The sequence below is a fragment of the Solanum lycopersicum genome, chromosome 11 (genome assembly GCF_036512215.1).
Source record: "Solanum lycopersicum chromosome 11, SLM_r2.1".
NCBI lineage: Eukaryota > Viridiplantae > Streptophyta > Magnoliopsida > Solanales > Solanaceae > Solanum > Solanum lycopersicum.
The window spans coordinates 32117799-32189887 of NC_090810.1; the positions used below are offsets into that span (position 1 = coordinate 32117799).

The following is a 72089-nucleotide window of genomic DNA, read 5'->3' on the forward strand; positions in this document are numbered from 1 at the left end:
CCATATAACCCATTCTTCTATGCCACAAATCTACAGAGATCTCTTCATGAGTCGCATTCAGTTCACCTTGGCATATATGTGCATTTGTCTTGTGCAACGTGCATGAGAACTCCTTTTGCAATCACTAATGACCCTTTGGTGAGTCCATTTTTTATTTGCAAAGTAGTTCTCGTATCTATCTTGGTCCAAAGCAACTCCCCAGATTAAGTTCATTCGCAAGTCAGGTACGTGTCACTTTTAAAATTCAAAACCAATGTGCATTTGACATTTGTCTTTATGTACATATATTCGATCCCTGCAATATTTGAGTAGCTTGTGTTACCCATTTCACATTGCCAAAATCACCTGCTACATATCTGCAAAAAAAGATCTTTTACCGGTGAGAAAAAAGATCTCTTACCGGTGAGGCATGGTAAGATGTTGTTGTGTCAACCACCCATTCCGACTCTACACCTGCCAAGTGCATGCATTCCTCTTCCTCGTTTATGAGGAGAAAAACATTGTCATTATTTTGCACCATGGTAGTTATGTTGTTATCATTCTTTTGGTCGTTGCTTTCTCATTTGCTTCTTTTTAGATTCAAACAATATCTTTTGAAGTGACTTGGTTGATCGCAATTATACCAATTTCTGACTTTTGATTTTGATCGGACCTTAGACTTTCCATGAGCTCCGAATCTACCAAAGTTGCTTGAACTCATTTGGTAACTTATGCCTCTACTTTTTGTGATGAGAGTTTATCCGTGATTTTCAGGCTTTTTCTCATATTCTCATTAAGCAAAAGGGCTTATGTGACATCGTTCAACTCAATAGATTCCTTATCATGTAAGATGATTGTTGTCAAATTATAATAAGAAGATGGCAACGAGTTTACGAGTACTATGACTTTATCTTCCTCCTTGATCCTTATTTAGAGGTATACTTAATTGTTTAATTAGTCCATGAAGCACATTTAAATGGGATAAAAATTTTGTACCTTCACCCATATGTAGGTCGTATAACTTCTTCTTTAGATACAATTTATTTGTCTACATTTTGGACATGTATAGATTTTCTAAGCTTTATCCAAATGCCACATGCACTCTTCATCGATGATGCTATTAACCACATCATCTGTTAAGTGCAACTTGATTGAACTAGCAGCCTTTTCATCTATTTCTTTCCAATCCCCAAGAATTTATCGCCTAGCGCCTTGTGTAAACCCTGTTGAATGAGCAAGTCACTCATCCTTCTCTGCCACATTGAGAAACCGTTCTCACCGTTGAATTTTTCTTTCTTATACTTCACTTTAGACATTTTCTTTTTCATTGAGTATAGTACGATAGGCTGCAAAAAGTATTTATGTAAATGAGCAAAACATGTGCTATGATACCCATTTTTTGGGAATAAATCTGCAATAGAAAATATTTGCATAATAAAAGCAATAAAAGTGAAACACAACAATACGATTAATCAACAAGAATAAAAAGAGTAATAATGACACCAAGATTTTATGTAAAAACCCTCTTGAATAAGAAGAATTCACAACCAGAGAGAAATAATAAGGTTTTTTTAACACTTGTAGCTCTGAGTAAAAATTCCAAAGACCATACACACTCAAAAGAAATAACCCTCTTTTTATTTTCCCACCTCACTACAATATCGCTTACACTTTCTATTTTTTCTCGCAAATTATTTTTCTCTGTTATGCCTCACTCTTATTTTCTCTCTTTTATTTTTGGTGCATTTAAGAATGAAAAATGACCCTCAATTTTATAGAGAACAAATGTAGTAGCCTCCAATTATGATATAGAAGAAAAACAATTTATCTTCTTCACATTTTACCAACGTACATTTGACTTTTGAGGAAAGCTGAAAAATAAATCACACATGTATATCCAACTCTGCAAAAACCTTTGGAATTGTGATATTTAACAAAGTTTGGCCCACGGTGATGGACTCCAAAAAAGCCACCGCATCACCTTAAGTGACTTTTGTATATCTGCAAACTCTCCATTCTTTTTCCTCTCTCGGTAATAGATAAAATTGCTACTCATCCCTCAAAAAAATTTTGGTCATTCTTTTGGGCTTTTATCAGATCTGCAAATAATTGTTGAACTAATAGCTACCACTCATCATCTTTCAAAAAGAAATTTGTTCAAGAAAAATTAAAAAGAGCAAAGTTATTGTCTTTAATTTACTTATAGTTGCATGTGCTTATTTTTCCTTTCATTTCCTTCTGATTTTAGGAAAAGTTAAAATCGATTTGTACTCTATTCAATTTAATTTTCATGAAAGAATTACACTTGCTTGTAGCATCCAACTAGCTCGATTCTCATTCTACATTGAAGTCTCTTCTACTTCCATTCTTCGTGTGTTGTTGCAACATTAATGTATCTCCTTTATTTTAGTCGTTTTTTCCACTTCGCCTTCAATTCTTTGTTCAGATTTTATTTGTGCATATATGTATTGGTAGTAAGAAATAGAAACAATAATATCAGAGTATTTATTTATGAATCTTCAGAATCAATTTTTTCTTTTTTTATGAAATTTTATCTGAAGAGAATACGAAGTAGGGCAAAAATTGAGATAAAAAGTTATCCTATTATTTCTACGAGATTTTTCTCTGACTCACTACTCATTTGTCTGTGCTGAAAATTGTGTTTCTCAATCCAATTTGATTTTAAGATTTCTAAAATTTTGTTCTCAATTTGAGTTTTTTTCTCTTTTTTTAAAGATAATGAATGTCATTTCATATATTGTTTAGCATATAACGTAATTATAAAAGAAAGAAAACTTATTGCTTGGGAGTTTTTAATTATAAAAATAAACTACTATGTTGGCTACAGTTAATAATCTTATTGAAATTTTACTATTCTTCAAACTAGCATGCTTATTCTTTGGCTAATTTAGGAGTCAGTTCATCACTAACCGAGCTTGACACTCCGGTCTTGCATCATGGATCCATTTAAGTTATTCATGTGGACTATTAGTTGGGTTTAATATATTTATCAAGGTTCTAGATTGAGGATCTTAGATGGTATTGATATTTGCAACTTTTGTGTTATAATAGAAGTTAAGTTTTTATAGGTTCTTTTACCTAGCAAAATTTGGGCATGTATACTTCTCAATGTTTTCTTCGTGATATGTGCATAATCATATCTTTTCCTCTGTTTCTAAGTTAGGATTTGTTGGTATTTTTCTATAGGAGCCAATGAGTTTTTTGATTATTGGTGCAGTGTTGATGGAGAAGAAAAAAGAGATGTATATGGTATGACATGAGGGGGGAAATAAGAGAAAAGTTCTATAGTGAGGAGATCTGTTATATATGTTGTGTATAAAAATATATGACAGAGTTGAATTATTTTACTTGCTTGGACATATAAACTTATGAAAAGTCTTTTCAAGTGATTAAATTAATATATTATTTGATGGATGAAAATGAAAAAAAAAATTCTTTGACTTCTATGTGTTCTTCATATGTATAAAACAATATTGGTTTTAATATAACTTTTGTTGAAGTGATCTTGATAGTGAAGTTTCTTCAAAATTTCTATTTTGACATAACACATGTTTCATCGTTAAATTGTTGTAAGCTCAGAAGATGCAACTCTTTTAAAAAAAAAAAAACATATATGTTGATAAATTTATTTTGAATGGATATATTTATGGTTGTGATTTTGAGAGGTATGAACAACATTTGGATATACAGAATACAATGTGAAATTCTTTTCTTTATATGGTAGTATATTGTAAAAATCAAATAATCTATTTAAATTGTTGTGTACAGACTTGATTATCTAGTTAATCAATATGATTAATGTGACAATATTTGTCATATTTGAGGCTTGCATAAAAGGATTTTTTGATTAATCATTTTTTGTTTTGTTTTCATATTAAAAAGGTAATAATAATGACTAGTGTTAAAGTTTTTTATCATTTTGATATTCACCTATATTTTATTTCGTACATTAATTAATTAATATAAATGAATGAGATACCTTTTTAATTTTTTTTTGGAAAGATTTATAAATAACTAACAGTTGAAATAATATGAGGCTTATTAGCTATAGTTTACCTAATTGCGTATTATAGCTAGAGTTTCAGTAATCATTGTATATCTTACTAGAAAATTTATTTTTTATACAAATTGAAGTCTTGACTTAATTAATGAGGTGGTAAAATTATTTTTAAAAAACAATCCCACAAACCATGTTTATTGTATATGATTAGAATTTCTCATCAAATATGACTTTTTTTTAACCGAGAAAGATAAAATCACTTCCTATATATATACAAGTAAGGTCTAAAAATATAAGTACTCACAATAAATATTGATAGGCTAAATCAATAGAATTTGTATACTATATAATGTGAATACAAATCACAAAAAATATACAAAACAAATTATACAAATATCTCAATCATGCTAAAATTAAATACTTGAACGTATACTTGCTGATAATATACAAAAGATAGTAATTGATCAAATATACAAACAAGAGTAACTATATACAATTTTGATAAGTATACAAACAATTTTTTTCATAATTTATGCAAACCAAATATCTCAACGAATGAAAAAAACTTCATTAAGAGAAAATTGATTGATAAATACACATGAATCTATTTATATTTACAACTGAAAATCTAAAAAATATGGGTGTAAACAAATAAAAATTTTAATGTTATACAAAAATAATAAGAACAACTTCAACAAAATCTACAATTTAATTTATACAATTGACCTCGATTTATTTTCCAGTTGAACTATTCTTTGGTCAGACAACAATGAATATCGTTGTTCGCTGAAATGACACCAAAGAAAAAACAATGAAAGATCGGAGCAGTCTTCCTCCCCACCCCTTCCCCTTTTTATTGCTTAATTACTTTCATAGAATTTTCATCAAAAAATAATTTCACAGTAAATAATAATACAACAATATATCAAAAGTTTTTATTTTTTTTATTTTTGCGTTGATTAAAATTTTTCAAAATTTGAATTTTTTTTCGGTAGAAAAATATAAAGAGCAAATTAAATAGGTGCGGTAGAGAAAGGTAGTGTGTAGTTTTGTATATAATGCGGTTGTTATTCAAAAGTTGATCCGGGAAATGAGTATTCCATATAATCTGGAATGAACAAATGCATCGTTTTCAGATGTTATTTTTTTTATTGCAAGAATATATTGATGTAACTTTCCATTAAATCTAAAGTCAATCCAAATTTTAAGATGAATTAGTTAATATTGAAAAGATCAAAATACATACATTACATTAATCAATATAAAAATCATTAATCTATGTGGACAAATGATGCTTTCATGCCACCCCTAGATGATAGATTTTTTTTAACTGACATCAAATGAATCTCGTTTGTCATCATCATGTACATGACAACTAAAAGAAAAGGCAGACTAAATTATTTAAAATTATTCCCTATCTCAAAATATTCTTAACAAGTTACAACGCCAAAATAGTAATGTAAACATAGTTTCATTCATTTAAAATAATCTTTAAACTTAAAAAATAGAACAATTGAACAATCCATTAAACACCAACAAACAACTTCTGCTAATACAAGATTCTCATTGTCGGCATCTCCATGCATAAAGTGTTCTCATGACAATTGTAGTAGCACACAATGATCAATGTCATAAGATGATAAACCACCCTAACAAGATTTTAAAAATACAATTCAACACTGAAACCATATATTATAGCTCCAAAAATATTAGTCAAAGAGACATATATCTTTCTGTTGTATAAACTAGTTGTATGTCACCCACTAATACACACGCACAAACTGATACTTTAATACACAAACTCATTATCAATGCTCAATTTGCAGTTTAGATTTGACTGAAAGAATTGGACAAGAAGAACAATCTTCCACTGACAATAAGATACCTAAAATGGAATGCAGACCAAAGATGCATCAACATTATAGGCTAGTTAGTCATGTAATGGATAACCATTTCTCTTTTCATGTACAAAGATATCTCATGTTATCTATAAGTCGATGAGACACAACTACTCTTAGAAAATCTAAATAATTCAAAGATAGAAAATGAATTGTTTGGCATGCATGACTCAAAACAATCTAAACATGATATTAAAAAATAACAAAGAACATTAACTGAGCGCGAATAAATGCGCAGAGAGCATAAATAAGTGAACTGGCCAGTTAACTCATCCAATATGACACGTTAATAGTCTAGATATACGTGTTCATTATATAGATGGAATAACGACAACTGAATCTAATCCAAAGTGTTAGGAAGTAAAACATACGTACCACTTCTTAGGGATGTAAAACTTCATGGTTTGTCCATCATTCTACATCTTCAAAGTTTCTTTACACAAATAGAGACTAGATTTGGAAAGCTCCTAGGCTTAAAAGGAAAAACAAATTAAAGTGCAGGTCACAAACAAAACAAAATCCTTTGTTCAAGCCTACATTAGGCAACTCACATTTTCACAGTACACAAGTATTGTAAAAAGTAAAAGTAATTGAACTTTCACCATCCAACTCCAGATGACAAGTTTGAATCAAACGGAAATATCAAGAGTTTAAGTCATTTGGGAATTAAGAGATCAATAAGGAGTACAAGGTTGGGTTGATAACAAAAATTTCTTAAATTTGAATAACTACAACAAGTTAACATGAAATTGTATTGAAATGAAAAAAGAAATTGTAATATTTTTCTACCGTGCAAAGCACAATATTAGTATTTTTATAACCAATCAACTTGCGCAAACATTTAAAGAGACCATAAAATTGTTTCGCAATCACATATATGCGACTGGAATGTGCTTCAAAAATTTATAAACTTTTTAGACATTCTAACACAAAGAACAAACTTTATACAAAGATAATAGGATATTTTGATAATAAACAAACTTGGAAGAAATAATAATAAGGAGAATGAAACTACTTGAATACAAAGGAGATTTTTTTTAAAAGTTTGAACAGTCTACAAAAGACTAAGTGTATATTTTTACTCACGAAATGAAACATTTGTTTCAAAAAAATATACATTATTTGATTGTTGTGTTGGATAATTTTGAGAAAACGAAATAATAAAATGAAGAGGAAGAAGAACTGCTGAGGAAGAACCCTAAATGATGATTTTTGAAAGAAAAAAAGAATGTACGATTAAAACAGATTGAGTTTGAATTTTAAAATTTGAATAACAGTGAATTATTTTAAATTAAAATGTGCACCAATTAAAAAATAACACATGACTTTTAAAAAAGTTAAAATTACTTGAATATTTTTTTATTATATTGAGGAGTATGTTTAAAGCCAAGCATAAACCTGAAGATTATTTATAGATCCAAAAGTAGATGATGGTATTTATAAACCTTTTACCATATATTAAGGATACTTGTAAGCATTTTTCCATATGATAAAAAGAACCATTATTATAATATATTTGGCTTACAAATTCCATAAAAAAAAAATTCCAACTAAGACTTAACTGTCCTCCAAAATCCAAAAAAGGTTACTATTTATAGTCTATTATAAGTTGTATACTTTTTATCAGTCTTCGTTTGAACAAAAAATCTTTTTTTCCGGCCCGCCCATTCGGGCCTTACCAAAGCCCTGTTCGAACCTTTTATTTTTGCCTCTTTCCATTTTCACAGGACCCGTCGGGCTCAAAATTCCGATCGGTTCACCGCCGGCGATCTTATCCCTCTATTTTCATCTGAATTGTGGCAATGAAACTGTTATAGAACTTTCGAGAAACCCATTCCCCAATTAATTGACGAAAACAAAAACGCATTTGAGGGGGTGGGCAGCGGTGGAGGAAGAGATAAATTGAGCAGAAATGTCTAGGCAAATGGCAAATGCTGCTTTTCACAAATCCAAGACGCTTGATAACAAATATGTAACAATTCACTTTACCTACATTATAATTGATGTTTATATGCATGTTATGATGATAGTTTTCACCCGTTTCGGAGATTTAGGTTTCCCTTGCTGTACATGTTTTTTTCCTGGTATTGACAAGTAGAAATAAAAATTAAAGTTTCATTCTTTTTGTGTTTCGTAGTTAAGTAAGTGAGAATTTTGGTTTGGAAATGTTTAGTGGATAAAATTTTGTTGGTTTTTTTGTGTGTTTAAGAGTGGTAAGGGTTTAGAATTTTTCTGCTGAGCTAATAGAAATTTGTGAAGGTTCAAACAAAGTCGAATGAATGAGTACATATTGAAGTTAGTGCACTTTTTGAAATTATATGGGTTTGTTAGTTGAGTTCAAGAGAAAATTTTGCTCTTCTTTTTCGCATTGAGGCATAGCTGATGGTTTGATTGATTGATAATTGTCTTTGTTGATTTAAGATGCTTGGAGATGAGATTGGGAAGGGAGCTTATGGTCGAGTTTATAAAGGTCTGGATTTGGAAAATGGAGACTTTGTTGCAATTAAACAAGTTTCTCTGGAGAATATTGCTCAGGAGGATCTCAACGTCATTATGGTATATCTTCACTTCTTGGCTAATTGTCTACGAAAAAAGAAAAAGATAGTAGTCCTGATTTTTTCAACTTCGTGTGTTAACACAAGTACATTTTGTCTGAAAACATGCTTCTGCAAATTTTCTCTGTTATCTTGGTAGCACAGATTTTGCAACTTTGTATATTACTGCCAGTTGTATAAGACTTTTTGTACTGTAATTATTTTGTTGGGGTTCGTGTGTGCAAGTGCGCACCCATAGTCTGAGAACTGTGTTTCTAAATCCATTCAGCTCGAAGAAGATTATATCATGTGTTTGTGTGATACTGGATAAAATAACTACAAACACAAGCAATGGTTACATGGACGTCGATCTAAAGCGAGTTTTTGAACCATGAAATAGACTTAGTCGTCTTGGACAGTGCTTATAACAATATGCCAGTCCATTGAATTGTAACTAGGTACTAACGGAAATTTTGAATATTTTTTCTGAAGTCACATGGAAACCTGAATTGTTAAGTAACAATTGAACTTGTGTATTTCCATCATTTGTGGGTTGATGTTTGGATGAGTTATCTGTTCCTTTCAGAACAATGACTTGGTTAGTGTTGAGCTTCCATTTCCTTACTGGCATCTCTCCCGGCACTGTTGGCTGCTCTGTTGAATTGGCAACTCGGTTGTGATGCTTTTTTATTGCTACTGATTCCCATATCTGGTTTCTTAATATGGTTCCTGTTGACCCTTTTATGTTTCCTGCATTTGTGGCAATAGTTGCCGCAGCTGAATTTCCAATTTTGATTCAGTTGACATGATTCACTTCTCCCTTCAGGATATTGGTTATGCCCACTCTTCCTTTGTTAATGCTCGCACTTCCTGATACAGATCCCTCAACTCTTCTTTATGTTGGAATCACCCATAGTGGTTGTTAGTGATACCAATTTGTTGTGAGTCCCGATTAGTGGTTGAGTCACAGGGATATCTTCTTCTCCAACCTTGGTGTTCCTGGTTTCTTCCCCTTGAAGAATCTGCGAGGAATGCTACATAAACTCACATTTACTTTACAATAAATATTACTAATAGATAAATGGAGTACTCGCACGTGTGTTTTCACACTTGACTAGAATCTAACCTGCATATATAGGTGATTGCAATGGATAATACACCAGAAATATTGAGCATTAGAATGTGTTTCATGTCATTGCTACCTAAATATATGAAAACACACGTGCGAGTACTCCATGGAGTACGCCAGAAATATTGAGCATTAGAATGTGTTTCATGTCATTGCTAGCTAAATATATAGGTGATTGCAATGGATAAAAGTACAAGTCACTATGTTGCATATGAGGACTCCTTTCAAAATCAGCATAAATTTAATAGGGCAAAGATCCTCCATTTGCAGTGGTTTGAGCCTTTGAAATTGTAAATATTTGAAAAAGGATCAGCAGACTTCTCTAATGGGATCCACACGAGACACATTTCATAGCAACAAAAGAAGCCTGAAGACAACCCCTGTTTGTATTTAGAGTGGATGACCAGGAATAAATCAGAAAATGAATTTATATGAAAGCTAGGAATTGCGATCTTTTAGGTTCAGTTGCTAAGGGTGTATGCATATCATTTACCATTTGGAGTACTCGCACGTGTGTTTTCACGCTTGACTAGAATCTAACCTGACATAGCTTTTTTTTTTGACAAAGAACCTGACGTAGCTTTTTATCATCTCTAGCTTTGAACTTTGTTTCTTTCATCTGATTAGTCTTTTAAATTTGATTTATGCCATTTTTGTTACACTTTCTCACTTAAACTTGAAAGAAGTGTTCATTGCATCTAATGAAGAAATAAAAAGAAATACATTGATGAAACTCCGTTTTATTGGTTATTTTTTTGTTCTGCTAATAACAATGAGCTCCAGCCAATTCATATTAATTTTCTCAGAAAGAAGAAATATTCCGTTGAAAGAAACATCCATTGCATCTAAAGAAGTATAAAAAAAGAAATACATTATTGGAACTCCAGTGTTTTGGCTAAACACGATAGGGTTCCAGTTAAGTTTTTTTCCTTTACAGATTTGACCAAAAAGAGGAAATGCACAATCGAAATAAATAAGCATTGCTCCTAAAGAAGAAACACAAAATACAACGTTGGGATGAATATACATTGTATATATCAGGAAGAAATAAGAAGAAACACAAATTTGGAACAAATAAATATCGTGTATGATTACATGACAATTAATGATTGAAAAGTTCCCATATAGAAGGTTATTTGTCAACTTCTCATAACCACGCCCCTAGGAGTGTGTACTTACGCTCTTTTCCACATCAACATCTAGGAGAAGGCTATCAAACTGTCAAGTTTCGGGTGTTTGGATGGGTGGATGGATGAGGATAAAAAATAGTTCAGATTTGCACGGAATAACGTGTCAACTTTTATGGGGTACCGATGTATTCTACCTTGAATCAAAGTAATGATAGGGGACATCTTGTATACTTTCTTAATTTTTGGTAAATATAGTTTGAGAAACAAATGGATTAAATTGATGAGGGATAGTATGGTAAAAATAAATTTCCAGGAGGATAATTTTCTACTTCTCTTTTTACATTTAAGAAGAAATTACAAAATTATGTTTCCTCTCTGTAGTAGAAGAACGAGTTTTGCCACTACTATGTATAACTTATTCTCGTGTGATAATTGGCCAAATACCTTACACCCCTCTAAAATAAGTGTTCTTTTTTTCTTTTTCTTTTATACCCTTCGGGGTGGCCCAGTGGTTTGGGCTTTGGACTTCCATGTTGGAGGTCTCAAGTTAGAAACCCCTTGCCATCGAAAGCAAGGGGTTTGCCTTCTGGGTCGAACTCGTCGCACCGGACTTGCCTAGTGCGGGTTATCTCTCCTATATGGTTTGCGAGCTATTGTATATGAGCGGGTTTTTATCCTGTGCGCACTCAAAGGGTAGCAGTTGCATGTTTCTCTTGCAATAAAAAAGTGCTTTTTTTTTAAAAAACAACTTCAAAATTTTAAAAAAATTGTCCAAACAAGCTATTAAAACTTCATTAATTTTGATAGAAATACTGAATACGAAAGCTAAGATAATGGATTAGAATTAAAAGCATCTATCATGGTATAAAACATAGAAAAATATTATCTCCTTAGAAATAAATTTATCAGCTAATGACTCTTATTATAGTGAAAATAACTGCCAAAACATAATTTCTTACTAGAAAATAAAATTACTAATATAATGAAAATACTTGCGTAATCTGTGTTGGTCTTAGTTATTCCCGGCCATATGTCCCAGTATATTTTCCCCACAAATTTTGTGATAAACTAATATATGATAATTACTGCTATGTGCATTGTGTCATACCATCCTTTGACGGATAAAATTATGTTCTTGACTTAATGTGACTTACGTGTTGTTCTTTTCTTTTGATGATGCGATACTTGGGTGGATGCATTAATGTCACAGCAAGAGATCGATTTGCTTAAGGTAAAGATCTCTTTCCTTGTTCGTCCTGATCATAGGATCCCTGAATGCCAAAGGAAGAGAAAGAAAAAGAAAATAGGATGCACTTGAAGGCACACTTTTCAGTTAGGATATGTGATCTTATTTTCATTTTGCTCTCCAGAATTTGAACCACAAAAACATTGTGAAGTATCTTGGATCCTTAAAGACAAAGAGTCATCTTTTCATAATTCTTGAGTGAGTGAGCTTGAAACTTATCTTCACTTCTATTTTTGCTATATTTTCGAAGGAAACTAACTATTTGAAATTTTGATACTTGTTTAAAGGTATGTAGAGAATGGCTCACTTGCTAACATTGTCAAGCCAAACAAATTTGGGCCTTTTCCAGAATCTTTGGTTGCTGTTTACATCTCTCAGGTCTCAGATTGACTTTTGCCAAATTAGGTATCACGGAGTTAGATGTAGAAGTTCCAGTTTTTGATGGCTCTCTTCTGTTGTAGGTATTGGAAGGATTGGTTTATCTACATGAGCAAGGTGTAATTCATAGGGATATCAAGGGTGCAAATATATTGACAACTAAAGAGGTTTTTAATTGCACTCACTTTTCTGTTTTGATTTTGTTACTTTCATGCATGGAAGTCACTACTCTCTTTGTCATTTTCAATTATCAACTCAAAGAATCTATATCTGAATTCACACCGGAAGTTAAGAAGCTTGACCCTCGTATTCTGATCGATGCTACATAAATCAGACAGATGGAGTAGTTAGTTATTTTCTCTTCGTGTTATGTCTGATTTCTCTCGTGCCTTGTTTGGAAAAAGAAAATTCATGTGCTGTATACTGCATAGTGATTTGCTTGCATATGCGGTCTCACTGTTACCATCAATTCTCATCTGGATTATATATTCAGCTCATATAAATTTTTCCCTACCCGTGTGTTTGCCTTTCCTAACAATATGTTCTTGATAATTTTTGTTTGCAGGGTTTGGTGAAACTTGCTGATTTTGGTGTTGCAACTAAATTAACGGAGGCAGATGTTAATACGCATTCAGTTGTTGGAACACCATACTGGATGGCACCTGAGGTACAACAAACTTACTTTAGTTGTGTCTATGTTTGGTTTGACGTTTTGTTTCTCCCTGTTGCCTGTTATTCACTTCTGAAAGGGAAGATAACTTTATTTTGATTAGTTATCAACTAGCTGAGAGTTCTATTTTGCACTACAACTGGGCCTCTGCTGTGTACAGGCCCAACATGTTAGGTATTTAATTTAATTATGTTGTTTACAATAAGTAGCGCCTGATATAAGAAAAATACATTACCTTTAAAAAAAATTCCATAGGAAATGTGTAATATTATGTTCTCTTTTCTTTACAAATCGTGCCCAAAAAAGGAAAATAACACACAGTGCTCTCTTTCGAACAACCAATCGAGAAACTGTATGGTTGCTCAAAGTTGATAGTTATTAAGTTGCTAGGTCTTAAGTTGGTATTGCATATCTTTCTTGACTCACTACTGTCTAGACCCCTTTTTACCTCGACAAAAGCCTTTATGGTGCTGCTACAACACTACTTAGATGGAAGTGAAAGTTTTGAACAAAATAAAAAATATTTTCATTTTGAAATACCGTTGCAGTCGACTGGAGTAACTTTATCATGGAACTATCCTGTAAAATGAATCATGAATATTCACTGAGCAATAAAGGAAAATTACAATTTTTTAGTATATAACTAAATAAAAAAATAATAATTACAAGTACCAATTTATACAGCTTTTAGGTGAGAATCATGAATATTACTGAGCTATAAAGGAAAATTACAATTTTTTGGTAACTAAAAAAATAAATTAAAAATTAGTACAAATCACAAATTTACACAGCTTTTAGCTGAAAATTGCAGCTGTAAAATGGCTAAGAAAATAAACGAAAGACAATGTAAGGACAGCTGCAAAAGCAAATACTGGCTGCCGAAGAGCCTTTCTCCCTATCCAGCAATTCTGAGTAATGGTGTAGCTTTGAATTTTTCATGCAATTTCCTTTTTCATATTGGTCTTGACAACTACTCTTAATGTTAATACACTGTAATGAAGAAGTATGTGCTGCATCTAACTTGCACCTGGAAGATCTATCTTTAATGCTGTCTAGTGTTTCAGGTGATTGAAATGTCAGGAGTATGTGCTGCGTCTGACATCTGGAGTGTTGGCTGTACAGTTATAGAACTGCTTACTTGTTTACCTCCGTACTATGATCTTCAGCCCATGCCTGCTCTCTTTCGGATTGTGCAGGTGAGTTTTACTTATGCTATGTCTATTTTTTTTGAAGAAGGTAACTTGTATTTGAAAGATGGGGATAATACTTTGGATTTAGGTAGTGGTGATATATTTTTCCCTCTTGCTTGAATCAAATGTAATTGAGTGGTTAAGTGGCTATTTGATGATCTTCAACAATTTAATGAATCCTTGTCTGTTCCAGGATGATCATCCCCCAATTCCAGATAGCCTCTCTCCTGCTATCACTGATTTTCTCCGCCAGTGTTTTAAGAAGGTAAAGAGTATATTATTCCTGTATCGATTTAGTTTTGATACCTGATATTTTGTATTTTTTTAGATAAATAAGGCAAAGGGAGAGTACTGTGCATTTAGATTGGGTAGATATGAGAAGTTAGGCGACATGACCTAAGTTGTTACTCTTACATTTGTAATGCTCTGTGGATTGGGCATGCCGCTTTTTGGCAAAACTTGGGTGAAGTTGTAAAGTAATGAGGAGAATCTTTAACTGCATTTTATGAAATTAAATGTTTTTGGAAATACAGTGAAACAGTTCGTTAAATGGAAACTGGTAGCTTTAGATACTCTTGAAGTTTGATATTTTTTAGATACCTTGAAGTTTGGTATTGTCGTAAATGATGCTTGATCTTGATGCTCTATGCATATTTAATTGGGTTATTTGAATCTGTATGTCCAGTGATAGCTCTGTAAACAATGGTGCAGAACGAGAATTCAACTGTGTTTATGTCCTTTATTACCGCTTAACCTATGGCATCAAAGAGATCGTAACTATTCCATTTGCCTGGTTTTGATTTTGTCTTTTCGCGAGTCTATCTCTTGACTCCAATAGCTTTTGATGACTTTGGATTAGCATGTTTCAGGATGCTAGACAAAGGCCTGATGCTAAGACACTGCTTTCACATCCTTGGATACAAAATTCAAGGCGTGCTTTGCAGTCCTCACTCCGTCATAGTGGGACAATAAGGTAGATTTTGTAATATACTACTAGTTATTTTTGTTTACCAAGATATAACGAGGGCCAGGATGGACATTTTGTAACTAAGTGGATAATGGGCCACCCCTCCACCCTTCTCCACTTAGCAGTTCATTGTCTGCGACAGGGTTTGAATCCACGATGTTCACTCAATCCACATATTACAGGCGGCGTCTCTAGACCAAAGCCAAGGAGGGTTGTAATACTCTCTAGTCCTCATTTTTCGAGTACTTTCCTCTAGGATCTCTTTAAAAGTCTGTTATGAGGGTATACTTTTGATGTCTGCTATATTTTCTTGCATTTGTTATCTTCTAGAGATATAGAAGAAGACGGATCGGCTATCAGAGAGGCATCAAATGAAGAGGACAAGGGTGCTGCTGGAAGCTCTTCTTCTGACAAAGCAAAAGTATTTTCTTTGTGTTCCTTTAAAATGATGAGAATTTCAATTAAGCAACATAGTGATAGTTCTCTGAATTCAGGAGTCTAGCACAACATTGGCATCACCAGAAGTCCTGGAGACTAGCAAGTCGGAAGAGGTTGATGGTTCAAGTAGTATTCGTATAGAAGAAAGAACTGATAAGATTGAAGATCAATTTATGTCAGATCCAGTTCCAACTTTAGCAATTCATGAGAAGTCTCCTATTCAAAACAATACTGATGGATTAGCTGTGAATAAGGAATCAGCACTTCAAAGTTCAACAGACTTGAGTGAGCCTGATAAAGTTTTTGCAAATGGTGAGCTTGAATCTAGTGAATCCAGGGGTCGGAACACTGTAGGTAGGAAGGTTGAAGATAAAGGACATGGCGTCAATGCATATTCTGCATCATCCAGTTCTGGACAAAAGAACACAGATTATAGTCCTAGAAAGGTAAAGTTTATGCTTATAATTCCTATTTTTGATTTTGTAGGCTCATTGTGTGTTGTTAGGATTTCTAAAAAACATCTCTAGGAGTCCTAATGTTTTTTACTTGAATATACTCTTTATCAGATGTACTGCTTTGCATATAAATTCCATACTTCGAGAAAAAGGTATGAAAATGAGTAGTTTGGATAGAATCCTAGAATCGAACTTCTGATCGATCCGGGTAAAAGTAAATAAGATAATAATGGCCTTTACTTTGGGGTAAAACCTATATTTATAATTCCTACTTTCTTTTTGCTGCTTACTGAACAAAAAATCCTTCTTTTTCATATTCCAATAACTAGTAAACAACTCTTTAATATTTAGCTGTCATAAGCTGGATATAATAACTTTATATGTTTAATCCAATTATGACATTTTTAGTTTTCTGTTTGATCGATACGTATGGGATGATTTTAATGTGTCAGTTATAAGTTTAATTGGTGGAACCAATGTGGGTGTGGCTAACTTGATCATTAATCCAAGTTCCTGTGTAAAGAAAAGTAGTTTATACAAGGAGATATCACTGTCCCTATCCTGCCTGTGTTCATGAGTCTTAGAACTTGTTTGGATCGACTTTTTTTTTAAGTGCTTTTAAGCTAAAATAACTTTTAAGCACCTAGGAGTGTTTGAGTAAATTTTAAAATAGCTTACAAGCACTTGATTTTATGCTCAAATGATAAAAATAAGGTTTTTGGTTTCAAGTCATAAAGCAAAAGCCAATTCAAACAGGCTCTAATAAAGAGCCTGATTGGATTGACTTTTGGCATATGACTTATAAGCCCAAAGCCATAAGTTAGAAATTCCAACTTCTGATATTGGGTTATTTTTGTTAATTTGGCTTAAAATCAAGTACTTGTAAGCATTTTTTAAAATTTTACCCAAACACTAAAAAAAACTGCTAAAAAAGCTTAGTTGGCTTAAAAACACCCAAGTTAAGCCAATCCAAACAAGCTCTTATTCAGAAAAAGAACATTTTTCCTCTGATTTCGCGGTATTCACTTATTTTTGTTTGTATAATTCATGTATATTATGCACAGTCATGTCACGCTTGTTACTCTTAGTAGATTGTTTTTCATCCTGAGAACTATTTTGAACCTTTTCTGGTTGATGAATTTAGATGTTCCATTCAGAAAGGAGCATCAAGTAGATGCATAGTTACAAGAAAGGAAAAGCATTAATAAAAGAACTAATGAATCCCTTTTCTGTGTCAGTCTAAGACAAGGGAGCTTAAAATCCAACAACTGATCGGTGCTAATTACAATAGTCATTAGTCTGGCAAAAAAGATGGAGTAACTTTGTTTAGCGGGAGTGATTTGGTGTTGAGACCCCTTCAAAACACCTCTTATTCCTCTTGTTCTATATTGAACTATTTTGAATCTCAAATCTGATTATGTTTAACTTTTTCTTTCTTGTATGTCTTTTCGACTGCATCAAACGTTACTTAATGTTCTTATGTCATCTATATAACTTGTTGCTATCTCATGTTGTATCATTTTCTAACTATTTCTTGACTGGAATTTTGTGGAAGCTTAGAGGCAGACTTATGTTGAGCGGAGGAGTGTCAGGCGACATTACTTCATCAATTTTTTTTACTAAGTATATATTTATAGTAAGCATTAAGTGATGTAATGAACTAAATGACACTACTTGATAAGAGATGCCTCATGGCGCGTTCGTTCAAAGGTTAGTTTTGTTCTTTGAGGTTGGAGGTTCGAACCTCAACTCCAACATATATTTTACAATATATAACATATAGCTTAACATTGGTTAACCATTTTTAAGCTATATGTTATATTTTGAAAAAAAGATGCTTCGGTTGAGGTTCAATCCTCCAACCTGAAAAGAACAAAATTAAGTTTTGAACCAAACGCCTAGGGACATCTATTGTCAAGTAGTGTCCTTTCATCAAGATATCACTTTATGCTTATTTTATATATATATATATATATATGTGTGTGTGTGTGTGTGTGTGTGTATCTATCTATCTATCTACACACACACACACACACATATATATATAGTGAAATTTTCTGTCAAAAGCGGTGTCGCTTGACACCTTTCACTCAACATGGGTCTGCCCCTGAGGTTTCACAAAATCCAGGCAAGAAATAGTTAGAAAATGATATAAATGAGATAACGACAGGTTATGTAGATTACATAAGAACATTGAGTAACGTTTAATGCAGTCGAAAAGACGTAATAAAGAAACATAATCAGAATTGAGGTTCAAAATAGTTCAATATGGAATCAGAGAAATAGGAGGTTTTCTGATTGAATCTCAACTCCAAATCACTCTCTCAAAACAAAGTGCTTACTCTTATCCTTTTTGCTAGACTAATATGACTATACCCTGATTAGCATTGATCATTTGTTTGGATTTTTGTTCACTCCCTTGTCTTAGATTGACCCTCTAGCTTAAAACTAAACCAATGGGGTCATGGATATCTCTTATAAAATGTGATAATTAAATTTTTAGCCTTCTTCTATAATTATTGACCCCGCTTACTGAAAATTCTGCGTACGGGACTGTGAAGGCTGTGAAGACATCAGTTGTTCCGCAAGGAAATGAACTGAGCAGATTCAGTGACCCCCCTGGTGATGCTTCCTTGGATGACCTGTTTCATCCATTGGAGAAGAACCTGGAGAATCGCGCTGCTGAGGTGTCTCTCTCTGCATCATCTTCACAAATTGCTCAAAATAATGCAATTGCCGAAACTGGAAAGAACGATTTGGCAACAAAGTTGAGAGCCACAATTGCTAAGAAACAAATGGAAAGTGAATCAGGACCACCAAATGGTGGTGATTTACTCAGTATCATGATGGGTGTGTTGAAGGAGGATGTAATAGACATGGATGGTTTAGTATGTGTGCTTATTCATTTTTGCTTGATTTATGTATATTTTGTTACACCTCACCGTCTTTCTCCCCTATTTTCTTATTTCTTTCTTTTTTGGATGCTTTTTCAGGGCTTTGATGATAAACTACCGACAGAAAATTTGTTTCACCTTCAGGTACTATTAGACTAGTTTTCTTGACTTATTTTTGTGATGATGCCTTGATCTTTGATTTTATGAAAAAGGTAAGGTAAATTTTATAAATGATTTCAGCACAGAGACTGCTGTTTTATCTGTTCTATATATCAGCAGGGCAACACCAAAAACCAAAATTCAGCATCAGCTATCCACTTATGATTCTCAAACCTGTAGCACTTTTCACCCTCATTTACAGATTCTAGTCCACACCAAAAGCCAAACACAAATGTACAATTAGACTTTATCTTGTGAATGGAGTTGACACTTTCTTTAAAGCATTTTCTATTTCTCTCATTCCATATAATCCTCCATAACGCCATATGTAAGCAGGTATAGTATTTTCAACCAAAGAAAACTTCATCTTCCTAGTTCCTAGCTCCCGTTCTGTACCAACCTCTCGAAAAGGTCATCTGTTTTGGCATTTCAGATTCATAAAGAAATGCCACAATTGTGCAGTAACATGACAATGCAAAAACAAATGACTTATTTGACTTCCACAGAGAAAACATTTGCTACTTAGGACACCGCCCCTCTTTTGCAGATTCTCATGTGTGAACGAGCTTCTTACTCACTATCCATGTGATGCAACTAACCTTGCTGCACGTTGCAAATTCTCAATAAAAAGCTGCAACAGTTTGCAACCCCATTAATGGGATATACATGACTGCTATTCCAATTAATACAGAGACCAGATATAGCTTGAAAGATCACCAAAATCAAACTTAGATGTTGTGGCTCTACCACCTCAGCATCACACATAACCAATGTGTCATAGCTGTTGTTCTGGACTCTAAATCCTCTATTTTAACCATCACACATCACTAATGTGTCATAACTGTTGTTCTGGACTTTAAATCCTCTATTTCAATCATTCTCGTATGCCACAGATAACATTTTGCTAAAGCTCTCCATCACTAGAATGATTTTTATTTTTTTTAGAGATTGGATCTCCTGTTTAAAACCCCTTTTAGCTGCAAAGAAACCCCTTTCAACTATGATAATATTTTTGTTAGGATATTTCTCATTTCCTTCAACTGGTGCTTGTTCGAGTGTTTAATTGATATGATACTAGAAATCGGTAAATTGTTGTTTTGGTAATGAAGATTTTGGTCACTTAGACAAGGAAATGGTAAGTTAGAGGTTAATTGCTATGTTTCTGTAGGCATAAAATAGAACTTTTCTGTGTATAGTTCCTCCATGTCAAAGGTAGTGAAATGGAAAATAGTCATGTCAAGGTTACAAAATAGCAAGCAGCTTAAGCGATTTATCTTGTATTTCTGTGTAAAATGAAACATATCTATTGTAAATCTTATGAGATTATTTAGTTAAATTGGCATATATCTATTTGACATGAGAAATCTTCTTAATGAATATAGTTTTTATAGTATATTTGCAACACGAGGAGAAGTCCTTCCTTTACACTACCAATTGCTTCATTTTATTCATTAAGCTTCCACAAGGCAAAACTTCTATGGAGAAAGGACCCACTCCAAAGTAGACACGAGGAAAGATCAGATATTCACCATGACACGGCTTCACAGAATATGATTGACGAAAGCAGGGGTATGCAATTGCAGGAGAAAGGTAATTGTTCGATGGAGGCAGACATTGGTTGTGACAAACAAAACATGCAAATCCAGCAAATGATGATGTTGAACCAGTAGCTTCGAACATCCCTAGACAAACTAATGGATAGGAGATTGAAGCTCCACTGTAGAATTGCTTTTGACGGTTTCAGGGAAGAGACTCTTGTCCTATTGATGAGATTGGAAGAGAGAAAGTCTGCTTTGGAGAACAAGATAATATAAGGTACAAGTACAACACCTAAACATCGGGGGATTGGGAAAAATGAACTGAAAAATCTACAGTCCAGTCTAAATCGGGATGAGGAGGAGTCCAGAACAAAAGTGAGAGTGCTTAACTTTCTTTTAAATGAAGACAAAGCTACTATCATGGAATGTAAGGGGGATTAACAAGATGTCCATTAGGAATATTGTTAAAAGTGCTTTGCTGAAATGGAAGGTAGAGTTCTACTGTTTCCAAGAAACAAAGGTGAGTAAGGGGGTAGAAAACATTGCCAAAAAGTTGTGGCCTAGTAGATGGATGAGGTATGGATATATAGAAGCAGATAGGAGTAGGGGTGGAATCCTAATCATTTGGGACTGTAGAATCTGGACATGGAGTACGGTGGAAAATTGGCCAATACTGTATTACTTACAGATTCGATGCAGCACAAAGTGTCTTTACTTGGTTTCTCACTTGTGTTTATGCTCCCCACACTTGGATTGAGAAACTAGACTGTTGGCTAGAGGTGGCAGTAGTCAAAGAATTTTGCGAAGGACCAGGGTAACTTGTGGAGACTTCAACACAGTTAGAGTTATGGCAGAAAGGAGAAGATGCAATTGGATCAGAAATGTGATGTCGGACTTTATAAAATGGATTGAAGAGATGGAACTACACGACCCTCACTAAAATGGAGGGATTTTCACATGGTTCAGGGGTGCTTGTCACCACATTACTTCCAAACTAGACAGATTCATGTACTCAATGGAATGAGAGGAAGTCATACTTCTGACCACTGTCCTTTCATGTTGCAATGTGGAGATTAGGACCAGAGGAAGTCATACTTCAAGTTTGAGAATCGGTGGCTCAATGTTGATGGTTTTGAGGGGCTTGTCCATAGTTGGTGGAACAAATTTGAAGTGGAGAGCCGCTGTGACTACAAGCTCAGTGTTAAGCTAAAAATGTTGAAGCAAAAACTCAAAGATTGGAACAAATCAGTGTTGGGGAGTTATGCAACAGGAAAGACGGTCTTCTCAATGAATTAGTGATATTGATCTAGCACAAACACTAGAACACTTCTGGTGGAGTTGGAGGATATGGCAAAAAATGAGGAATCTAGATGGATGCAAAAGTCCAGAGTTCGCTAGCTAAAACAGGGGGATAACAACAGTAGTTTTTCCAGAGAATGCCAACAAACCACAAGAGATGCAATAACATTGATAGGTTGATAATCTTTTTTTTTGATAAAGATAATGTTGTATTCATCAGAATTAAGGATTCTACGCTGGAGACCTCCAAAAATTGGTTTCCAACAAGAGAAAAAAACAAAAAGGCTAATAGATTACAAAGAGCCTATAAAATCCAAAATTTGTGCAGCTTCTTCTATCCCTTCCTCTTTACACCAAAAATAAATAGTAGTCAAGCAGTTCCATTTGACTTTCTCTATTGAATTTGCTTTGTTATCATAGCATCTGCTATTTCTTTTTTTCCAAATACACCACCAGAAGATTTTGTGGAATGTCTTTATCAATCAGAAGGACATGAAATGGATTATGCGTAGGAAAGTTACGCAGACCCTGAAGTTATGGAGCAGTTATGTCCGTGTGGAAAGAAAGAAATCTCAGATGCTTCCAGAACAAGAACAATTCCATCCAGAAGATTAAGATGAACTGCTTAGTTTTGTTCCTTTTTTGGTGTAAACAGGAGTACATGGTAGATCTAGAATCAATCAAAGATGTTTTAGGTTCCTTGTAAATTTTGCTATAGGATTAAAGATCTTCCTGGTACTCTCCAGAATTGTAATTAGGAATCTGTAGCTTATTGTGGCAGGTTCTGGATTTTGTTTTGGTAATAGAATACAAGTTGTTACTGTCTCAAAAAAAATAAAAATACACCACCAAATGCATGATGGTATTATACTCCACTTTTTCTTAGATTTTCTCCCCCCTTTGCTGATCCAATAACTAAGTAGATCTGCTGTATGCTTAGGAATAATCCATTCTGTATGTGTTAGTCCCAAAAAAAGGTTCCACAATTGTGTTGTCACTTTGCAATGAAGGAACATATGGTTGTTGGTTTCCTCAGCCTCACTACAGAGAGAGCGAACCAAGAGGCAATATAGAAACCCCTCCTTTTTAATTCTCATGAGTGGAGCATGCTGTTCTGGTAACCAACCAAGAGAAACACTTCACCTTGGTTGGCACCTTGTTCCTCCAAATCTGCTTCCAGGGGACAAGCTTGCCACCTGGATGCTCCTTCACCTCCTTAATATATAGCTTGTTAACAGAAAGTCTTCCATCTCTAGAGTGTTTCCATATAGAATCTTTGTTTGCTGATAACCCATTCAAACCATTGAGAAAATGGAATAGCTCAGCCACTCTCCCAATCTCCCAGTCATTTAAGTGCCTTCTAAACACAATTTTCCAACCGTGAGTAGATCATAGTTAGCCACTGTTTCTTCCGGATTGGTACACAAGGAGAATAGGTCAGGAAATAAGACCATCACTGCCTTATTTCCATTCCAATTCTCTTTCCAGAATAGGATTTTCGTCCCATTTCCCACCTTGTAAACTATGTTTTTACTTAGATCAGGACACAAATTTCTTATTGTTCTTCAAGCTGACACCCCATAAGTGCTATTTACAGAGTTGGAGACCCAATTTCCATTCAACCCGTACTTGTTGACTATCACCTCCTTCCACAGTGCTTCTTCCTCAGTGTAGAACCTCCATAGCCATTTTGACAAGAGACATCTGTTCTGCAACCCCAAGTTTCTGATTCCAAGTCCACCAGATTGTTTATGTAACTGTGCAGTCTGCCACTTTACTAAATGCAAACCCTTCCCTTCTTTATTCCCTTTTTACAAGAAATTTCTTCTCAGTTTGTCAAATCTTTGTTCCACTTTAGCAGGCATAGGGAATAAAGACATAACACAAGTTGGAAGAGAGTCCAACACAGTTTATTAAAGTGACTCTCCCTCCCAAAGAGATATACTGAGTTTTCCAATTGGCCAATTTCTTCTCTGTCTTTTCAATTATGCCGTCCTAAATTTCTAGCTCTTTATGATTGTGCCTCAATGGCATGCCCAAGTAAGTAGTGAGAAGATGTTCTACTTTACACCCAATATCCTCGCTAGGCTCTGAAGTTGAGGGACTTCTTTAATTGGAAAGATGCTGCTTTTCCTCCAACTTACTGATAAACATGAGACTGCTTCAAAAACCACCAAAGTCATTCTTATAAAGACAACCTGTTCAGCCTTGGCTTCACAGAGAATAATTGTGTCATCTGCATAAAGCAGATGACAAATCTGCATTTCCCTTCCTGAACAGTTGCGGACCTTGAAGCCTTTTAACCAATTGTTTTGGGTAGCTACTCTCATCATACTATTATAGCCCTCCATGGCTAGGATGAAAAGGAAAGGAGAGAGTGAGTCTCCCTGCCTTAAACCCCTTTCTTAGACCCCTTTTTGATGGGAAAAAACCAACAGGTTCTCCATTAACTAAAATGGAGAACCTAACAGTTTTTATGCAATAATCGATCCACTTCAGCCATTTATCCCCAAAACCCATTTGTTTTAGAATCATTTTTAGAAAGCCCCAATTGACATGATCATAAGCCTTCTCTATGTCCAGCTGCACATAATTCCTGGATCATCTCCTTTGACTCTGGTGCGTCCACACACTGGCTTGCTATAAGTGCTGCATCTATGATCTGCCTACCTTTTATGAAGGCCATCTGGTGTTTAATCACTAGCTTACTGATCACTTTCTTTAACCTCTCTGCTAGTATCTTGGCAATGATCTTGTATATTCCACTTATCAAGCTTATAGGTCTGAAATCTCTCAGTTCCACAACTCCCACCTTCTTGGGGTTCAATGCCACATAGGTTGCATTTAGGCTCTTCTCAAACACTTGGTGATCATGGGATTTCCTCAAGGTGCTCAGTATGTCTTCCTTGAGCATTTCCAAAAGCTTTGATAAAAACTCATTGGGGAGCCATCTGGCTTGTCACTGGAACACAACTTGAGTGTTTAAAGGATTTCATCTTCGTCAAATTGTCTTTGTAGCACTCTTTTTCCTCCACACTGATGCTTTCACTCCCTTGGAGATTAAAATGTGGCCTCCATTGTTCTGGTTCCTTGTAAAGTTTCTAGTAAAAGCACACAACTTCGTTCTTGATCTCCTCTGGTTCGGAAATAATCACACCTTCCACTTCTAACTTATCGATTGTATTGAATCTTTTGTGTGATGTAGCCATTAACTGAAAGTATTTGGTATTTTTATCCCCTTGCTTGAGCCATTGTACCCTGGACCTTTGTCTCCATGCTATTTCCTCATTCCTGGAAATTTCTGCAAACTCATTGAATAACTTAGCTTTGTGTAGCCTCTCCCCCACATTCAGTGTTCTCTGCTCCTGGATAGTTTCAAGACTAGCAATCTGGTTCAGCACATCCTCCTTTCTATGTTTCCAAATGCCTCTATTCTCCAGCTCCCATTCCTTCAATCTTTTTGAGTACCTTTAGTTTTGTTGCCAACCTAAAAGAAGCTGTTCCATTTACTGGGAAGGATGCCCACCATTCTTTTACTTTTTCTCTGAACCCTTCCACCCTCATCCACCATTGCTCAAATTTAAAATACGTCTTCTTGAGATTTAGCTTTCCACAGTTTAGAGATATTGGACTATGATCAAAGCCTACTCTTGGGAGCACACTCTGTCTAATTTGCGGGAAAAATTCTTTCCAATGATTAGAGTAGAGGAATTTGTCAATTCTGGAGGCTTTTATAGGAAGGAAGTTAAAGATCGAGAAGCTATCAAGGTTGATATGATTGAGTTCTACAGGAAACTCTATACTGAATCTGAGATGTGGAGGCCTTCTTGTGAGTATGTTAATTGTCCAAGAATCTCCGAGGAGGAACAAGATTGGCCGCAAAGGCCTTTCACTGAAGAAGTGCTAAAGATTATTAAACAATGAGCGGGGGATAAGGCCCCTGGCCCTCTGATGGCTACACTATGAGTTTCTTCAAGGTCTGTTGGGCAACCTTGAAAGAGAATCTGATTCAAAATTTCCATCGGAGTGAAATGTTAGAGAAATCTTTTAATGCGACCTCTATAGCACTAAACCCCAAGAAATATGGAGCAGAAGAACTGAAGGACTTTAGACCAATACGTCTGATTGGTGGAGTATACAAAGTCATAGCCAAACTCCTTACATAAATAATGAAGACTGTCATGGGAGAATTGGTAGATGAACACCAAATCGCATTCTTGAAAGGAAGACAGATCATGGATGCAGCACTGCTGGCCAATGAATTGGTGGACACTGGACAATATGGTGAAACAGAATCTAGTCGGTGTCCTATGTAAACTTGATATTGAAAAGGCCTATGACCATGTCAATTGGTCATTCCTTCTGAAAATTCTGAGAGACATGGGCTTTGGGAACAAATGGATAAACTGGATCAATATATGTATATCTCCTGTGAAATACTCTCTTATCATCAACGGTAGTCCAAAAGGTTTCTTCTAATCTCAAACAGGTTTAAGGCAGGGTGATCAAATGTCACCCTTCCTATTTATCTTAGCAATGAAAGGCTTCAGTTCTATGATCAAAAGAGCAAGTGAGAATGGGTGGATAAAGGGGCTTCCCGGAAAAAAAAAACTAACAGGGGAAATATTATGGAAATCACACATCTGTCATATGTAGATGACTCCTTGGTATTCTGTGAAGCTGAAGTAATGGAAATGAGATACTTGAGGGCCATTCTAACCATTTTCGAGGGCATCTCAGGTTTACATTTAACTGGCATAACAGTTGCTTGTACCCCCTACTCAGTATGCAGATACTTCTGAGAATGTAGGACGCCAAATGGATTCCTTACCAACTAAATATCTTGGAATGCCTCTTGTTGCAAAAAATAAAGAGGTGGAAGTATGGATTGAAGTGTTGGAAAGAAGTGAGGAGAAAGCTGACAAGATGAAGAGCCAATACCTTCCAATGGGATGCAGATTAACTCTCATAAAGTCAAAAATGGATGCCCTCCCGACTTACATGACAGGCCTATTCTCAATCCCAGGAAGCATAGAGAAGAAAATCAACAAACTAAGGAGAGTCTTCTTATGGCAAGCGAACAAAGAGAAGCTTGGGTACAACCTAGTCAAATGGGATGAGGTGACCATTAACAAAATAAAAGAGGGGTATGGGGATAAAAAAGTTGAAAATACAGAATGTTTGTTGTTGAAGTGGCTGGAGGTTATGTATTGAAGATTTGACATTATGGAGAGGATTCACCTCACATATTTTATGGTCTTCAAAATAATTCAACCATTGATGAAGTAAGTTAAGTAACATGTGCTTTTGGGTGCTCCTTCCGAAAACTATCAGAAGACTATGGCCTCCTTTTGCCCCCAATATATCATTCAAAATTGGAGATGGGGTTAAAACTGAATGAAGAATGGATTGGGGATAGGGGCTTGAAAACCTTATTCCCGGATTTATTTGTTTCGAGTGTACATCAGATGGCCACAGTGGCACAAGTATGGAGCCCTCAAGGTGGGACCTAATTTTCAGAAGGGCTCTAAATGACGGGGAGAATAGTAGAGCAGCTGGACTGTTGCAGGTACTGAATCCATTCTCAGGTGTCACAGAAGGACCTGTCAAACCAATATGGAAGTTGCACAACAAAGGGAGTTTCTCTGTGAAATCTTGTTACTGGAATATGAACCATAACTGGAGAATGAGAATGGGAGTGGCCATGGAATCTGGAAGATCAAAATCCCACAGAAGGTGTCATGTTTCTCGTGGTTGGTGATCAGAAAAGCATGTTTAACTCACAAAATGTTTAACTCACGAAATGTTACAGAGAAGAGGTATACAGATTTGCTCAAGGTGTTATATGTGTGATAAAGAGGCAGAGATTAATGACCACTTATTCCTACACTGCATAACAACTGTAAATTTGTGGCACATGTTTTTATGTATTCTTGGAAATGCCAAAAACTTCTTTACACATGTTGAAACACTGGGAATGAATGAGCAGAAGAAGAAGATCAAAAGAAGACGGGTGGAAATATATTCCAGCTTGCATCTGGTGGATGCTTTGGAAGGAAAGGAATGAAAGATCCCATGATGGGAAAGCTAGCAACATTCAAAAGATCTAGATGAAGAGTCTGAGTTGTTGTATTTTTGGTGTAAACAGGATATGGTGGGGGAGGCAGTAAGTCTAGTGGACTTCATAGGACAATTGTAAAGATTCTTTTTATGGTAGTTTTGGGTATCATGATGGGGTTAGTAAATCCCACCACATCAGTTTTACCTGCTGAGTTTTCTGATGTGAATACAAAGTTGCCTTATAAAAGAAGAATAAAAGAAGAATCTTGGTCTCTTTCTTAGATGTAGAATGATTGCAAATTATGTTTTTTATTTGTTGCTAAAGCTATAGGTTTAACAAACAAGTACTAGTCACACTTATATTGGAGCATAACTATAATAAATTTTATCACGTTCATGAAAATTATATCTTCTATTCTGCTAATGTATAGAGTTGAGGATCATTTATTTCTTTTGCAATGAATGAATCATCTTGATTGGATGGTTCTTCATTCCAATTGAGAATTTTTTTTAATGGATTGCTAAAAGGTTTTATTGAAAGTTCAAAAGTTATTTTCAAATTCTAAAAAATGAAAAGAAAGAAGTGGTTGAAGGGAAGGGAGGAAGTGAATCTAATGGTGGCAGAAGAAAAGGGGTGGGTGGGGTGGGGGTGGGTCTTTTATGCGAAAAGAAGTACAGTCAATAGCCGGTAATAGGGATTTCTAGTTCATGCCAGAAAAGTTTAAGATAATTCCACTGTATAATCCTGTTATATCTAGTTTATATGCCTTTCCTATATGCTTTATTTGCGATGACCATAACAAAAGTTCTGAATCCTTTAAGTGATATGTGAATTTCTAGACAGAAGATAAATTGAAGCCTGACTTTGAAACTTATCATATGGGCAGGCTGTAGAATTCAGCAAGTTAGTATCATCTTTAAGAACAGATGAATCAGAAGATGTTATTGTATCAGCTTGTCAGAAGTTGATTGCTTTCTTCCATCAGCGGCCGGACCAGAAACTTGTTTTTGTCACCCAGCATGGTTTGCTTCCTCTGATGGAGTTACTTGAGGTTCCCAAAACTCGTGTATGTCAATATCTTGTGATCATATTGGTGCTTCAGTCTCTATGTACGCTTAACAGCTGTAGTTGATTTCTTTTTGGTTAATTCTTGCTTTCAATTTTCAGGTCATGTGTTCAGTGCTGCAGGTACTGAACCTGATTGTTCAAGATAACACAGATTCCCAAGAAAATGCTTGTCTCGTTGGCCTTGTAAGTGTCACTTGCATTTTCTTTTCTGATTGTACCTTGTATATTGGTAAGTAAATGTTTAGTAATTCTGAATAATATGGACTGGAAAATATAGTTTTATTAATACTGGGGCTAGACCCTCTTTGTCAACTTGTATTTATGTTAAAGATAACACGTATTCCCAAAAAAATGCTTGTCTTGTTGGCCTTGTAGGTGTTACAATTAAAATTTTGATTGTACTCTGAATATGATGAAGTAAATGTTAAGTAGTTCTTAAAAGTTAGTACTGCGAACAATAGTCTTCTTAATATTGGGACTAAGCCATTGTTCTTAACTTGTCTTTGTGTTCAATTTTTTTGTAGATCCCTGTTGTGATGAGTTTTGCTGCGCCTGATCGTCCCCGAGAAATTCGTATGGAAGCAGCTTACTTCTTTCAGCAGCTATGTCAGTCGAGGTATATAGATTATGGCTTGGTTGTTGCATGATAACATGAAAAGTTGTGTACCTTACCTTATGATTGCTTTCTTCACAGTCCCTTGACGCTGCAAATGTTTATTGCTAATCGTGGAATACCTGTTCTTGTGGGATTTTTAGAAGCTGACTATGCCAAATATAGGTTTGTCTTCTGTACCTTCCAATTACAGCATTTCTTTCACAGACGAGATGTCATACCTCTGATGTCTTTTTCACTTTAGAGTTTTAACCTCAATGGTTGTACTTCTCTTGCGTAATATTTTGGTGTACAACAGTTGCTACCTAATGTGTTTATTGGAACTTTGCCTATTGTGGACATTTATATGTCAATTTTGTTCATTGTTGGATTTTTTTTGGCTAATACAAATTAGTTTGGAGTTGATCTGTAGTGTGAAAACAGTTAATTGCTGACATAATTGTGTTGGAGAGGTTAGTAAGTCACCATCATGAAGTGCAAAATTGCTTATCAGATTTCACAAAACTAATTAAGAAAGAAATGAAGAAATTCTGTAAGAAGGGCCATGATCTTGATAGTTTGAAAAAGACCTGAGTTCAGATAGCAGTGTCAGCCTGATTTAAGTGTGGTTGGCTATTGCTGCTAGAGGGGTGATTTGGACAACTGGATATCTGAGAAAGGGGAAGGTTACTTGCGCCTGATGATGCGTTATGTACAAGGATCTGGGTTAAGATGTCGACCATCTCCATTTACATTAATTTCTAGGTTATGGTGAGAAATACTGAAATGGTTTGGATTAATTTGAGTGATGCCAGGCACTAAGAGGTTACCTTCAGCCGGAAGGGTGGTAGAGGGAGGAGAAGAAGCATGATATGGATCGTTGCTCTACTAGCTCTTATGTGGATCGTGTGGAGAGAAAGAAATAGGATAACTTTTGAAGGGGTAGAGATGTATTCTGTACAGAAGAGGAGTAGCCTCTTATCCTTTTTTTTTCCTTTTGGGGTTCGCTTGAAGTCCCTCTAAGCATAAATGACTGGGTGATGTTTGTAGAAAACCATTTATTTCTGTAGATTTTCTACTTTTTTGCAGTACGCTTGTATACAAGTGTTTTTATGCCAAATGACAATGAACTTTATTACTGTATCAAAAAATTGGCATTAAATATAGTCCCAATAAATAGTCCATTTTCAGTTTTGTCTATTGGTGGGTGTGATTCAAGTTTCAACAAGGCAAGGTCGTCTGCGGTAAGTATGAGCAGATACTTTTTGCAGTATACTTGTGTACAAGCGTTTTTATGCCAAATGTCAATAAACTTTATTACTGTATCAAAAAATTGGCATAAAATATAGTCCCAATAAGTAGTCCATTTTTCCGTTGTCTATTGGTGGGTGTGGTTCAACAAGGCAAGGTCGTCTGCAGTATCCTTCAAGTATGAGCAGATGATACATTTGTCTAATGTCATATCGAGGATAACCAGTTAGATCTGTGAGAGAGATCTTTGCTACTTTTGCGGCGATATCAGGGCCAGACAGACTTAGGTAAAAGGTATATGATTCCAGTTGGAGGACCAAGAAAGTAAGTAGTATGGTAGCATAAGGTGATGTTAGAATGGGTATCTACCAATCACTTACCTGGATTTTTACAATTTGAAAAAAAATACAAAAGAAAAGGAAGTTTGAGATGTTGTGGTTCAGACAAAGAGAGAAACAACTGGCGTCATGCACAGATATGTCTTTTGGAGGAAGGTTAACACTAATTAATAGTGTATAGTACCATCCCGACCTATCTCTTATTAATCTACCCCTTTCTGGTGTAAGTGTAGAAGTGATTAGACATGCATGGAAGGTTTCATGAATAATCCAGCTGCTACTGTTCTCAAGGTCTTGAAAACCTAGGACAATAATCTGATGCTTTACTATGGTTGGGAGGAAACAATGGTAGGTTCACCAGGAAACCTTTCTATCTTCAGTAATGAAAGGAGATGGAGGGATTTGAATCTGCATGGAGATCTATGTGGAAAGCAAAGGTCTCAAAGTGGCTGTCCTTAGCTAGACAGCAACACATGAGGCTACTCATTCAATGGTCTGTCTGCAGAAGCTACTGATAATACGATGCTGCCGATGTTCCCTTATCTGAGGAGATTTAAATTAGTAGACCATTTCTTGTGCGCAGTGCGCCATAAAAAGTATACATATGTTTAGACTCTGTTCGTGCTGCTAGTGTTGAATTGCTGATGCCACATTTTGGGGAGATGTAGAAGAAACATAAGGGTTTCAAAGGAGAGAAAGCCGATCATGCACAACCAGAAAGCAACAACATACTCCGTATAATCCCATAAGAGGATCCATAAGAGGATGTACACATACCTTACCCCTACCTTTGTGGGGTATAGAGACTGTTTTTGGTAGACCCACAGCTCAAAGAAAGTGTATTAAAAGTAGGATTGGAAGGAAATAACAACAAAAAAATAGCAAGACGAACAAAACAAAGCAACAAGTAGTAGTAAAAATTGAAGAATAAGATATTATGTAAATACTAACTAATACTTCTATATAAGGAGAAGATGAGAAGAGGAGGCTATTACCCTTTGCCTCACACACATAAAAGTACTACTACAATCGGCTACCTACGACCCTTTTACCCTAATCCTTGTCCTCCATACCTTCCTCCTATCTAGGGTCAATGTAGTAAGCTGAAGATGTGTCATGTCTTGTCTAATCACCACCTCCCTCCATTTTTCTACGGCCTACTTCTATGTCTTCTAGAATCTGTTAGTGTGCCTTTCACACCTCCTTACTGGGCATCCTCGCACCTGCCCTTCACATGCCCAAACCATCTCAGTCTCGCTTCCCTCATGTGGTCCGCCATAGAGGCCACTCCCACCTTGTGTTGTATAACTTCGTTCCTGATTCTATCTCTTCGATTATGCCCACACATCCATCTAAGCAACCTTATTTCCGCTACCTTCATTTCCTTAATGTGTACGTACTTGACTGGCCCTTATAGAACAATGCAATTCTAACCACCACTTTGTAGAACTTACCTTAAGCCTTGGTGGTACATTCTTATTCTACAGTACTCCAGACGCTAGCCTCCATTTCACCTTCCCGCTCCAATGGAATGTGCGATATCATTGTCAATCTTCTTGTTTCCTTGGATAATAGACCCAAGATACTTCACACTTCCTCTCATGGGTATGACACGTGTATCTATCGTCACTTCCACATCCGCTTCAGGTACTATGTTTTAGTCCTGCTTAACCTGAAACATTTAGATAACATGATCTGTCTCCAAATTTCCAGCCTATCATTAACTCCATTGCACGCTTCGTCGATTAATACTAAGTGATCTTCGAATAACATACCCCACGACACCTTTCTTTGGATATGCCACATCAATTTGTCTAGCACTAGCCACTAAGACAGATAGAAACGGGCTAAGGGTTGATCCCGACCGGAAGCGTTGCGAGTCACCTCCCACTGGTCATACCTGGGCTTGGCTCCATCGTACATGTCCTTCATTTCCCTAATGTAAGCCACACGGATACCTCTAGACTCCAAATACCTCCATCGAACCTCCCTAGGAACTTTATCGTATGCCATTCATTCTAGGCCAATGGATACCATGTGTAAGTTTCTCTTTCTATCTTTCCATCCCTATACTGCTCCATTAATCTCCTTATAATAAAACTTTTGGTGTAATCAATTAGGATAGCAAGAAAGGATTAAGAAACATTATGGAACTTTAGGAGAAGTTGAAAAATGTAACTTCAGTTCACATAGCTTTGTAGCACTGACATGGAGCATCATAATCAAGAGAACATCAGCTTGCTTACATATCTCGTACATGACTTCATGTTGGACTGTTGGACCGCAGAAATCATGGATATCTTGCTGATGTTGTCCTTTGATTTTCTCTGACGGGGACCTGGTAGGTTCCCAATGCTACCGCGTCAGTTGGTCCAAAAACGTGAATATCAATAAACTAAAGGAGACCTATACCTTTCATATTTCAAGTTTTCAACCCCCCCCCCCCCCTCCCCCCTCCCTTGCTGATCCTTTTCTTCTACAGATAAATATTATTCAGGATTAGACAAAGTGTGTTCATGGTTTTGACTGATAGAAGTTCTGTAAAAGGAATGTTAACAGTCTTTAAGTAGAGCACTTACCGGGAAAAAGGAAAACCTTAATTCATTTTATGTGCATTTTAACCTGGGACTTTATGGAACTAGTGTAGCCCTGCACCTTTGGTCATATTATGCCATCACACAAAGCAGCTCAGGTTCACAAACGATAGGTGGAGAATATATAAGATATAGTTGGAATCAGAAGCATCACTCATTCTTCTGATGCAACACACTTTTGTAGATCATAAAAGGTTTGTTGAGTGTCAAGCTTCGTTTCTGTGATTAACTTGGGCTCTCTGAATCCTACTTTTTTTTTTTTTTTTTGACAAAGATAATGTTGTATTCATCAGCATTAAGGATATGCTGGAGACCTCCAAAAATTGGTTTCCAACAAGAGAAAAAAAAAGAGGCTAAAGATTACAAAGAGCCTATAAAATCCAAAATTTCTGCAGCTTCTTCTATCCATTCTTCTTTACACAAAAATAAAAAGTAGTCAAGCAGTTCCATTTGACTTTCTCTATTGAATTTATTTTGTTATCATGGCATTTGCTATTTCTTTCTTTCCAAATACACCACCAAATGCATGATGGTATTATACTCCACCACTTTTTCTTAGATTTTCTACCCCCTCTGCTGATCCAACAACTAAGTAGATCTGCTGTATGTTCAGGCATAGTCCATTCTGTATGTGTTAGTCCCAAAAATAGGTTCCACAATTGTGTTGTCACTTTGCAATGGAGGAACAGATGGTTGTTGGTTTCCTCAGTCTCATTACAGAGAGAGCACCAAGAGGCAATATAGAAACCCCTCCTTTTTCAATTTTTCATGAGTGGAGCATGCTCTTTTGGTAACCAACCAAGAGAAACACTTTACCTTGGTTGGCACCTTGTTCCTCCAAATCTGCTTCCAGGGACCAAGCATGCCACCTGGATGCTCCTTCACCTCCTTAATATATAGCTTGTTAACAGAAAGTCTTTCATCTCTAGAGTGTTTCCATCTGATAGAATCTGTCTGCAGATGACCTATTAAAACCACTAAGAACATGCAATAGCTCAGCCACTCTCCCAATCTCCCAGTCATTTAAGTGCCTTCTAAACACAATATTCCAACCATGAATAGACCATACCTCAGCCACTGTTTCTTCCGGATTGGTACACGAGGAGAATAGGTCAAGAAATAAGACCATCAGTGCCTCATTTCCATTCCAATTCTCTTTCCAGAATAGGATTTTCGTCCCATTTCCCACCTTGTAGACTATGTTTCTACTTAGATCAGGCCACAGATTTCTTATTGTTCTCCAAGCTGACACCCCATAAGTGCTATTTACAGAGTTGGAGACCCAATTTCCATTCAACCCGTACTTGTTGACTACACCTCCCTCCACAGTGCCTCTTCCTCATTGTTGAACCTCCATAGCCATTTTGACAAGAGACTTCTATTCTGCAGCCCCAAGTTCCTGATTCCAAGTCCACCAGATTGTTTATGTAACTGTGCAGTCTGCCACTTGACTAAATGCAAACCCTTCCCTTCTTTATTCCCTTTCCACAAGAAATCTCTTCTCAGTTTGTCAAGTCTTTCTTCCACTTTGGCAGGCATAGGGAATAAAGACATAACATAAATTGGAAGAGAGTCCAACACAGAGTTTATTAAAGTGACTCTCCCTCCCAAAGAGATATACTGAGCCTTCCAATTGGCCAATTTCTTCTGTCTTTTCAATTATGCCGTCCCAAATTTCTAGCTCCTTATGATTGTGCCGCAAAGGCATGCCCAAGTAAGTAGTGGGAAGATGATCTACTTTACACCCCAATATCCTCGCTAGGCTCTGAATTTGAGGGACTTCTTTAATTGGAAAGATGCTGCTTTCCCTCCAATTTACTGATAAACCCGAGACTGCTTCAAAAACCACCAAAGTCATTCTCATATAGGCGATCTGTTCAGCCTTGGCTTCACAGAAAATAATTGTGTCATTTGCATAAAGCAGATGACAAATCTGCATTTCCCTTCCTGAACAGTTGCGGACCTTGAAGCCTTTTAACCAATTGTTTTGGGTAGCTACTCTCATCATACATTTATAGCCCTCCATGGCTAGGATGAAAAGGAAAGGAGAGAGTGAGTCTCCCTGCCTTAGACCCCTTTATGACGGGAAAAAACTAACAGGTTCTCCATTAACTAAAATGGAGAGCCTAACAGTTTTTATGTAAAAATCGATCCACTTCAGCCATTTATCCCCAAAAACCATTTGTTTTAGAATCATTATTAGGAAGCCCCAATTGGCATGATCATAAGCCTTCTCTATGTCCCGCTGCACATAATTCCTGGATCATCTCCTTTGACTCTGGTGTGCTCACACACTCGCTTGCTATAAGTGCTGCATCAATGATCTGCCTACCTTTTATGAAGGCCATCTGGTGTTTATTCACTAGCTTACTGATCACTTTCTTTAACTTTTCTGCTAGTATCTTGGCAATGATCTTGTATATTCCACCTGTCAAGCTTATAGGTCTGAAATCTCTCACCTTCTTGGGGTTCAATGCCACATAGGTTGCATTTAGGCTCTTCTCAAACACTTGGTGATCATGGAATTTCCTCAGGGTGCTCAGTATGTCTTCCTTGAGCATTTCCCAAAAGCTTTGATAAAAACTCATTGGGGAGCCATCTGGGCCTGGGTCCTTGTCACTGGAACACAACTTGAGTGTTTAAAGGATTTCATCGTCGTCAAATTGTCTTTGTAGCCACTCTTTTTCCTCCACACTGATGCTTTCACTCCCTTGGAGATTAAAATGTGGCCTCCATTGTTCTGGTTCCTTGTAAAGTTTCTAGTAAAAGTATACAACTTCGTTCTTGATCTCCTCTGGTTCGGAAATAATCACACCTTCCACTTCTAACTTATCGATTGTATTGAATCTTTTGTGTGATGTAGCCATTTTCTGAAAGTATTTGGTATTTTTATCCCCTTGCTTGAGCCATTGTACCCTGGACCTTTGTCTCCATGCTATTTCCTCTTTCCTGGAAATTTCTGCAAATTCGTTGAATAACCTAGCTTTGTGTAGCCTCTCCCCCACATTCAGTGTTCTCTGCTCCTGGATAGTTTCAAGACTAGCAATCTGGTTCAACACATCCTTCTTTCTATGTTTACAGCTGCCTCTATTCTCCAGCTCCCATGCCTTCAATCTCCCTTTGAGTAACTTTAGTTTTGTTGCCAACCTAAAAGAAGCTGTTCCGTTTACTGTATAGGATGCCCACCATTCTTTTACTTTTTCTCTGAACCCTTCCACCCACATCCACCATTGCTCAATTAAAATAAGTCCTTGAGATTTATCTTTCCACAGTTTAGAGCTATTGGACTATGGTCCGAGCCTACTCTTGGGAGCACACTTTGTCTAATTTGCGGGAAAAATTCTTCCCAATGATTAGAGTAGAGGAATCTGTCAATTCTGGAGGCTGTTGTGTGAATTCTCACCTCTTCTTCAAGTATAAGATCCTCCAAATAAAGGAGGGTCAAATAACTCCATCTCGTTGGTCCAGTCAGTGAACTCTGGATCCTACTTTTCAAGATTGATAGTGGCTTGTTTTTTATTGAAGTGATTAAGAGGGGTCATTAAGAATTTTTTGTTTCCATATCAAGTCTGCTTTGATAATATTAGTATGCTATGAGCATGATGGAGCAGTATGGGCAAAGAGGATTCATTGCTGACTCCAACTTCCCTCGGAATGAGGCATAGTAGTAGTTGTTGTATCAGGGTGACTTTAAGCTGCATTGCATTTATGGTTCTTTCGGTCATTGAGTGCTTCCTGTATGAATTTTAGTTCTACCAGAGATAATACTGGGGTTTGGGGCTGTACATAAATGTTTTCCTTTTAAATGAATGTCTGTGCTCAATTATTTGCACTGCTGAATTCTTTCTATTGAAAGCTAGTTACTTCCAATTTTGTGCAACTATGTATGCTGATACACAAACGGGAAATAACTAAACTTGCATTCAAATTTTTTTCCCCACGTTTTGCTTTACCTAAACTGCTTATCTATATCTTAACACATACACTAGAAATATAGAGAATTTTGCATTCCAGACGTGGATAGAATGGGAATGCTATAGTAACAGATAATCCATTCTGTCTTCTCTTTGCCCTTTTTTTCTATCTTTACTTTTTATTGAAGTTTAGATTGAAAACAGGATGACCTGAATTACTTGACGTGATAAATTAGCGTCTCAAATCAACTAGCTTCATTTAACTATTATGCATATAATATTTTGCTAAAGTTTCCCCTCCCAAACCACATGCAGGGAAATGGTTCACATGGCTATAGATGGCATGTGGCAGGTGTTTAAGCTTCAGCGGTCTACCTCTAGAAATGATTTTTGCCGTATAGCTGCTAAAAATGGAATTCTGCTGAGGCTCATCAACACTCTTTACAGCTTGAATGAAGCAGCTCGTTTAGCTTCTGCATCTGGTGGAGGTGGGTTCCCACCTGATGGATTGGCTCCCCGACCACGGTCTGGGCCACTGGACCATGGGAATTCTTCATTTATGCAGACTGAAATGCCCCCTTATGGAACTGATCAGCCAGATATGCTTAAAATTAAGAATGGAGATCGTGTTTTGCCATCTGGAATTCCGGAACCTTCACGTAATTCAGCTTCACATTCACCAGATTCTCCGTTTTTTCGACAAGATGGTGAGAGACCTCGGTCAAGTAATGCTACAGTGGAAGCTTCTGGTCTGTCAAGATTGCCAGATGGAAATTTAGTAACAAAAGATCGGGAAAGCTTAGACAGATACAAAAATGATCTCTTTCGAGCTGAGATTGACCTTAGACAGCAAAGAGGTGGCAATACAAGTAGAATATCAACTGATAAGGGATCAAAACAGATGGAAGGGGCATCATATGGGTTTCCTGCTTCAACAGCTTCTCAGCAAGAGAATGTTCGGCCCCTTCTTAGTTTGTTGGAGAAGGAGCCCCCATCTCGCCATTTCTCGGGTCAGCTTGAATATCACAATCTTCCTGGACTGGAGAAGCATGAAAGTATACTCCCTCTTCTGCATGCATCTAATGAAAAGAAAACCAACGGATTGGATTTTTTGATGGCTGAATTTGCAGGTAATGTTTCAGCTACCTGTTAAATTTGTTGCCTTTGCTGTAGAAACTGTAAACTTCCCTGACTCCCATTGTAATTGGAAAAGAACTGAAGTGTTTGTAATACTCCTTTTCTTAGAAGGCATTGTCTTTTGATTATCACTAAGAAGACTCTTGTTTTCATCTTCTCTACTGAGTAGGATTCCTCTAAATGCTCGATTAATTTCTGAACAGAGGTTTCTGGACGTGGAAGGGAAAATACTAACCTGGAGTCATTACCAAGAAGTCCACATAAAGCTGCCACTAAGAAAGTTGGAGGGGCAGCTTCTACTGATGGAATTGCTTCAACTTCTGGATTTGCATCACAGACTGCATCAGGTGTATTGTCCGGTTCTGGAGTGTTAAATGCTAGACCAGGAAGTGCAGCATCATCTGGAATACTTTCACACGTTGCTCCCCCCTGGAATGCTGATGTTGCAAGGGAATACTTGGAAAAGGTGGCAGACCTTCTGCTTGAGTTTGCTGCAGCAGACACAACCGTCAAATCCTTCATGTGCAGCCAAAGTTTGCTCAGCCGTCTTTTTCAGATGTTTAATAAGATAGAGCCCCCTATTCTTCTTAAGGTACTTCTTTTCTAGTGAAAATTTCTGTTCAGCAATGGTTTTACTATTATCACATAATTATGCTCATGATGGTTTGGTTTCTTTTATTTTCCTTTTTGTTTTGTTTCAGCTTTTGAAATGCATTAATCACCTTTCAACAGACCCACACTGCTTAGAACATCTACAGCGAGCAGATGCAATCAAGTATTTGATACCCAATCTTGATCTCAAAGAGGGTCCCCTTGTGTCCCAAATTCATCATGAGGTAATCTAAGCATATAATTCACGGGTTAACCAGAGTGTGTGTTGATGCATACAATTTTATTGTGGAACCAAATAAATAATGGGATGTATCATTCATGTACATGAATTAGGATTTGGACTGCTAAATATTTTGATGTTCAGCGCATCAGCTCTTTGCTCCTATGATTTTTAGAAAAACGTTCTGCTCACTTAGTGACACACAAACACCAAAAATGAAACATATAGAACTCCATATTTATCTCAATGTTATTTTTTAATCTCCGGGAAGATTTCTTCAATCCACAAAATGTGTATTGGTCTAATCAAGGTTTGCTAGGAAGTATGAATAATTCAATTTGGGAAGCTTATTTATATAAATATCGCTATCTGCTTAGTCAAAGATTGCAATTAAGGATGTGAAAACTTTAGTATGTAGTTTTTTTTTTTTATTGAAGAGGGACCATGTCATAGTCCTAGCTTTGCCACTTGTTATCATTTATGGTCGTTTGGTAGAGTGTATTAGCAAAGATAATGCAAGCATTAACTTTTTGTATTGGTAATACCTTGTTTGGTATACTTTTTCATGCTATGTATAACTAATGCAAACATTAGTTATATACTCTATTGTGTATTAAGGTGTGTATTACTAATACCATGGATTTCTAGGTATTAGTAATGTAAGAGTTTTAATGCATGCATTAGCATGGTTAGAGATCCCATTGCCCCTCAAAATCTTTGTTACATCTTTTCCACCATTATTCTGAAGGGTATCTTTGTAAATAGTTATTTTTATGCCATGCATGCTGTTTTAATACACTAAACCAAACAATGCATAAAATAGTATTATGTATAATTAATGCAAGCGTTACTAATACAAGCATTACTAACACATACACTCTATTTAGCATTATTTTAATACGCTCTACCAAACAACCCCTTAGGTAGAGATTGTCAGCTTGTGATTCGTCAGTTGTAAGTGGCTATTCTGATGGAACTTTGAACTCTGATTTCTTAAAAAAACTGTTGATAGAAGGAACATCTTGTATTCATTTCAACAGCAGTACCTGGAGAGTGCTGAAGGGGTATTTACAAGCTGATGAAAAGAGCCTGGGTGAAAACTGTCAAAAGCTAGTCTAACCTATAAAATCTATCAAATCCCCTATGTACCCCCCAGTAAATCCTGATTACACCAAATATATAAGAGATTAAGACAATTCATTTTAAATCTATGGATGCCGATGGAGTTGATTTTGTCTTTCAAAAAGTCTTTGAGTTTCTTTCTTTCCAAGCTATCTACCAAATGCAAGCAGATATTAGCTGCCACCAGCTCTCTTTTCCATTTCTTTTGCCTATTCCTGATGAGTATAGTTCAAAAGTAGTTTAGGCATGGCCCAGCTAACACCTAGAATACAAAAGAACATGTACGACAGATTTGCAGTTGTCTTGCAATGAATGAAAAGATGGTCATTTGTTTCCACGTCTAATCCACAAAGTAGACTTCATGAGCAGATCTGAAAACCTTTTCTTTGTTCTTTCATGTGTTAGGCATGCTTTCCTAACGACTAACCAAGCAAATCAGGAGGAGGCCTATAGGGAAATCTTGATTTTCTAAATGAGTTTCCACTTCTCAAGGCCACACCACTGTGTGGAGGTTCTATGATTATAATTCCATTAGGGAGATTTAACAGAAAATCCCTTACAATTCAACATCCATTTTGATTTGTCTGGTATATCTGGAGATCCTGAAAGGTTCCAAAGTTTGTAATAGTTCGGCTACTCTGTCAATCTCCAAATCATTTAGTGCTCTTCTGAATAACAGATTCCATTCTTGATGGTCCCATACCTGGTTTATCTTTGTTTGTTGTTGAAGGCTAATTGAGTAGAGATCAGGCAAGAGGGTTTTCAATGAGTTCTAACCTGTCATGCATCATCCCAGAATATGTCTTGCTCACTCCAGTTGTGTGAGAAGTATGGATTAAAGTTTTGAAAGCCTATAGTTGTGGCTCTTCGACAAGTTAAAGGAAACAGTTCCCCCTACTCAACCATAGCCAGACCTGCTGTCACTGTTATTTATCTTTCCTAGTAAGAAGTGCGTGTAAAATGGCTCATAAGTTAGAACCATACTTTGATCTGGATATAGATAAGAGCAAGAGCTCTCAGCATGGTTTATTTTTTTAGTTTTATCTTGTTCGTGAGTTGTGATATCTTAGGTTTACGCTTGCATGACGCTCATGGATCGTTTCTTGCATTTTTTCCCCTTGCTTCAGGTTCTAAATGCATTGTTCAACCTCTGTAAGATCAATAAGAGAAGACAGGAGCAAGCTGCGGAAAATGGAATTATTCCACACTTGATGCATTTTATCATGACCAGTTCTCCATTGAAACAATATGCATTGCCTCTTCTATGTGATATGGCTCATGCATCACGTAATTCAAGAGAGCAGCTTCGCGCTCATGGTGGGCTTGATGTGTACCTGAGCTTACTTGAAGATGAACTCTGGTCTGTCACGGCATTAGATTCCATTGCTGTTTGTTTGGCACATGACAATGAAAGCAGGAAAGTGGAACAAGCTTTGCTTAAGAAGGATGCCATACAGAAAATGGTCAAGTTCTTCGAATGTTGTCCAGAACAGCATTTTCTGCACATACTGGAGCCTTTCTTGAAAATTATCACGTATGTCGTTTTGCAAGTTCTTACTTTACCTTTTTGCCGCTTGCAAATGTTGTGTGTTTGTCTTTGTTTGACTTGAGCTTAATGAATCTGCCTACAATTGGATGACTCTTCTGGAAATGTGGTTGATTGGAACAAATGCAAAATGGTTTAAGTTTGACCATTTTGGCTTGGTAGTAGTTTAGCTGCCTGTAAAATAATTCCTCTGTTTTTCTGGATAATTTTTATGCAGGAAATCATCTCGAATAAATACAACTCTGGCTGTCAATGGATTAACACCATTGCTTGTCTCTAGACTTGATCATCGAGATGCTATAGCTCGACTGAATTTGCTCAAGTTGATAAAGGTGATATATTATTGCTTTTTAAGTGGTTCTATTATGGTTCTTGCGACCTTCTAACATATCTAAATGGATTGAATGGTCTTACCTGTATGTCCCGTTGGTAACTAATTCTGTGTCTCGCAATCAGTACTATTTTATAGTAGCAACAAGAGACATGATGATATACTTGATGAACATCCTTCTACCTATTCATTCTCTGCCCTGTCCCCTCTGACCGGGCAACCTCCTTCAGACAAGATGATATTGTCTTTAATAGATGTTCTGTGTTGATACTGCATAGCATCAGTACAGCAGCTTGAATTGCTGATGATTTCCTCATAATTTCTTTGACGACAGGCTGTGTATGAGCACCATCCGCGTCCAAAACAGCTTATTGTGGAGAATGATCTACCTCAAAAGCTTCAGAATTTGATTGAAGAGCGCAGAGATGGACAAACTTCAGGTGGCCAAGTTTTGGTTAAACAGATGGCGACTTCTCTGCTTAAAGCTCTCCACATAAACACAGTTCTGTAAATTATTACTGCTGTATATTTCTATGGTTTCAGGTCTGTAATTAGTCCTTTTACTTGGTTTACATTATTTGCTGTGCTATGGGTGTTTTCTAGGCCCCCTCTTTCCCATGTAATTAATATATCCTTTGGTGTGTCTGAAAGTGAAATGCTTGTATCAAATTTGTGAATTTTCTTTATGGAGTTATGGACTAAATGAGCAGTTTTATTTGTACTGTAGACTTAAAAATAGTGCTCTCCTCTGTGGATTATAATTAGTAGTACACTCTCTTTCATCGAAGAGTTAGCATAGACTAGAACAAAACTTGGGAGAGGAAACAAAAATCTTCCATCACTTAATTTGGGGATTGACCTTTCTTTCTCTTTGATTGGTGCTATCTTTTATGAAGAGAATGAATCTTTTATCTTTTACGGAGAGAATGAATCTTTTATATTTTATGAAGAGAAAGAATCTTTTCTCCAAGAATCAGAAAATCCTGCCGGAATGATTTGGAGGATCCAAACCAAGAAATTTCATATTTATGTGTCAATATGCCACTTGACTATGAATAAAACAAACATATTTGTTACAAAACTGTGTATGAGAAAAAGCATTTTCTTTTTAAGGGTGTAGACCTGCACTAAGGGCTTGTTTGGCCATGTGATATGGTATCATCATATGGTATCATAATAATGATATGAAATTGAAGTTTTATTTGGATATGCGGTGTGAAATTTTTATATTGTATATTTTCTCATAAACATGAGAGTTACATAAGTTGTAAAATTATTAAAATAGTTTCAATTAGTTGTTCAATCTTAGCAAATAAATAAAAATTTATAAAATTACATAATAAATTATTACAAAGTTGTTTGTTCTCCACTTAAGTAACTGTTTCATTCAACTTTAATTTATTGAAGTTTAATTCAATTTTTAAAAAAGTGAACATAAATTGTAGTGTACTAGTCTAATATAATTCTCCTACATAGTGCGGACAATTTCCTCACGCTGAATTTATATTTCTTGATCATGTGACTGAGAAGACGAACCAACATTGTTACTTTGAGTCATTTGTTGGTCAATATCATCGCAGCTATATTTTCATGCTCATAGACTAACATATTTCATTAGTCTTTTGGTATTTTCACAAATAATTATGTAATACTGCATAAGCTATGACAATTTTCATACCATACCGTACTAGGCCTAGATGTATATTGTTGTGTCTGACATAACAACCTATGTTCTCGTTTGACTTGTTTGATATGTTCAACTGGTGCAACATAGAAAATAACATCCGACTCACTAGCACTACTTGATGTGCCCATATCAACTTGATTAGCTATGTTGATCAAAGAGATACAACTATAAGTTGTAATAAATAGAAAATGGTAGATGTAACAAATTAGTTGTCGGAGTAAATGAAGAAAATAAATTTATTACTTAACTATCGATTGGTGTAAAGTGAATATATGTTGGTGAAAATAATAAATTTTATGTCAGTAAAAATAATAAATTTTAAAAGTAAGGATGTGACTATAAATTTTATTTATATGTGAAATCAATGGTTGACAGATATAAATGTGATTGTTTTAACAAAATATAAATTTGTACTCCAATTTTTGTATTAAAAGTATCTCAAATCATGATTTGAAATTCTCATATCATGAGTTCTGGAGACTATAGAATCACATTTCGTTAGGGGTGTGCAATGGTCGGTTCGATTCGATTTTATGTATTATCGATATTTTTAAATATGCTAAACCAATAACGAACCAATAAGATAATTTTTATCGATTTTGGTCCTTAATGGTTTGATATTTGGTTTAACCAATAAGAAAATGCTTATAAAACAAATATATAATTTCTCTAATAAATTTGACACGACAAGACAATAATATAAGTTCACAAAAGCTCATAAAATAGAAATAATAATAAAAAACATGAAAAGTAATATACATGTGTAAGACAGAGAAAACAAGAGGAATATGATTTTACTTTAGGTTTTGACTGTTTGTATAATGTAAAGTTGAGAACTCAAAATCACAACGAAGTATGAATTGATGGCTAAATGAAAAATACATAACTATTAAAATATTGAGATTAATATTTCCAAATATGTATGTATATGTAAAAGTAGCAAATTACAAATCCTTTTAACTCCTAATAGGTTGTCGATTTACACAATAACCCAATATTGAAAACCAATACCGAATCGATAACGCAATAATTTTTTTTTTATAAAACCATAAACCCAATAGCTCAATAACAATAAACCAATAATACTTTTCTCGATTCAATTTTTGCACACCCCTACATCTCTAGATATGGTGACGCATGGCCAAGCGCCTACTAAGAGAGAGCAAATAGTGATTGGACATACGAGAAACCATACATATATAAATTGTTGGGTTTACACACAAAATTAATGTTTTTATTGACAGAAACTCCCTGCGATTTCGAGCATGTTTGGCTCAGCTTAAAAGCTGGTCAAACTGATTTAAAAGCTGATTTTTAACTTATTTAGCTGTCTGGCAATACTCAAAACAGCTTATTTTAAGTTAAAAAAAACTTATTTTAAGCCAAAAGTTAAAAGCTGGGGTAGGGGTGCTTTTTTTTTTTTAGCTTATAAGCTTTTTTAAGTTGACCACATTTTTATCTTTTTGTGCTTAATATTTTTATACAATCTCCAAATTACCCATATAACCCTAACATTTCTTTCTTCCATTTTTCCCTTTTCACGTTTGACATAACAACTCCAGCACTTTTATCCAAACGCATAACTGCTTATTTTAAAAATAAGTTTCAGCACTTCTAAAAGTACTTTTTTAAAGCTGCTTTTATTAAGCTCATCCAAACGGGCCCTTCCTCTTCTGAAGAGGGTGAGGGGGCAGGGCAGCCGGAGACAATGAGAATAAGTAACTTGATCATGCAAGTACAAACTCTTCTTCAACACAGGATGAAATAAGGACAAAAAAGAAAATATGCACATTGTCTCCACTTCCAAAATATTGTTTTCGACAACGATTGTACATCTTAAAGCAAAATCCATGTCAAATTCAACGAAACTCATCAGTAACAAATTTCTCAAGACTAGTAAATGTTGCAACAAAGTGTAGTACAAGAAAAGCTAATATGTCACATAGTACCAATAAATAGAACATCCTCTAATTTCTCGCCATTACAAATTGAATACTTCGATACAAACCACTCAGAAAGCAAAGCAATGCACCCATACACACCCATGTTCAGAAGATCGGGCACGCGAGTCTTTTATATCAAATCAGCCACGTTCATGGGCATTTCATCTATCTGGGTACTGTAGTATTGCTCTATGTCTCTCAAAATTTTAATATCATCAGTCTTCACAAAATTTATAGCAACACCCTGTAACCCGTCACAGAAAAACAGTTAACCACATGGATGAGACTATAGTAGTGGTTCTTTTCAGAGCAATTTGTAGGAAAAAGATGAAAATATCTGAAGGATTCCTAATCAAAAAGAAGAAAGCACAGGTTTTGAAAGTAAATTTATTATTTTAAATTGAAGCTTTGAAGATGGGATGTTATAATAGAGCAACAATAGTCAGAAGGATATATAGTAAAGCAAATTGAATATTATCTGCCTCTGCATTAGTGAGCCGATTGTCAATTATTAAAGGTATTTTTTGTTAAGGAGGTCATAACTGAGAATAAACAAACACTCTACAGAGACGCCATTTTTTAGCTGTACTTATTATTGGATAATCATTATATTCATCTGCTAAACAATAAAAATTAACTAGACAATTTTATAGCTTTTTGTAATCATATGATGAGAACTTAAGTTGCCTCAAATGGGCAGAATTGTACTAAAAGACGATTAAGTGAAGGTTATAAAAAATAAGGGATTAATTTACGATGGAACACAAAAGATATACCTTTCGACCAAAACGACCCGACCGACCAATGCGATGAATGTAGAGCTCTCTGTTGTTTGGAAGGTCGTAATTAATAACCAGAGACACCTGAAATCGACATGGTAAGCAAAATGTGAGACAATAAATCAACATCTTTTTGATAATAAAGATGGTATAGGGGAAATATTCCCTAGATGCAGCAGCCAAAGAGATAGTCAACATTCTAACCATTAACAATCGTTGCATTTGGAATCATATTATCACTGCATTCTTATCCTTAATAGGAGTAATATCAGGTATGCCGAAATGCATTCGCGATATGAAAACAGCTTCTTTTCTAGCTTCTTCCTTGTACACAAGGTTATCAAACATCAGAAAATGTACTTGCATACAATTGCAATAGCTGTGTGATTATACATGAGGGATGTCAAACATTTTTTGTTAACCTTAGATTAAAAAATATGAGATCTACCCATCAATTTCAGTAACTATTGCATTAAAAGCCATACACGTCCAAAATTCCAGTATAACTATTGAATTAAAAGCCTAAGTCCAGCACTTCACAATCTATCAATGGATTCTGAATCTATGTCTACACTTTAAAAGCCTAAGTCGAGCACTTTAGAGATGCAGACACAGGAAATGTTTAATATCTAGAATCAACGCCCAGCGTTAAAAAACGAAATCAAACACTTCATATCAAGAAATTCTGAATCTATTAATCCTGCATCCCCTATCTACATAACTGAATAAATTTTGAGACGGGGAAGAGGGACATGTTCCCTAAATTAGGACAGAGTAGATATCCTGAGAAAAGTCTGCTCCTCTCTTCTACTGATTCTTCTAATCCTTTGAAACCTTTTTCTCATCCATACTAAATGACTTTTGCAGCTAGCCAAAAAAAGGAAGTTACACATTCTAAAATGAACTGCACATCAATGCACAGTGTGATTAAGAAGGTAACATTATCTGAAAGCTTTACAATTTAAAAACACAGGAAACTTCTTCAGACACTGCGAACACCAGATCAGTCCCTGTAATAGTCTATAATTATATGCTTTATAAGGCTGCAAAGCACTTCCATCACTTAAAAAAAATAGTATTTGAACCACAGTTACTTATGTTGGCCCTTCAAATTTCCTGAACAAACTCTACCAGCATAGGCAAACTCATATATACATAATGTTAAGCTTGGATTATTAAAGCAGACAAAATTAGTAATAACAGCTTTCAAACAAATTATCCATCACATATTAGAGAATTTAATGAGGGAGTGGAGGCGGTTAAAGAGTAAAGAACATAGAGCTTGCCTGTTGAACATCAAGTCCCCTCGCCCAAACATCTGTTGTGATTAGAACACGAGTCGTGCCACCTCGGAACTCAGCCATAATAGCATCTCTTTCCTTCTGTGGCATGTCTCCGTGCATAGATGAGACTGTAAAATTATTCTCACGCATCTTGTTAGTTAGCCAATCAACCTGTCACATTAATCACACTTCCTTTAGAAAGACATGGTACAAAAACAAATGCAATATCTGTGTAAGGGGGAAAAGAAAGAATAGATTTGGAATAAATTGCTTGGTTTTTCTCTCAAACATGTTGGAAATTAAATTGTTCCGGCAAGTCAAAAATGAGGGGAAAAAAGTAACTCCTACTCAAATTACACATTTACATATGTTATAAAACCTTTGTGTTTACAATTCATTACTTTTTAATCAGAATCCCATGATTAAAATTTAACGTTGACATTCTTAACACACACACACCTCAAGTTGGAGGGTACATGTCATATGCTCCAAATTTGCGGAAATATACTTGTTTTAGGAGCCACACAATAGACTTTATACCCCAAGTCTATTTTTTGTCAATAAGATTGACTATAAATGCTTTGTTTCCTTCATGAAACACTGAATTAGAAGTGATGTGTACTACAGCCTGGTTGTTGCAGATCAATTACATTAGTACATGAAAGTACAGAGATATACTTTTTACTTCTCCAGCTGATTCTAGGAGAACTCCATATTCACCGAAAAAGACTAACAATACCTGAATTATATCAAAAGCTTTCCAATAACTCACAAATATAAAACATAAGTACCATAATGAGAAACCCCCAAGACAATCAAAGGAAAGCTCCTAATATTACGATCTCTTATTTAAGGCAACAGTCCACTAAAGTTCACTTGATTTGTCAAGAAAGAAGTCCACTATAATTCACTTGGGAGCACAAGAACAAGGTGATAATGTTACCTTTCGTTTTGTGTTGCAGAAAATAACAGCCTGGGTGATGGTGAGTGTATCATAAAGATCACACAGTGTATCAAATTTCCACTCTTCTCTCTCCACCGCTACAAAAAACTGCTTGATGCCCTGCAACAATACAAAAAACATGAGCAAAATAATTCTAATGAAGATATTACATCAGCAATATTGTGACCCTTCATCTGCTATCCTGAGTGGGGACTTCTGTGAGAAAAAGAACAACTCAAATCAACACTTGCCTCTAGAGTCAATTCATCACGTTTTACAAGAATCCGAACAGGATCTGTCATAAATTTGCTTGTTATCTCCAGAATTTCATTTGGAAGAGTGGCAGAAATCAGTACAACCTGCAGAGTCAATATATGTTTATCAATGTCAAACGTTTACATACTTGTTCAGAAAAAGAGTGAGACACAGAAAGAGAGGGAACAGACACACAGACACATGTCCAGTGCTTAAAAGTACAGCAGGAGAATCTAATAAAAAATTTCAGTTCCATTTGCAGTTGGCGGGAAGGGCACAGACCATCTCTTTTCCTCTATAAAGCAAAAAATCATACATAACAAACAGCAAATAGGACTCTATACTAAGAAGCAAAACAACCAGACGATCTCATTCCCAGCTTTTACCTCAAAAAAAGAGTACAAAACATGCAAGCAAACTGGATTCTCTATTTTCTAAGCTAATGCATCACACAATTAAAAATAGAAAAAGCAAATCCAAACATAGAATTTACTCAGAATCTGTAGGCTTCAACATAGGCCACATGCAGCACAAGCATTGCAATTCAAGCAACAGTACCAACAAAGTACAATCAATGATGGATCAGTGAAGAGCTTCACAATGTATATGTTTCACTGGTGGGTAGCCGCCGCATACCAACATGTAACAGCTTAGGGACCAGTTCTAGGTGAAGATTTGTAATATAACTTAATCGCTTAGAACAATAATTTTTTGTAGAAATAATCACCTAATAAGCTAGAATATAAGTTTTTTTTATGCATTTAAAGTAACAGACAACTCACCTGAAGCTCTGGTGGAAGATATCTGTAAACATCATATATCTGATCTTTAAAACCACGGCTCAACATCTCATCAGATTCATCCTAAAAAAATCAGAAGTAGAGTAAAACCTCAAATATTATAAAAAAGTAATCAGCTGAAAAAAGTTTCAATAAGCAAGTTATTTATGAAGGTAAAAAGCCATAATCTTACAAGAATCAATAATTTTATGGCCCTAGTTCGTAAAGTTCTCCTTTTAATCATGTCACAGACTCTTCCAGGAGTTCCAGAGACAACTTGTACTCCATGCTCTAGCTTTCTGATATCTTCACCCACACTTTTGCCTCCAATACATGCATGTGCCTGTATGTTAATGTAATCTCCAATAGCCAAAATCACCTTTTCTGTCTGAGCTGCAAGCTCCCGTGTAGGAGACAATATCAATGCTTGTACCCTAAAAAAACACATAGGAAATCACTTAGAATTCTTGACACTTAATGAAATAGCAAACTGCATACAAATTCTGAAGTTTATTTTTTTATGAACAAATTTGGATTTTCACAAGTGGCCAAAAGGAAATAAAGTCTGAACTTAACAAGTGGCCAAAAGGAAATAAAGTCTGAACTTAACAAGTGGCCAAAAGAAAACTACTTCTAATCCAAAAAAAAAAAACAAATTGGAGCAAAAGCTATCATATATGTCGATACTAAATTTTCAGCCATACCAGAAAATAAAATCACCTCGCATGTAATAAATTGTTAACATTAAACATACATCTATCATATGTGCATTTCAACAAACTCAACCATCAGAATAATGAAACACCCTCACCATCATTAATCATAGTGTATAATAGACAAACTAGCATGTGGATTCAGGATTTTAAGACTGGTGAGGAGTACTCCAATGGGAGTAAGCCTAGTACAAATAAATCTACTTCCAATATTTTTCGAATATACACATAGAAACAAATCTACAACTCCTCGAACTGTATCCAACCTTTGGAATGGTTAGAACGCATTGGAAGCAAAACATCCATAGTTGTGTCTTAAGAATTTGAAATTCAGTAGAGTAAAAAAAACTCTAATTGTAGATAAACAACTTATTTGTCCTAAAAGACAATTTAAGACAGTGTTTCGTATTGATGTGATACAATAACAAATTAAACAACATGACTAGTGAGAATTCATAAAACTAGCTTTGGGTTGAGGCGTAGTTGTTACAGTATTCAAGTGAAACACAATGAATTTATAGTGTCAACAGCAACTAGGTTGAAGATTGAGGCAAAACAATGTCGTTAATTTAGCTGGGAAAATCCAAAATATATATTAAAAAATCGAATAAGAAAAATACTCTTTAACTATATTTATATGCACACAACTACAACTACATAACAATCATAAGAAAGTAGGTGACATGAGTGGCGTTGGAATACATACTCGGAATTTTTGGTATCGACAACTTGGCAAACGGTAAGGGCAATCATGGAGGTTTTTCCGGTACCGGATTGTGCCTGTGCAATGACGTCACGGCCGGATATAATGGGCAAGACAGCCCGTTGTTGGATAGCAGATGGTTTTTCAAATCCGTATTGGTAAATCCCTCTAAGAAGGTCATCTTTAATCCCCATCTCAGCGAAACTGGTGATTGGTTCAACACCTTTGGATGTCTCGAAAACTAACCTGTCCTCCTCCATTGGCGGCCTCCTCCTGTTCGCCGGAACAACTGACCCTGACGCCACCGCCTCCATCAATAATTGAAAGAAAATTTGTAGCTTTTAGCTTTGTGAGAGATAGAGTTCCCGACGAAGAAAAAGCCCTAATAATCCTATTTTTTTTATGTAGGTATATATTATATATAATATAAATATAACGTGCAGAGTGGGTCTAGCTGGATTGTACTGTATCAAGTAATACTTGTACATCTCACCCAACCCGACCCGAATTCACTAGGGTTTATTCGAAAATATTTTATTTTTTTTAAAAAAAAGTGGCTTATTATCATGAAATTAAAATATGTCCGTTAATTGCTACACTACAATTATATCGGAGTCTTTTCCTATGACATTTGTACATGTTATCTTTTTAGCAGAGGTTTCTTAAATACAACTTCTGATTACGTATATATAAAACTCAGTTGTTTCAAATATACTAATTTCGACTTTCATTTATTTTATACAATTTTATGATTTGTATTTCTTGTTATGTTATGTTCCTTATTACGATTCATTTATATAATGAATGAATGTTACTAGGTACTTTTTCACTTCGTCTTGGCTTGGGTCGGGATAATTTTTTAAATCTTAAAATTGGATATTAGTAATTATTTAAATATTGAATTTATGTATAATGTTTTTGCAATTTTAAATTTAAGTCTTCTTGTAAACTTCTGTCGTGCTTCTTTAATTGTTCTTAATCAGCTATTCTTTATAGATGTTTATTTTCAATTGTTAGAAGAATGACATGATCTCTCGTGAAAAAATTAAATTCATTCTCAATGTTCACACTAGATAATAAATATGATTTTTTGTCATTATTGCAGGAAGACCCTAAATATAATATTACATCTAAGTTCAGGTTAACATCGCATTAAGTCATCGAGTATATAAAAAATACAAATTAATTTTTCTAATCATAAAATCAAATTAGAAAAATATTATTAATTTTCATAACTACTGAAATGTTTCTTTAAAAAAGTTTCAAGTGTTTGATAATTAAAACAAATGGTTGGTTATATTAACCTTCTAAACTAGCCTAATATCACTATTACCATAATAGATAAATTCAAAATTTATTTGTAACAACCCATTAGGTCGTTTTGAGTACTATAGTTTATTATTTCATAAAAGACTCTTCCAATAGATTCTAAATGGATATTTTAGATTATTCGTAATTATATAATTAAGGGGGTAATTTAAATAATTAATATAAGTGGTGGTTAAAGAAAATAACATTAGAATTAGTTGCGGACAACTTTTATAATTAGTCATATCATAATTAGGGTGATAAATAATCAGTAGAAGAAAAAGAAATTTGAAGAGACGCGGTTGGAGGACAAGTATGAAACGAAGGTATTCCATGAATTTTTCTATACTTTACAAAAGATGAATAAATAATAATGTAGGAAAGTTATAACATGTTATTCTATTGTTGGGGGTAAAAGAACGGAAGGGTATTATGCATATGTGTTCAATGTCATTAGTCGTATTAAAATTCCGCCAAATCAATGTATTGATTTAAGTTTAGTTTAATTATTAATTTTTTTTTGTAACTAATGTGTATTATTATTTACCTAGTAGAGTGTTTTGTACAAAACTCTTGATCAGTTGGAGCAGCAAGCCTCACAACTGGATAACAACCTATCCTACAGTTACAAAGGTTGACGAACCTATGGATGGAAATTCATAGTATGTAACTTCTTTGCTAGCTTGATCTTCATGGATCCTCGAACATGGATCTACTAGAGAATTTGTCGCACTATGGTTCTCACCTGTTTTTGGCCTTCAGAAAACACCCTTGAGTTCCTCTCAAGCATAATATGGTATATAGCTCCAGCTAAACTCATTCGGTATATCTCTGCTTGTATGATATATATGTCCAGTTGCATGTGTAGCTACCGACTTTTCTCCTCTTGCAAAGTTCAAGGACCTCTAGAGATATTGTGTCATTGTAGCAGTCTGCTCCAGATCCACCTTGAGTAAGTACATTCAAACAAATAATAATTATGAGTTAATTCTTAATGTTGGTTGGAAAGAAAATCAAAAAGATTGAATAAGAAAAAGTGGGGAACAAATCTTTAGTAGTTGAATTGGAATCTGGATCACACTTCTATTCTAGTTTAATATGAAATTGTCATGGCTATTCTTCATGTACCCACGTGATCACTAATGACCAGTAAACTAAGGTCATGATTGTCTATCAACTTGAGTTCTATATGTGAAAAGTGAATTAAGTGACCAGTAAACTAAGGTCATGATTGTCCATCAACTTGAGTTCTATAGGTGGAAAGTGAATTAAGTTGTGGTTGTTGCCAGCTTGCCACTAGTTTCTTAACCAGTGGTACAAAAGTTTAATATTATTATTTTTCTTATTAGGTTATAAAATTAGGTTTTGATATATGGAGATAAGCAATTAAATATTAGGTGTATTGCATACTTGATATATTGAAAACATTCAGAGGTATTGAGGAAAGGAAAGACATCGGTGAATTAGCTCGCTTGACTTCGGTTATTCGGTGGATGTAGGTTATGATTTATTCTATGTGATAGATAAACTCTTAATAGTAATCGATAATCATTGAGTGATATTGTGAATTTTTCTATGTACTTGGTGGTTGTTGTTTTGACAATTCATGTGTTGTTGTGGTTGGTCTGAAATCCCATGACCATGAAATTCATAATCTTAAACTTTATTTTATCAAAGTGATGCCTTAAATAAAGAAGGCTTGATAAAATATTGTTATAAAATAAAAGCGGTGATAGCATATGATAAATTAACGATATATTTGGATAAGGTGCCACGAGCCAACATTATATTGTTGGATCATGTGTCATATTCTGACATAATATATTTGGAACGGGTGCCACGAGTCGGCACAATATTATTAGATCGGTGTTACGTTCCGACACGGTAACATTTAAGAAAAACATATATAAACGGCGTAATGTACTCACTCTCAAAGAACGAAATTCCCAAAAGATCTTGTTATTGAGGCATGATTCCTCATGTGTTCTTCATATTGTTGAACGATAATGTACTTACTTTAGTATTGTTGTCATCGGTTCATGTTGTTTGTATCTTTCCACCTTCTAAGTGTCATAGTTGATTTTATATTATTACACATTGCATATTGATCTCTATTTTGAGTTGGTCGACGATGTCTACTCAATACATGATCCGTACTTGTATTTTCTTCGTTGTCTTTGTGGAGTACCGCAAGTGTACCATCGACTTCGCTCGGCCTCAACTCTAGCCAGTCTCTTGTACATCGGATTTCCGGGTGAGCTATTCCTCCTAGCTCATGTTGGATTCTCTCTGTCATAGCACGATGTCCTTAAATTTCAGACGTAGACTATCCTACTTATTTATTTTGGTGTCTTTAATACTCTTAGACTTGGTATTTTGAGAATAGATGTCCTTGATGTGATGACTTTCAGGTTTTGAGAATAATATGTAATAGACTCTAGATGTTTATTTTATTGGTTACTTTAATAAGTTTTGATCTTTCGCATTATAGTTGCTTTCCATAAGGTTGACAATTGATATAAGTTGGGGTTGAATTCGTTGGTTTGCTCAAGATAAGTGTGGGTGTCACTCATGATTTGTTTTGGGTTGTGACAAACTTTGTATCAGAGTCAGGTTTGGTGATCTCATCACACAAGGACAAGTCTAGTAGAGTCCTGTGGAATGGTACAAGTACGCTTTTACGTTTCTTCGAAAGATATAGGACTTTAGAAAAACTCATTTCTTTCTTCATTTCGTGCTATCACTTGAATCCAATTGGTATCTGACCTTCTTCACTCTGTTTTGTAGATGTTCAAAACTAGAGCAACACTATGGCAACACCCACACCAGCAAGACATGTGTGCCTGAGCCAACCATTTTGGTTGCACCCCAAAGGGGAGCACTAGTAAGAGGTCATAATAGAGGTCACATGAGAAGACCCACTAGTGGCAGAGGACAAACACCTGATAGCAGTGACCCCTCTATCGATTGACGAGGTAGATAGAGAAGGTGATAATGGGAGGATGAGTAGACTTGGTTAACTTGTCAACAATTATCCATATAGAATTAAATTTACTCAATGTCTTTGGAAGACCAACTACAAAATCCATTGCAATTCTTTCTCACTTCCATTCATGAATGGGCATTTTGTGAAGGGTCCCTCAAGGCCTCTGATGCTCATTTTTACTTGTTGAAAATTCAGACAGGGCATCAAAATCAACAATGTCATACTTCATTCTACTCCACCAATAATCCTGTCTCAGATCATGATACATCTTGGTTGCACCATGATGTGTAAAATACCTCGAACTATAAGCCTCTTTAAGAATAGTATGAGTCAAATCAATCATCAACATGGGGCACATATACCCACCCCTTACTCCTCAAGATTCTTTCCTCACCGATCACCGCCTCTTTGGCCTCTCCTCGCATTACTATATCATGAATTTGACTTAACTTCTCATCATATTTCCATCAAATCTTTTCAATAAAAAAATATTGCCTCCACACATGCTAAGAATCCTCCTTTCTCAGTTTCTTCTAGATTCATAAAGTCATAGGCCAGAGCTTGAACATCTCAAGCAAATGGGTGCATAGAAATCTGCAAGTGGGCTAAACTCTCTAGGCTTCCTGTTTTTCTATTTAGGTCATCAACCACAACATTAGCTTTTCTGTGGTGATATAGAATAGTAATATCATAGTCTTTCAATAACTCCACCCATCTTCTCTTCCTCAAATTTAGGTCCTTCTGAGTGAGCACATATTGTAAACTATGATGATCTGTATATATTTCACACTTGACCCCATATAGATAATTCTTCGACTACTTTGATGCAAATATAACCACAACCAACTCCAAATTACGAGTCAGATAGTTACATTCATGCACTTATAATTTCCTTGAAGCATAGACAATTACATTCAATACTACACCTAAACTAGAATAAGATGCATCACAATAAACAATGAAATTCTTACCTTCCACAGGCAAAGCAAGAATGAGTATAGTAGTCAATAAGGTCTTGAGTTCCAGAGAGCTCTCCACACTCATCCGACTATACAAAGGGAACTTCTGCTTGATTAGTTGTGAAGCAATGAAATGATATCCCTTAATGAACCGACGATAGTAGCTAGCTAAACCAACAAAGCTTTTTATCTCTGAAACATTAGTAGGCCTTACCCAACTCTTCACTGCTTTAATATTAGTGGGATCCACCATCACTCCATCCTTAGAAACCAAGTGGCCGAAGAAGGACACTAAATCGAGCCAAAACTCATACTTAGACAATTTGGCATAAAGCCTTTTTGTCCGTTAACAACCCCAATACAGTTCTCAAATGCTCTTCACAATCTTTCCTTCTCTTAGAGTAGATCATTATATCATCAATGAATACAATAACGAAGAGATCCAAATATGGCATAAAGGTTCCATTCATCAGACTCATGAAAGCAGAAGGGGGAGCCGCAAGCCCAAAATACATTACTAAGAACTCATAATGTCGATACCTTGTTCAGAAAATAGTCATTGGAACATCTATTATCCGTATTTTAGGTAATTATAACCGAATATCAAATCAATTTTTGAGAAGACAGAAACATCTTGTAACTGATTGAACAAGTCATTAATGTGATGAATGGGGAACTTGTTCTTAATAGTTAACTCATTCAACTGCCTATAGTCTATGTGTATCCGAAAACTACCATCCTTCTTCTTCACAAATAAAATTGGAGCACCCCAAAGAGTGACACTCGGTCTAATAACTCCTAAAGTTAGGCCTTCAAGTCTCCCAACTCAGCCAAGACCATTCTGTAAGGTGGAATAGAAATGGGGTGAGTTCCCAGCTCCACGCCAATACAAAAATCAATATCCTTATCTGGTGGCATACCAGACAGGCCTACAAGAAAAAACATCCTCAAATTTGTGGACTATCACAACAGACTCAATCAAAGACACTATTACATCCGAGAAGACCCCCTAGACGTAACCAATGTCGTCGTCCTCTTTCAGGACTAAGACTAGCCTCTTAGATTACATCATTACATTCATGGGTCAAAATTAGCGGAAATTTAAAACTTTTAATTACTTCTACATGAAGGTTTACATAAATCTCTACATACACATAATAGACATATATATATCGAGTATACATAAACCCTTCGTATAGGAAGATTAATTAGTCTTCTACTTTTATTGCACACACACACACACACACACACACACACACACACACACACATATATATATATATAATATAACATAGTCTCAAAAGGATGTCTCATCTCATCACCATCTAATAAGAGTATATCAAATTAGGCCTAGACCATACATCAATACAATAGGACCACATATAGGTTATACAATGTTAAGTATCCAAATAAATGGGAAAGAACATAAGAGTCTTAATACTAAAACAACTTCATAAGCTTGATAGAGGAATTGCCCTTGGAAAGTGAGTACCTACCCAAGTTGGATGATTAAGAATTCCAAGTCTTCTTGAAAGTCGTCTCCAAAAGTCCTTCAACGACCGGAACCTAAAATGTTGGGGAAAAGGAAGAAATGGGGTTAGTACACTACTTGTACTAAGTATGAGACCATATGCACACATATCAAGAAAACATGCTAAAAGGGACATTTCATTAAAGTATGCAATTTACATTGAAAATCGTTATGCACATTCAATAAGACCATACCAATCAATTAGACACCTTCATTTAATTCCAAAGCATGTTCATCATAAGACCAATAATACTAAGTCCAGTCAAGTTAACATGCATATCACATAATTGGACACATAGTCAAGCAACTCTATCATCAAGTACTAACATCAACAAGCATAAAAAGAGTTTATTATAACATAACCAAATCAAGACAATTACCCATGAACCCCTATCAAGTCAACAAGTGCAATGACCAAGCAAAGCCCCATAACCAATAAGAATCATGATCAACATCCACTTCACATAACATGGCATTTCAGAGTACATATCATCATACTTTAACAATGTTGACCAACACATATTCATAAGCGAAACCAATCAACATATAGTATAAAAAATGTTCAAGTTCATAATATAAATATCATGTACCGTTATTAGCATATTCATACATAAGAACATCATCCTAAGACTTCCTTTAAGGCTAACTAGTGCAATGTTTAGGTAGAGTCCCATAACCCTACCTAGACTAAGCTAAACCCCTTAGGTTATCTTAGTTAGAGTTCATTCTATCTTTTGGGAACATCTTGCCTTAACCGACATAGACCAGATGAGGCAATGTGGAATCCGGTGTCATAGAATCTACACCGAAAGAAGACAGACTACTTGCCAAGGTAGTACTAAAACATGAACATAGCGACTATGTGGATCCACTAGCTAGTATTCCTATGGGGGCAACATAGTTCAAGAACTAGGAGATATCGTTGGGACCCTCTTTATGCTACATGAATTATAGTCTCCAATCTCAATAGTACATTAGTGATCCTGCCTTTCCAATGTGGGAAGGGACACTCCTGACTCTAGTTCACTCGAAGCAAGCTAGAGTCCCTTTTTGAAATGTCTTTAGTGTCTTTATTAATCATCATAGCTTAATGTAAGTCATAGGGTCTAATCTCTTGTATAGTCATTGTCATTAGCTCATTAAGAATTGCATGAGAATACCCTTTCATGGAAACCCTCATATGTGAGATTAGCATAACATCATCATGATGTCATAATAAGGCATATAGGTACTTCGTAAACAACCTTATATTATTTCATTTTAAGCATAATCTCACAATAACATAGTCAAGACATTTCAATTCATCGTCATACCAACACCTACTTGGGATTATCACAAGTGATGCTTCAATTGAACTACATCATCAATCACAAGCCATCATAATTAAAGTAAAGGTTATGATCACAAAAAAAAAATTACTCAATCTCCTTCCACAACAATCTTCATGGTTTTACCATCAAACAACCAATTACATCCAATAATAGGTGTAGTAACATCAATCAATAGTAATTAACACAAGAACTAGGTCAATTGCATCATCACTATCCAATTAACATCAATTCATAACCTAGGGTTAGGGGACATAGGGTTCATCATGGATTCATGAAGAAATAAATCCAATCCTAACAATACCTTACCCTAGTCAATCCATATGTGAATTAGAATAGATAAAACAAGTCTAATGATCAATTCATACTTCAAGTTCCTTCAATTGACAATCAAGATCCAAGATTTGGGAAAATTGGGGAAAGGAAATAATCTTTATGAAATTCAATCAATTAACATCAGTTAACCAACAATCAACAATCTATACTCAATTAGTCATAATTAATCACAATTAATCAAGATCTATCATCAATTTAAAGTTAAGAAGAAAACCTATTAGAATTGGAAAACCCCATGGATTTGGGTAATTTATAATTCAACTTTGAAAGGACCACTTGGGGTAAGGAATCCCAAGAGTGAAGAACCCATACCTTAATGAAGATTAATCCACGAAATTGAAGTGAAATCCTAGAGAAATTGACCTTCTTCTTCAAGCTTTTGAGTTTTGTTTTGGGATTTGGGTTTGGGTGAGTGAAAAATGAATTTAAAATGACCCTTAGGCTATATATAATCACCCCCTAAATTACCCAAAACACCCCTCACTTATATGGGTCTTTTTGTGAAGTCAAAATGTCAAAAATGCTATTTTACCAAATCTGGGAAGTGGCTCCACGTTGCGGGTCCAACACACATTTTATTTCCAAAAAATAAATTTTGAGACATTGAGGTCCGTGTGGGATGTGTATCGGGAAGCAGCCCACTGATTCTTGACCTTCGCAGGCTACTTAGGCAGCCTGCCGTCCCGTGTTGGTGTCCTCCTCCATGACTCTTCGGGTGGTCTTGGGGCGTCGTTATTAGAAATTTAGACCATCTATACAACACTCTACCTAAATAAAGTCTTTTACAAGTTTGAGACTTCATTTGAACCTCCTAAACCATCCTAAACTAGTTCAATTAAACTAGTTTCCGAACGTCATGGACGTTCTTTGACTCCTTGTCTCTAAAACCTCTTGGATGACTTATAAACATTATTTTAGGTCATAGAACAGTGTCTTAATCTTTATAAACTCATGTTATTCTCTATATTATGTCTCGACTATTCAGAGTGTTACAAACACTTTGGAAGTATCATCTCTAAGATGTGCTAAGAAAGTTGAACAACCTTACTCACCAACCTTTCAGCACGAAGGAGATAATACGAAATGGTCCAGGAATATAGTCACCTTCCCATACCAACTGATCTATCCTGGGCTTGGATAAGGTCACATCTTACAATCTAAGATAACAAAATTTGTAGAAAGCAAAGTCATACCCAAAATTATATCAAAATCAACCAACTCCAAAATAATCAAATCTACATAAGCTTTTCTCCCCACAAAAGTCAAAGGGCAAGACCTATACACCTTCTCAACTAATATAGACTCACTAATAGAAGAAGAGACATGAATAGACATTTCAATCAAGTCACAATACAAATCAAGTGCATTAGCTAAATATAAAGATACACGATAAGAAAATATGGATCCAAGATCAAACAATACAAAATCCATGCTATCACAGACAAGAAGAGTACTTGTGATAACTGCATCAGATGTTTCTACCTTTGGCCTCCCACGGAAAGCATATACCAATGGGCTTTATCACATATTTTTTCTCTACCCCTATTGGACTGATCATGTAGTTCCAACCTTCCTGTCACCTCGGCCTACCCGACAACCACCATTACCTTGGGTACCACGTCATCCAGAATGATGACCTCTACCTCTATCTATAGGATATCTATAACTTTGACCATACTGAGACTGACTCTGCTTTAGAAAATACATTCTAATATGTATGACCTACCCACATCCATAACAAGTCTTGGAGGGTGCCTTGCATAAAGAAGACTTGATGAAATGTTGTTAATCAATTGAAAGTGACGATAACAAATGATAAATTAATAAAATATTTGGATTGGGTGCCACGAGCTAACATGATATTATTGGATCGGGTGTCACATTCTAACATAGTATATTTGGATCAGGTGCCATGAGTTGGCACAATACTATTAGGTGTGACATTCTGGTATGGTAACATTTAAGAAAAACATATATAAACAACATAATGTACTTAATCTTAAAGAATTGAATCCGAAAAGAGCTTGTGTGGAGGCATGAGTCCTCATGTGTGTTTTTGATATTATTGATCGATTACGTACTTAGTTTAGTGTTGTTGTCACCGGTTTATGTTGTTTGTTTTTTTAACCTGCTAAGTGCCATAGTTGATTTTATATTATTACTCATTGCATATTGGTATCTACTTTGAGTTGGTTGATAATATCTACTCAATACATGTTACCCTGTAGTTGACCCCTACTTGTGTTTTCTTCATTTTCATTTTGGAGTGCAACAAGTGAACCATTGACTTCGACTTGCCCTCAGCTCTAACTAGTCTCCAACACATCAAATTTTAGGGTGATCTATTCTTCATAGCTCGTGCTGGATTCTCTCTTTCATGGCATCATGTCCTTAAATTTCGGACATAGACTATGCTACTTATTTATTTTGGTGTCTTTAATACTAGACTTTGTATTTTGAGAATAGATGTCCTTGATGTGATGATTTATTGGTTTTTGGGATAATATGTAATAGACTTTAGAGGTTTATTTAATTGATTAGTTTAATAAGTTTTGAGCTTCCACATTATGGTTATTTTCCGTTAGTTGAACAATTGATATAAGTTGGGGTTGAATTCATTGGTTTGCTCACCTAGGAGGTTAAGTGTGAGTGTCATTCATGACTCATTTTGGATCGTGACTTTATTGATATCAAATGGTTTTAAAAATCACATTATTTTACCTTATTTTATTTCAATAAAAACAATAAATTTAAATAGTTCAACAAGACGAATATAATTTTCAAAAATAGTGATGTGGGAGGAGGTTCAATTTGATTGAATTTTTACTTTATAATCAAATATTTAATTTTAGTATATTTATACATTATTAGTTTCTTCTACAAGTGGTAAATTTGGGTTATTATTTTTACAATGTTGCTATTAAAACTCTTGAGTTTTATATTGTTCAACTATTAAGAGGATACCGCTCCCACCCTCAAATAGGTCTTGTAGAGTGCATAAAAATTTCTCGATATTATGTATGTCAATGAAGGATAAAGGTTGTGTACCATACTTTTTATTGATTCCTTTATGTTATCCTCTTGTGAATATGATATGAATCCAATACAATTTGATGATATGCATATCTCATACCCCAACAAGGTATATGATGACTTAGTCGATGAGGAAAAAAAATATTTATGTACTCACATAGTGGATATGTCGATTAAACTAAACTTTCATAATAAATTATCTTATGATTGAAGATATTAAATCATTTGGATTTCTTACAATATTTCATTTATGTTAGTGGAATGCCATTTTATATCACTTACTATATTTCTTCAACTTTATTACAAAAAAATTACTGTTCTATATGTACTTACATTCTTTTATTAGAGTTACTACATTGTTTTAAATAATGTAAGTTCAAGTATTAAGGATAGAATAACAACATACTATGTTTGTAACATTCAACTTATTAGTAAACTCCATGCGATTCATGGAGCATATGTTTACTTATTCTGTTTTCAAGCTTATGAGTATTGTCGGGGTATTATTCTAATAAAACATTATTATTTATAATATAATAAATGCTTTATTAAAAAAATGCACTCATTCTTGTTCTCTCCCACTTCAAGAGATTGATGCGCTACCAATTACCATGGTGAGCCTTGGAAAACAAATCAGTAGTCAGTCATATTTCAAAAGGTGTGATTTTATAGAAGAGGTACATGAAGGGGGTATGAAGGTGGTTGAGTCTCATACACAAGCAATAGTTGAGTGTCTAGAGGTAGTCTTTCTGGATGAATATCACGTAGTATAGGTGGAATCTCTCAATAAAGTTTTACATAATATTGTTTCTCACAATATAGATGTAAATCACAGTGGTAACGGTGATCTAGATTCTACTCTAATAGCAAAGGTTTAACGGAGGAGGACAATAATGGGGATTTGTGGGAGGTTCAACTTGAAGTTGATATTTCACCAATAATCTAAAGAAGTGCTAGAAAAGGGAAGAAACAAGGAGATAGTGAGAATATTTTACCTACCAGGGTTCAACCTAAGAGGGTCAACTCAAAATATAATGAACAATGAATGCTCTTATTTGGAATATTAGATTTGTCAGATCCCATCAGGCTTTTCAAAGAGTACAAATGTTGCATAAATACCATAAGTTCTCATTTTTGAGACTATTGGAACCTTTTCAGAATGATAGGCACATCAATATATATAAGAGAAGATTGAGGATGTCATTTTCTACTTCTAACTCTAATGGTAAAAATTTGGTTCTTTGCGAATGATGGATTTGATCCTACAATTGTGAAAAGCTCAACTCAACAACTTACTACTTAGCTTCATTAATCTCACAATGTTTTTTGTAAATTTGGCAAATGCCAAGTGCATTACTGTAGAGAGGTTGGTATTATGGACAGACATATTTCAAGGTTGGTATTATGGGAAGACATATTTCAGGTAGTAACTTCAATAACTAGTCCTTGGCTAGTAGGGGTGATTTCAGTGTGAGACTTGGAAAATTGCATTGCAAATTGTTAACTTACAGAAGTTCAATTCAAAGTATGCCCTTTCACATGGTGGAATGGAAGGGCTGGACATGATTGTATCTTTAAAAGATTGGAAAAAATTCTAATAAACCAATAGATGCAAGAATGGTTTAGTTATATGGAGGTAGAGAATCTGTCAAGGACAAGATCAGATCATGCCCCTTTGTTTCTAACATAGTGACAATTTAGAGGAAACCATTTAGATTCCTCAAATTCTTGGTTGACAATCCATAACTTCTAGATGTTGTTAAAAAAATGGTCTATTAGTTGTTCCCAAAACCTTTGGCTTGATTTTAAAAATAACGTCATAAGAGTTAAGGTTGCACTAACAAAATGGAGTAGACACACCTATAGAGATATTTCAAGTAGATAACCATGAGAGAGGAAATTGTTAAGATTAAGGGTAAGTTATTTGAAGAATCCTTAAATGCTGAAAATAGAGAAGAATTATAGAGAGCACATGCTTAATATAAAAGATATTTGCACTATGATTATACTCTTCGGCTACAAAAGGCTGCATATGACTGGTTTAAGAGTGGTGATATACTGGGTTCTTTCATAGTATTGGGATGGGTTGGAGAAGTAGACTTTAGATACAGAGGATCCAAAATCCTCAGGGTGCATGGTTAGATGAGGCAGGAGATATAGAGGAGGAGACAATGAAATTTACCAAATTATTATAAGAAAGGGAGGCCACTGATTTCTCACTATTGAGAAATATCCATTCTCTTACAAAAGGGGCAGAAAATGTTGATATTTGCAAACATCCTTCTTTGGAGGAGGTCCAATATATTGTTTTTAATGTAAATGGGGATTGTGCAAGTGGACCAGATGGTTTAATCGGCAGATTTATCAAACATATAGGGAAATTGTAGGCTGTGATATAGATAAAGGATGGTAATAGATTTTTTCAATGGTAATAGGCTTACTTAAGTCAATTACTCATACTAACTTGGTCTTATTACCCAAGAAAGAGATAATTCAATCCTTTTCGGACTAAGAACAATTAGCTCTAGCAACTTTATCAACAAAATCATTTCCAGGGTGGTACATGATAGGTTGGAAGATTTTTTAGCTAAATTTATTTGTCACAATCAGTCTGGCTTTGTTAAAGAGAAAAGTATCATAGAAAATGTTCTATTAACACAAGAGATTGTTTCTGATATTAGAAAAAGAGAACCTTCTAATGTAGTCATCAAATTGGACATGTCCAAGGTTTATGATAAAGTTTCCTGATTCTTCCTTATGAAAGTTTTGAGGAAGATGGGATTTTTAGAGCATTTTGTTGACATGAATTGGAGACTGCTTGCTAATAATTGGTATTAAGTTCTAATGAATAGTTAACCAAAAGGTTTCTTTCACTCTACTAGAAGATTAAAATAGGGGGACCCTCTATCACCTACTCTTTTCATACTATCATCAGAAGTGTTGACTAGATCTATGATGATGACCAATGTGTGGGTTATGGTATACCAAAATGGAGCATAACGATAAATCATCTTACTTATACAGATTGCACTATTATATTTGCACCAGCTAATGCTTTTAATCTGAATACGATTATGTCATTGTTAAAGGATTATGAGACTCCATCTGATCAAAAAGTGAACTAGGGCAAAAGTTTCGTCTATCTATAATAGAAGGTACAAGAAAAGATAAACAACTGAAGATTTTACATGTATAAAAAGGGGCCAGTTCCCTTTTAAATACGTAGGTTGCCTATTACTAACTTAAGGAAAAGAAAACAACACTATGATGAACTTGTTCAGAAATTGAAGTCAAAACTACAAGCATCGAAAGGGAATATGCTATCATATAGAGGTAAAAATGTATTGAATACTAGCGTATTACGAAGTGTTCGCATTTATGTGCTTACTCCAATTTTTCCTCCTAACCGTATTGAAAGAAATCCATAATATTTATGCTAAATACTTTTGGAGTAATAAACTAACAGGAAGAAGTAAACATTGGGCTGCTTGGGAGAAAGTATGTTTACCCAAACAAGAAGGTGGTTTAGGGTTTAGGTTAATGTTTGATGTCTCAAAAGCTATGTATGCAAAATTCTGGTGGAGCAGCACTCAAAAGTCTATATGGTCAATTTTTATGTGGAACGAATACCACAAAAAGCAAATTCCTACACTTGTCCAATGGAGAGGAGGTACCCAGGCGTGGAAGAACATGTTGGAGAATAGAGACTGTATTGAACAATATTTAAGGTGGGAGCCTAACGGTGATCTTCTTTAGTTTATTATGACAATAGTACCAGGTTAGATCCATTATACCTTCAGCATGGTGAAGAGCAGACTTGTCACCCTATGATAGATGTTGAGTATTTTTTGAAAGAATCTGGTTGGGACTATGTAAAAATGAAACATCATATACCTGAAGTTGTAATCTACCAAGTAAGATTATATATTGGTCATGCCATACTGACTAACCAAGGAGATAAGCCTTGGTGAAAAAAAAAGTTCTGGGCAGTTTAGTGTGAAGAGTGCTTGGGATATTTTGAGGAAGAATGAAGTAGTAAAGTTTTTAAGTATATCTGGGTGAAGGATCTTCTTTTCAAGGTTTCAACTTTTTGGTGGAGAGTATGGTCAAATAGAGTCCCTGTATCTACTGTAATGGATAACTAGAACCTAAATATCTCTCAATTATGTTCATGTTGCAGTGTGCCTAGAAGAGAAACTTAGGAGCATTTATTTATTAAAGGAGAGGTTGCCAAGATAGTCTGGAGGCACTATAATTGTGCAACTGGAATCAATTACCCCTTGCTTAAGATGAAACAAACTATGAAGTTGTAGTGGTATACTACTAGGCAGAAAGTAGTGTTTGAAGCAATTCCTAATATAATATCATGATTCTTATAGAATAGTAGGAAAGTTGTGATTCATGGTGGTACATATTTTGATAGCAAAGTTATCTGGGATGTTGCTAACATTGTGCAAAAGTTTATGATATGTAGATTTGTTACAGGGATGTACACCTCGGAAATCTAATAACTTAAGCTAGAAATTTAAATGGAGTCTAATGACTTAAAAATGGTTAAAATGATGTTTATAGACTTAAACTAGTGTAATTAACTTAGTCAAGAGGTTTTAGAGTCTAAACATCAAGAAATGAACACAACGTTTAAAAGATTTGTAAAATTAAGCTAGTGTTCTTAGGTGTTGTAAGGGGCTTTGAAGTGTCTTGTGAGGATTTAATGTTACAAAATGCCTTAAATATATACAACCATGTTTTAGGGTCTAAACGTCAGGGTAAAAACACTCAAGGAAAACCCTAGGGGTCTTTGAAGAGGACCCAACCATTTGACCCTAAAAGCTATCAAATGACAGCTTGACTTACGATGGGCAGTGACGAGCCATCACTGGGCTGATGTAACGTCCCTAAAAATGAACTAGGTGAAACTAGAGCCTAACATGTGTGTCATGAGATTTTAAAGTCTTAAAATGGTTTATAATAGTATTTGAGGCTGTGTTTAATGTTTGGAAGTGTTTGGAGGTCAAACGTCGAAGTCGTTCAAAAGTTTTACCTTAAGACGTGTTTGTGTGTTGTAGTGTGCCTTTGCATGTTTTACGTGTTCTTTTTTGTTCAAATTTATGTGAGAGGTTCCTAACACCAATACAAGTTTATTTAGGTTAGAAACGTCTGAGAACGACTTTGCAAGGACCACCCCAGGGGTCCTTGAAGAGGATCCAACTTGTGGGTCAAGACTGCCAAAACAGTCCCAACCAACGACTGTCAATCGACGGACCGTTGTCCTGTTGATGCCTTGTCGATTGAGGCGTAGCCCATACTTAGTGTGGGATATTAATCCCCTATTCGTGGGGTCTCTCACCCAAACCACAGACCTGCAGGTTGGTCCGGTTGTTAGTCGATGCCTCGTCGATGGGTTTGTGGATAAGAGCATGCAATTTTCCTACAGGTTCTCGGCCAAGGCAAGGGTGTTTTGGGAATTTTATCTAACATTATAAAAATAGTTTGGGTGGTTACTTAAGGGATTTTTGGGTATTTTAAGTGGTTTAATATGTCTAGAACCTAAAGTTAAGTTCATTTTTAAAATAAAAAACCCAAGACCTCAAATATAATTCTCTGCAACACCATTGGAGCTTGAAGCAATGTGAGAGCTTGGAGCTTGATTTGTCCATCAAATCTTATTAATTTTCGTGGATTTTCTTCATCAATATATGGTGTTTCATCCTTGAAATCTCTTTTTTCAAGGAGACAAACTTCAAAGGATTTTTCAAGACTTCTCAAAAAATGAAATCTCCTATTTTGCCATGGGTTCTTGCATAAGATGATTTGAAACAATGATTTATGATATAATTGATTTTAACTGAATGATTTAGATCAAATTCCATATGAACCCTTGCAAATCATGAAATTCTTATTTTGGCTATATTATGGGTGATTTGATCATGTATCTTTTGTATTTATTTCTTCAGTAGATTACTTTGGGCTATTAAATTATGTAAGAAGCATGTTAGAATTGCATATAGGCTGTCTTAGTTTGATGAATTTCATATTGTATTAAGTTGGATCATTGTATAGTTTGATTTTTTGTTTGAATTGGTGATTATGACTATTAGTAAGAGACCTTGTATATTGAATTAATAGAATTGGCTAAGAATTGAAGGTGTTGATGTTGGAATGGTGGTATGTTGACCCAACCTATTCTATATTGTAAAGTATAGGTTTTCAATTGTGATGATTAGTATGCTCCACTTATGGTAGTGGTGCTTATATGCTATAATTGTGAAGAATGTGGCCTTGTTGGCAGTACATTATGAATTATGATGTTATCATGTTATAACTTGGATATGTGATCATTGTGAAGGTCTGTATGACTTATGTGTATATGAGAAGTCAAAGCATGAGTTATTCTAGTTGATGATATGTGTCTATAGTAGACTATGGTGATGTCTTAATGTGTGTTTACTTGATGTTTAAGTGTGAATCTTCCTAGTTAACTATATGAGTCTTGTGATGGATTATGTTGATGTTTCTATAGGAATAAATAGGGTGACTTGTAGTAGACCTAGTTTTACCTGTGTGCTACTTAAATGATATTGTACATGTGATAAGATGATGATGAGTGTGTCTTGTTTTGGTAGACCTATGTCCCTCTACTTGATACATGAAAAATATGAATATGACTATTGACTTAGTAGGCTAAAACACCTTCGTCATGAATGTGTATATATGATTCAAATATGACCTTGAACATTGTTAAGAGGGTCATTAATGTGAAACCTTCAAACTAGATAGAAGGTTGTGATATTCTTGAAGTTGAAAGCCATAATGGTATCCTTCTTGTGTGAATGATGGACTTAGGGTAGGTTGACTGGAACAACAAGAAACCATCCTTAAGAAAGTCATGAAGATATCCTAGTAACCATTGTGTGGTAGCCCTACTGGACCCATCTTTGGTAAGGTGTATTACAATTTGGTTATGACTATTATATGGTACCTCTTCATATACCATTATGATTGAATTACTCTATGAAAAAAAAGTCTAGCACCGAGTGAGTATGCTTGGGGAGTGACTCTACTTAAGATGAGAGTAGATTACAAAGAAACCCTTGATAGTCCTTAATCATGTGCCTACATGGAATGTGTCCTAGTTCTACCTTTGGCAAGTAGAACACCCTCCATCGGAGTAGGGTAGACTCCAGATTCCATGTCTATCTAGTATGGTCTACGTCGGTTAATTCCTATTCTCATCATGTGGGATACATTCTAGTTTTGGATAAGTTCTTCAACGTTTAGGTAGTAGAATAGGACGCTATCCAGAAATGGCACGAGTAGGCTTTGACAATGTTAGTATTTAGGATCCCTAGGTCTTCTCCAAGACCATTATGTGAAAGGCCTTAATTATTGAATGTCTCTTAAATGACTCAATCAACATAATTGACTTAAGTTTGTGCATGTAAATGAAAAGGTACTTATCTAGAGTAGCTTTAAGGATTGCTTAGGTAGCCTTGAAGAGGGTGTATGGGTAGTCTCTTAATGTCTTACTTAGGTGAGTCTTAGAGTAATTCTAGGCAGGGAGTTTAATTGATGAAATGCGAATAATGTTACCTTAGGAAGCCTTGAGGAATACTTAGGTGTGTGTGAAGGGGTTGCATGGGCGTCCGCTTCATAACTTACTCAAGTGGGTCTTAGGATAACCTTTGGTAGGAGGGTCATATGCTTATATGTTTTGAAGTGATGCATATTTTATATTATGGGTTACTTGGAATGTGACTTATATGTGTATATGTTGACTTGAAGTTGTTTCTTATACTTATCTCATGAGGTTTTCTAAAAAAAAAAAGAGCATGTTTCATACAAATGTCCTTTTAGCATGATTTTATTGCATTTTACCAACTTAGTACATTCTAATGTACTAATTCCATATATTTTGTCGTATCTTTGAAGGTGTAGGTGGAAAATGAGAGAAGTCATTGAAGTGAAGCTTTGATATTAGCATTTATTCAAGCAAGTTGTGGTATGTCTGCACTTGATTTGAGGACGTAGTGTTGTTTAGCTTTTCTTATTAAATACATTGTATTAGACTTTGTTATTTCTATTATGTTGATGTATAGGCCGTGACCCAAGATATTCGTGTGTCTAAGATGTTTACAAGAGACTAAGACTTTTTTCCTATGATTTTCTATAAAAGATATTTTGAAGTATTATTCGATTGTTTTGAAATTTTAATTTCTCACTACTTTTCATACATATATGAAATGAATGATGCCAAAAGGCTTTTACAAGACCTTTGAGAGGTCGAGTATGCCGTGCTAAGATTTGAGAATATCAATTCTTCTAGGGTATGCTCTGGGGTCGTGACAGCTGACACCCTGTAAGTAAAGCTAGTGGGTTGAGACTTAGTCTCTCCACTGACCCTGCTCCTTGCCCCCTTCTCTCACCAGACTTACGACCTGCAGGACGGGCCGTAACACCATCTACTGTCCATAGGTGGTGGCCGTAGGTCACTACTTGGTAAGTTAGTTTCACTTTTAAGTCAAGGGTCTTATTACGAGTTTGTTATTTTACTAGGGGTTAGGAGGGGTGTTTAGTTAGTTAATTACATAACTATAAGACCCCTACCCCAAGACCCCAAGTCATTCTAATAGAACTCACAAAACTGAACTGAAACCTCAACCTCTCTCTCAAAACTCTCTCAACTTAAGAATCCATTGAACGAGAAGATCAAGATCAAGTATGGATTCAAGAACAAGACTTTTTTTCCATTAATCCTTAAGGATATAAAAAGTATGGGAACTCTTAACTCTTGGGACTCCTTTCCCCAAGA

The 72089-nt window shown here is 35.4% G+C and overlaps 2 protein-coding genes across 3 annotated transcripts; one reads left to right on the top strand and one right to left on the bottom strand.

Moving 5' to 3' along the window:
- The first annotated feature begins 7520 nt into the window (after positions 1-7520).
- MAPKKKe (MAP3K epsilon protein kinase) lies at positions 7521-43447 on the top strand. Of its 2 annotated transcripts, NM_001247850.2 has the most exon segments (24): positions 7521-7870; positions 8320-8454; positions 11902-11922; positions 12062-12135; positions 12225-12315; positions 12399-12482; positions 12881-12982; positions 14050-14181; positions 14369-14440; positions 15045-15148; positions 15473-15563; positions 15637-16026; positions 18597-18923; positions 19029-19073; positions 28873-29052; positions 29154-29237; positions 29579-29670; positions 29749-29832; positions 38059-38873; positions 39084-39472; positions 39582-39716; positions 41962-42368; positions 42598-42712; positions 43046-43440. In NM_001247850.2, coding segments are annotated over 24 exon segments (4206 nt in total). In that variant the 5' UTR covers positions 7521-7810; the 3' UTR covers positions 43223-43440.
- A 2716-nt stretch (positions 43448-46163) lies between these two features.
- On the bottom strand, positions 46164-52197 carry LOC101256152 (eukaryotic initiation factor 4A-3). Its single transcript, XM_004250609.5, has 8 exons — positions 51800-52197; positions 50574-50814; positions 50384-50464; positions 49598-49705; positions 49347-49466; positions 48407-48574; positions 47118-47204; positions 46164-46585 (listed from the first exon to the last, which is right to left on the bottom strand). Exons 1-8 carry the CDS (start codon positions 52108-52110, stop codon positions 46472-46474), a joined length of 1230 nt encoding a protein of 409 aa, XP_004250657.1. The 5' UTR covers positions 52111-52197; the 3' UTR covers positions 46164-46471.
- Positions 52198-72089: the final 19892 nt, after the last annotated feature.

Bases quoted from the DNA above. Each gene is read 5' to 3' on its own strand.
- LOC101256152 (XM_004250609.5), bottom strand. From the start codon at position 52,110: ATGGAGGCGGTGGCGTCAGGGTCAGTTGTTCCGGCGAACAGGAGGAGG. The intron at 49,467-49,597 runs GCAAGTGTTGAT...GTATTGTTGCAG, and splicing joins GTGATGAATTGACTCTAGAG to GGCATCAAGCAGTTTTTTGT. The intron at 46,586-47,117 runs GTATATCTTTTG...GACGGGTTACAG, and splicing joins CGGGTCGTTTTGGTCGAAAG to GGTGTTGCTATAAATTTTGT.
- MAPKKKe (XM_010314672.4), top strand. From the start codon at position 7,811: ATGTCTAGGCAAATGGCAAATGCTGCTTTTCACAAATCCAAGACGCTT. The intron at 12,983-14,049 runs GTACAACAAACT...CTAGTGTTTCAG, and splicing joins CATACTGGATGGCACCTGAG to GTGATTGAAATGTCAGGAGT. The intron at 14,441-15,044 runs GTAAAGAGTATA...AGCATGTTTCAG, and splicing joins TCCGCCAGTGTTTTAAGAAG to GATGCTAGACAAAGGCCTGA.